Source organism: Gordionus sp. m RMFG-2023, chromosome 3 (genome assembly GCF_954871325.1).
Source record: "Gordionus sp. m RMFG-2023 chromosome 3, tfGorSpeb1-WG-v2, whole genome shotgun sequence".
NCBI classification, from domain to species: domain Eukaryota; kingdom Metazoa; phylum Nematomorpha; class Gordioida; order Chordodea; family Parachordodidae; genus Gordionus; species Gordionus sp. m RMFG-2023.
The window spans coordinates 2850499-2922587 of NC_088777.1; the positions used below are offsets into that span (position 1 = coordinate 2850499).

At 27.7% G+C, this 72089-nt stretch overlaps 2 protein-coding genes across 2 annotated transcripts; both read left to right on the forward strand.

Moving 5' to 3' along the window:
• Positions 1 to 14858: 14858 nt before the first annotated feature.
• Positions 14859 to 23113, forward strand: LOC135926012 (dipeptidyl peptidase 2-like). Its single transcript, XM_065461651.1, has 10 exons — positions 14859 to 15024; positions 15080 to 15219; positions 15266 to 15432; positions 17972 to 18107; positions 19421 to 19508; positions 20625 to 20791; positions 20984 to 21044; positions 21463 to 21587; positions 21904 to 22125; positions 22421 to 23113. The coding sequence occupies exons 1-10, from the start codon at positions 14859 to 14861 to the stop codon at positions 22637 to 22639; spliced, it is 1491 nt and encodes a 496-aa protein (XP_065317723.1). The 3' UTR covers positions 22640 to 23113.
• A 1570-nt stretch (positions 23114 to 24683) lies between these two features.
• LOC135925903 (glutaredoxin-3-like) lies at positions 24684 to 36657 on the forward strand. Its single transcript, XM_065461466.1, has 10 exons — positions 24684 to 24784; positions 24830 to 24944; positions 25049 to 25123; positions 25166 to 25309; positions 25354 to 25441; positions 25485 to 25574; positions 25622 to 25817; positions 26351 to 26461; positions 35966 to 36098; positions 36460 to 36657. The coding sequence occupies exons 1-10, from the start codon at positions 24717 to 24719 to the stop codon at positions 36508 to 36510; spliced, it is 1071 nt and encodes a 356-aa protein (XP_065317538.1). The 5' UTR covers positions 24684 to 24716; the 3' UTR covers positions 36511 to 36657.
• The last annotated feature ends 35432 nt before the right edge of the window (positions 36658 to 72089 follow it).

Consider the following 72089-nt stretch of genomic DNA (forward strand, 5'->3'; position numbering starts at 1 on the left):
TAAAATCATTTATGACTTTTTTTTATCTTCTTTCTTTCTTTCACATTTACAAAGTTGTTTTGATTTGATACAAAATTTTTTAAAAAATAAAAATCTTATTAGAAATCATAAGCTAAGAGTATATGTATAATGTATATATAGATAGTCTTTTTTAGCCTTTTGACAAAATTATTTTTTTTATGCATAATAATTTATCGTAACTCGTCCTAGTTTCACTGAATTAATTAAGCATATTGTGAAATGTCCAAATAATTTTTAGAACGAAATTAGAGGTATATCAAGTTCTCATTCATAATATGGGATTAAATATATGTATCATAATGAGAAACTCGAATTTATTCTTTTATAAAAATAGTGATACAAAAGACATATGATTCCATATTTAGTCCACCTAGTTATTACGAAATTTGGACACATATACGTTTAATAACATCAAAGATTAAATTCGCCTATTAAACTAGTAAACAATTAAGCAGGGTTTATCAGCAGGTCTATCCTCTTAGTTTAGAAATTTGGACATAAACGTTTAATAAACTTAAAAACTAATATCACCTATTAAACTAGTGGGCAATTTGACAGGGCTTCAAGGTCTAACCTCAATGATACATAAAGACGAAATTAGCTAGTGAGTACTTTACCAGGTCTACCACATTGACTATGGGATTACCATAATTTTTTTATATAAATCCAAATGTACTCCATTCAACCCAACTACTATAATTCTACCACATTTTTTGAGATTTACCTCCACATAATCATCCACAAAATAAAAATTTTTATGAAATAATCATAAGAATTCATTATCATTTAATATTTGAAACTATTTCTAATTGAAATGTTTCGATGAATGTACTTCTACTACAAATCCTATAAGAGAATAAGGATTAAATGATTGGTGCAAATTACTATTCCTTGTTCCAAATTAAACGGCTTACGCTAACTGGCATAATTTTATTTAAGCCTTTTAAATTATATACTTTAATACGAATTTCCAATTTTCTGTCCACTTCTTTTAAATACAATATTTGGCCTAGGCATAATTTGGCTTAATTTTTTTTAACATCTTGGAAATTTTACTCAATAAAACAAAAATATTAAATTACAATTAAAAAAAATGCAATCATTGATAAATTATGGATGTAAATTACTTTCGTTTCTGTTAAAGTTATATAGAATATAAACTTCGTGAATTTACAGCAAAATGTATACTTTGATCAAATTGTAATGGCAAAATAAATAATTAACAGAATTTTTAATATCTTAAATTTTAAAAAGAAGTAAATATTGATCAAATATTTTCTCTCATTTCTTGAGATATTTATAAAAATTTTGACAGTGCATGCCATAATTTTGCTTAAACTTAGGGAAGTAAATTTTGATTTTCCGGCTGGAAGAAATTTTTATATTTCTACCGCAATTTTCATATTTCACTGGCAATTTGAAAATTTTGACCTGGCAACCCTATTTTCTCTAGTAGACTCAATTGACAACAATTCTTGGCCACACGCAAGCCCACCATTAAATTGATGAAATCGGCCTCCGATTTCCAAAGGCCTTAGGAATAATTGAAATCATATCTTTACTACTTGCCCTTGCCAATCAACAATAATCAAACCTGACTTCCTCAAGGCAATTCCTTCCAAAAATTTAAGCCTTCTTTAACTCGACAAAGAAATTCTGTAAGCAATAGGCCAAATACTTAGTTATAAACATTGTGACGTCGCACTTATGCAACCAATGCCGAACACATACCAACACCATAGGCCGATATAGTCTCTATTATCGATCCTGTACAGATCGTTTTAGTGGGAATTCTTAGTGCAAAGATACCGCTTTAAATTCTCCCGGGATATCTTCGAAACGAGGGCCTAATTTGTTTTCTCAGGACCGAGTGTATAATCTTGATCCCATGGATGATATGTAAATTCTCTGTTTGATACCTTTTTATGGAACCTACCTTATTTTCTCATCTAATATAAATAATGACGCACTCTCCGCAATTCTGATCGCAAAAAAAGAATAAATTTATTTATTTAATTCACACATTTTTTTCTTCTCACACATTTTTTTTCTTCTTTCTTTCTTTCTTTCTTACTTTCTTTCTTTCTTTCTTTCTTTCTTTCTTTCTTTCTTTCTTTCTTTCTTTCTTTCTTTCTTTCTTTCTTTCTTTCTTTCTTTCTTTCTTTCTTTCTTTCTTTCTTTCTTTCTTTCTTTCTTTCTTTCTTTCTTTCTTTCTTTCTTTCTTTCTTTCTTTCTTTCTTTCTTTCTTTCTTTCTTTCTTTCTTTCTTTCTTTCTTTCTTTCTTTCTTTCTTTCTTTCTTTCTTTCTTTCTTTCTTTCTTTCTTTCTTTCTTTCTTTCTTTCTTTCTTTCTTTCTTTCTTTCTTTCTTTCTTTCTTTCTTTCTTTCTTTCTTTCTTTCTTTCTTTCTTTCTTTCTTTCTTTCTTTCTTTCGTAGGGTTTAGTATATATTAGTGAAGGTCAACGGCCCGGTCCTATCGGTCTTAGACCGGGACCGGGCCGATTGTCGGACCGATCCTTTTCTGAGGACAGTGGTCCGGACCGGTCTTTTATTATTATTTAAGTTTGCTTTACAATTCAATTAATATGATTTTTTTGTATATTTTATTTTATGATATTTTTCTAGATGAGTTATTTTAGATTTTGTTAATTTTTATCTTACAATATGAAAACCATAAGTTTGTCCAAGAAACATTTTACTTATAGTCACAATAAAAAACATAGAGTATGTGTTCACTGCAGTACCAAATTGGTCAGCAACAAGTAACAAAATAATTGTTTATAATTTTTTAAGCAATAAAATAATCAAAATAAGCAGTATTATTATTAAAATATTTTGGTTATTATTTATATAGTTCTATTTTTTCTTAAGAAACTGTCTGAATAATTCATTGTCAAAATAACTTAACCTTATTCTTAATAAAATAATTAGGTACCTTAAGCAGACATCTGATAAAACATAAAATATATACTTTTCTAATGATGAAAATGAAAATATCTCAAAAACACAATCTACTCTTAATTTTAATATGCCCTTCACAAGCACAAAATCACTTTCTTCAATACCATTGGATAAATTTTATTGTTTATATAATACTCTTATATTTAATAAAATGATAAAACCAATTAAATTAGGTTAAAAAAAATATGTTTTTTATTTAGGACCACGGTCTGGATCGATCTTTTTCTTAAGGACCGTCGGTCCGGCATGACCTTCACTATATATATGTATATAGCAATTTCGAGTAGATTCTCCCAAACTTGATCGATTTGCTTTTCGTATTTGTAAAAAAGGTGGCATTTACATACTTAGCTGTTTACGGTAACCGAACCCTGTAAAGGTTATCTTAAAAATAAAATTCAATTATATATAAATTGCAGAGTCATCATAGCTTCCTACTATTAAAATTCTGTATAACTTTCTGCTGTTAAAAAAAGAGAGTAAATATTTGTGGTTTTTTTTTTCGCGCTTCAAAGATTTTTGTGTCAGAATCTTAACTATTTCTGATTCATCACAACAAACTAGGTTTGTGAACTAATAGAATAATAATCCGGGGTATTAAAATGTAGAATCCTAATATTGATAGTATATTTTTATAACTTTCGGGAAGGTCGCTATTACAGCGCACGTTTTTAGCCCATCTTTACGAGAAAAGTGAACTGCCGTGATGACCGAATTCATTTTTAGCTTCGTTTTTATGAGAAATGTGAAAACGTTATTTGTTTCGGTATATCATTCGGAATCGTTTTAAAAGAATGTGGTAATTTTTTTTTTGATTAATTCAAATAGGCGCGTTTTAAAATTATCGGAAGTGAATACATGTACCTATAAATATAGTTTAAAGAACCTTATTAATATAAAAACAAATCGATATGATTATAATATTATATATTATTAATATTATCATTAAGGTATATATATATATATATATATATATATAGCTAAAAAAAAAATGCAAATTTCAAATTTTTCAAAAAGTTATTTTTAGACCCAAACCCGGGTATCTGAAATTATATTATTTAACTGTCAGGCCGGGTCGGCCGGATTCCGGGGCCGCTGGTCTTTGATATATTATCATTATAATAAATTTGGAAAATCATTTCAACATCGATTTCGGGATAAATCATTGACTCCCAAACATATTTCAAGAGTTCTCACGTGATCTGACAAAAATTTTACTTATATTGATTGCTTAATTATCATTTAGGGTAATAATTAAAGCGCGAAATTTTCACGATAAAATAATTTTTATTTAATAAGGATAATAATTTAATTATAACATTTTAAAAATGTGAAGAATCTTTGAAGATGGTTCTTCAAAAATATTTTTAAATAAAAAAATTCTTCAAAGATCTCAATCTTTGTAGATTGCTACTCAAAATTTAAAAATAAAAAACTAAAGATCTTCACATTTTACCATTTTATCTTGCTCAAAAAATCTTCAAAGAAGGATGTTTCTGTACAATTCTGTGTAAAAGTTACATAAAGAAAGAAAGAAAGAAAGAAAGAAAGAAAGAAAGAAAGAAAGAAAGAAAGAAAGAAAGAAAGAAAGAAAGAAAGAAAGAAAGAAAAAAGTTTTTATATTTGTCTTATAATAAATAAGTAAATACATCTTCTTTTTTTTTTTACATATTATTATAATAAGTGTTGTTAAAAGGCTTGAGTTAGTCGTTTTTAAAAATTGGTTCAAAGCTAGCCGCTCAACAACATTACTTCTACCTACGACAAGGAATATCAATCGAAATTTGTCCATTCAACTGTATATATCTATACATAGATATTATTTATATATTTTTTGGATATTCTAAAATTCAAGTTTAAATGAAATTAGACTTATTAGTCAATTTTCCTAGTTATACAATTATCGATTTGCATTAAATTGATACGATTTTACTGCTGGAGATAAATTAGTCTCACAGACAGTACACAATAACGCTAAACAAAATTTTCCCGATAACGATACAAAAAGGAAAATACCTACACAACATAAGGGAGAAATGAATTAGAAACATAAACCATATTTGTAAAAAAAAAAAAATGGATTATCAATCGCTTATAACGCAAAAAAAATAAATAACTAGAATATAATTCCGAGAGGGCTACAGAAGGATTTTATATATAAAAGAAAGGGTGGAGTGGGGTTAGAATTTCGTTTAATAAACAAATAGTAAATTTTGGGGGTAAAATTATTAGTGTTGTTAAAGGGCTCGTTTTGAGCCGATTTTTGAGAACGGCTAACTCAATATTTTATTAAGATAAATATTATACAAGACTCACACCTATTAACCGAGATCTCGAGGTGTAATCAACATTTTTTTCTGGCTAAAATTTTTAGTTTGCCCTTTAGCCCCTTTAAACAACACTAAAAATTATTTTGACAAAAAAAAAGAGAATTTGATTTATATAAATGCGAATCCTGGGCTGAGAGAAAAATATATTGTGTGATCTAGAGGTCTGCAAAAGTAGACCCGGCCCAAACACGCCCCGAATGGGCTACGGGCTTGGTCGGGCCCTAATATATTTTAATAAAATTCGGGCGGGGTCGGATCGGGCCTAAGATATTTTTTAAGATATATCCAAATTTATCAATTTTATGTAAAATAAAAATATGTGAGTGATTTTATTTATAACATATAATCGTTTATTTTGAGTAATTATATAAATTAATTTCTACATTTAAATATTTTGCCGACCTGGCCGGGCCGGGCAGTACGATGCAGATCCACTAGGGTGATCCAAATATTTTTTAAAAATGGTAATATCATAAGTATTTAGCATATTAATAATCATAAATTGGCAATAAAAAAAATTTCTTCAAATAAACGATCGATTGGGAAGAAAAATAATAATCTTAATGTAAGGATATAGAAATAAAAAAATTTTTTTTTTTTTTTATTAATAACCAATATAGAAGAATAATAGTTAAATAAACCTTTATTAAACTTTGTCTCTAAAAAAAAATATTTAAAAAAAAAAATTTGTTGACTTAAGCAATTTGGAAAGTTTATAAACATTGTGGCTTAATTGATTACGACCCGAAATTATGAATAAATTATACAAATATTTTCTTTCTTTCTTTCTTCCTTCCTTCCTTCCCTCTTAAATGATAAAAAGCAATCGAAACTATATTTTAGTATCGGCTGAAGACAGGGGGTTGACGACGGTGACGGAAAATTGGTTATTGGCTTATTATTCCAAATACGTGGACGAACCGGAAGTGGCCAACGATGTCGAATCTTCAATTGGCCTTAGCTATAAATCGAACAGAACCGGAAGGTCGAAAGAATTCAAACAGAGCGTCAGGTTTTTGGGTTCCGATTACTGCATCATTCCTCGACTGGATATCGAAGACCGCGATGAACCCGAGGATACGCCATTATTAAACTCCCCCATTTTCCCCGACGACATTGTGAAGGAAGGAATCGGTCAATATCCTGTACCGGAAATCGATTATCGATTTGACGAACCCTCGATAAAAACGCCACTCCCGAACGAAAAGATATCGAAGAGCTCAAAAGGCTGGAAAAAGTTTACGAATCGGTTCGATCCCCACACTAACCGGAAAGAATTTATCAAAGCTGAATTCGTGCTGCTATCGTGCCACGCAAAGGTGTCACATTGGACGACGCGTAAAATGACAAAAGAAAATTCTTTAGATATGCTTTAATAAATACAAAATTCCCTTTTTTTTATAATTTTGCTATTCCTAGTGTGTTTTGATAAGATCCCAATCTATCATTTAATTTGACAAGTAAATTGTTTAAATCATTTCAATTATATTGTGTGTTTTAGACTTGTATTATAAATTTATTTCAGTTTTTTTATATTTTTTTTTGTCATCTTTTATATATTGCAAACTAGTGGTTAATAAAAATATGAAGTTATGCCTAGGGGAGATTGAGGGAGGCCGAATTTTTTAATTATTTGATCAAATCGATAGTTAAACACTCTACAATAATGTATTTGGAAAAATATATATAAAAAAATCATTGCTCATCGTTATACATTCAATTAAAAACGTGAAAAATTTTTAATACCAGGAACCTCTAAATTTCCCTAAACCTGAAAAAAATATCTCGAAATGTAATTAATATACGCCATAAAAATTTATGTTACTAGAGGAGGGAGACATTCGATGTAGAATACCACATTGAGTATATACAAAGAAAAATTAGACCAATCAACAAATTAAAATTTATTAATCAAATTTATGAATAATAATAATATATATATTTTATTAATGAGATAAAAATTATTTGGTCATTTCGTTATTATCCTCTTACGATCTAACTATCGATAAAAACCGACACTTATTTTTGAAAATAGGGTGTATAATTATATTTCTAATAGAAAAAACCATTTCCTTGACTCCTTCCTCTCCTTAAATACTGAATTAAATTAAGTAACTGTGAACCAGTATCTTGAAATTGAACCTTTTTATTTGAAAAAATAATTACGTTAACAATAGTGTTGTTTGAAAATTTTTGAAGCATAGATTGCAAAAGGTTTGGAAAACACTATTGGCCAAATTTCTAGACTTGGGTAATATTTACCTGGCTAAAATATTAAGTTATAAACGTTTTTTTTATAAAAAATAGCCTCAAATCGAGGGCGTTTATCAATACTACAGGATATATAAAAAATTATCACTTTCATTTTAAAAGTAAAACATATAAGAATTCTTTCATATCATTTTTAACGTTATTCGCGAAGCTAAGATGCTAATTTTTAAATGATTTTTATAAATAGAATATTTTTAGAACACATAAATTTTGGCAAATTTTCGTTTTTATATTATTAAATTATTATTACGTATGAAAGAAAAGGTTTTTGTATCGAAAAATTTTGCAGAAGCTATAAACAATTCGTAAATTATTAAATAATAATTTACACATCATCTAATGCAGTGGGATTATAAATAATAAGAAAGAAAAAAAACCCATTAAAACGTAATTTATTCAATTTGAATTTTAGAAGCGCAAAAATACGAAATTTCTTTTCAAATACCAATAATAGTCATAATAATAATAAAAAAATATATAATTTTGATTAACAACCATTTTCAATATATTTATATAAGAATCGTTTAATTTATATTATAATGTAATGAGAAAAATATTATATATTGTATATTGTTTGGGGATAGTAATGGGATAAATAAATCATAAATTTTGTTGACCCGATACAAAAATCTACTAGAATATTTTATCCGTAATTTCTTAATCTTAATAATGAAATCACTATCAGCAATTTAATCTAACACTTCCTGACATATCATCTTTCTCCTCGCAAATTTAAAAAAAAAACTTAATTATTCTCATCAATTATTTCCCTACATTCATTATTTATCATACGATATCGTGAAGATTTTAGGAATAAATCTATCCAGAATCCCAAGATGGGAATACTGGATCTATCAATTTTAACTCATCTAAGAAAGACGATTTTATAATTTAAAACATCAGGGTTTGTCGGGTATTTCTTTTAAAACTACCTAATCTTAAGAATTTTGACATTTCGCCCCTGGAACATTTGAATTTATCCTTATATTTTTGCATCTTTTTCTCAGCAGCATTGCAATGCCTAAGTTTCACACACATATACAACAAGACGACAGATCTGACGATAGTTCTAAGGTCTTACCTTTAAGCCACAGTAATCTCTGGGCGGGGGGGGGGGCGTGCGGGCGGGTTCTCTAAAATATTTTAATCATTGGGCGGGTAACGGGCGGAAAATAATTTTTAAAACAATGATCAGAGGATGCGTTAATGTAAACATTTTAGGTTGAAATGAGCAGAACAAACTTCTAATAGATGTCGTCCCTGGATATTAAACCAACAGGGATTCTAAACCCCTCAATTTCAAATTATTTACTGTTGGTGACCCCTTTTAAATTTTGAAAAAAAAAATTGATTGAACCCAAAATTTATTACAAAATGTGCTAGAGCGAACTCCTTCCTATGAAATATAATAATACCTAGACTGCTGATGCATTTAAAAGCCTTGTTGAATGCAAATCAGCTGGAGGCGCCATTTTGGCATAACCCATTTAGGTAATTATTCTCATGTTAAAAAAAAACTACTATTAAATTGTTAACTTTGCTTCCTTATTATTTCGAAGATCAGGGCATTTCTTTAATAAAGTTTGCGTCAGAACATAGGAATAAATTGGGCTATCGTTTAAAATTTTTAACCTAAATGGCGTCCTCAGCTGTTTTTTATTCATTAATGTATACACTTTTAATGAATGCATATTTATTATAAGTCATTGCCTCATACCTTTTTGAATATATCCACAAAAAAAAAAATAATTCCAAATTAAATTTCCTCACGAAATAATTTCATAATTTCAAATATTCATACAAAACATTTTTGAATATTTACCAGTAATACATACAATTTCGATGTTATTCGATAAATCTTTCTTTCCCTTCTTTCTTTCTTTCTTTCTTTCTTTCTTTCTTTCTTTCTTTCTTTCTTTCTTTCTTTCTTTCTTTCTTTCTTTCTTTCTTTCTTTCTTTCTTTCTTTCTTTCTTTCTTTCTTTCTTTCTTTCTTTCTTATGTGTAAACTCTATAAATGATGGAATATATTTGGGGTTATTTCCGATTTTTCAAATTTAAAAAATGAAAGGTTCCTTAGCAGGGCTTTTAAAAAACTCCACGATAACGATCTATTTTTTTAAGATTTAAGTTCAAAATAATATTATGTAAGTCTAAAGATTTTGTACATAGATGTCAGAAAAGGTTTGCAACTCCATTTCCCCAAATCTAGAGGCTCACATAAGATTATTCTGACTTGAATCTTAATCTACCCAAAAATTGAGAGAATCCGAATATCCGAATATCCGAAATTAAATAAAATATTTATTATTTAGAGACTATATATTTTTATTTTCTAGTCAATCAGACATACAGATACATCATTATAAAAAAACAAAATGCTTTTCGACAAAAAAATTGGACACAATTGTAGTTAAATGGAAAATAATATCCTAATAAAGAAGGATCATTTTTAAAAGTTATATTGGATGGTTAAATCGTATTAGCTTAAAAAAACGTAAACTAATAAATGAGAGTGTATCTTTTAAGACCCATATAGTAATATATATATTTTTTTTAAATATAGACCTTAGAAAAAATTTTAAAGAGCATCCCGAACAGGCCAGAAAATGTCAATTTAGAGCGGACCGAAAAATAATATTTCAATCTGGGATGGTGCTTGCCTTCAATTTGCATCTCCTGCGTCTGATATTATTTGATTTTATAAATATATACATAATAATTTTTAAAAAAAATAATAAAACTAGTTAATTTAGCATGAAATATTTATATTTGCTTTTAGAGAGGTCTAATATACCCCAAATTTATAATTATATATATAACTTTCATTTATATTCATTATTTTCGTTTTTAATATCCTGATATAAGATAGAACTAACCTTAAAACCATATAAAATATTTATTTATTTTAAATATACTATTACTCTTAGATAGGAAATGTTGAAAATAATTATAAGTGCCAAAATTTTCTAAAAAAAAAAGTAAAAAAAAAATATTTAACTCTAAATATTATATACAAAAATGATTATAGGATATTAAAGGTAAAACATTTCATAAAAATTATTATTTATTCATCTAAATAAAATGGAAATATTAAAAAAGAATTTCCTATATTAAATAAGGTTTTTAAAAAAACTTAAGAATTTACTATAGTAGGGTTTCACAGACCCCTCCCCCCCCCACCCCACCAGTCACGAAATGCGTATATCTTAAAAAGTACTCAATTAAAATTTTGTAATATATATATTTATAAATATATTTATAATGAAGTTATTCCAGATCATAATAATTAACCGTTTTTATGTAATATCAATTCTAGCTGGGGTCTCCAATAGACCACACCAGAGCATTGAAAAGATAAATATTGTAGTTTCATGTTTACTTAAATGTTTTATATAGGCGTCAATTTAATATTAGATTATATTATGTTCAATTTATTTTAATAAGTATTTGACTGTTTAATATAATTATGTTATTTTTGACTGTTTAACATATAAATATAATTGTCACAACAAAATTTAAAATAAAATTATCGTTTCACAATCGATACTATATTATATCAAAATCGTTCTCATGTACTATTATCTTTCACAATCTATTACGACGTACCCCTAATTTATTGCAACAAACATGTTACTGGGATAAAATAATAAAAATAATATTTATTATGAAATCAGATGGCACTAAATATTATAGAATAAAAGTTACTATATGAAATATCTTAAATTCTCCGAAGTTTTGTAATAATAGGTAAACCTAATTAAGAATTCCGCGCAAATTTAAGTGGGAATAAATTCGTAACAATTATAAATAAATGGGTAATTAATATAATTAATCAGAAATAGATAATGGACTATAATCTGAAATTAATTTATATATTATAAATATGCCTTCTTCATTTGTGTTTCGCTCTTACCACGGCACCATTTTAAAGGTTCAATTCAAATGTTGAACAATACATTTAGTTCAACATAATTTTTACTATAAAATTAAGTAAATGATTTATATCGATTTATTTTGAAAAGTTAAGTTGACTTGAACCTAATTTTCGAATAAATATAGTGATTGTCGTAAATAGCTGATTCTAATTGCCTAAGGATGGGCTTAAGCCGATTTTGATTGGCTATGGCCAAAAGCTTAGGCCAACTTTAATTGGCTGATTACTAAGCCTATTTTAATTGAGTCTAGCTCCTAACCCGATTTATATAGCCACAAATATAAATTTATTAGGCTAAAATATTTATTGTGAATGAATTATTTTAAATATTATATATATTTTTTTGTGTTTTTTTTTGTTGAAAATAGCGGTTTTTTAATTTCGTTTTTTTTCCCATTCCTAGGTAGTGTTGATTGATATACTGTCCAAAACAAATATAGTATCAGTGTATTTTTTTTGTTTCTTTATATTAATTTCCTTTCAATTTTTTTTATTCAATAAAAAATTCTAATAAAAAAAAATGATATTTAACTACATCTTTAAGTATTAGGTGCTAATTTATAAACTCAGGCCTAAAATTTTATAAAGAGTCTGTGTGGGCGTAGAAAACTTTAATATATCATGTGGCGGATATCATTCGCTTGATATTTTATTTTGAAACCCTACACAAAATAATTTAATTTTTAAAAACATTCTTTCTTTTTGTAAAATAAATATTTCGCCATCATTTCTTAATATCCAAAAAACAACTTTATAGGCAGATCTAACCCTTGTCAATGTCTCTCTCATACGATATATTTGTGTCAAAAGAACATTCGTAAATATTAAAGAATCTAACGTGATTATGCTGGAACGATTTTATTAGCAAAAATTAGCAAAAATTAGCAAATAGACTCATTAAAGTTATTAACTAATCCAGTATGTTAAATTAATTTCATATTTAAATAAATTTTGTATAAGTGGTTATAGAAAATATTATTATAGAGATGTACCGTATCCAAATGGCATATAATATTTTTTTAAAACTGATTTTTATGTATTTTGAAAGGTCATTTGAAAATCAGTTAAAACATGCCATTATGTTTCCCATATAAGAATTTTTACGATTAAATGATGCTCTATTTTTTTTTAAAAAAAGATTTTATATAATTATAATATATTATTTTATACACGAAATTAAAATTGTCTGTCACCACCTGATCTTTATACCTATTTAAACGAATGAATGATCAGTATAGTTAGTATCGTTTTATTGACGGAATTAGGAATTCGCGTTATTTTCATATCAGCTGATACTGGATCCCATTTGTTATATCTATCCATCTAGAATTTATGTATTATCTTATAAAAAGAGAATTTCCCAAAATTATGATAATATTAGAGCGGTAGCTAAATAAAAAATTTAGCGTAAATATGAGTCACTAGGGAGACCGATTATCTTGTGAGCCAGAGGTCCTTGCGAGTTTTTAGTGTACTCAACTCGAATAGTAAATTTTTTAACAAAAAAATATATAACCGCCTAATGCATATACGGCCATCTCCTATTTGATTGCTAACTAAGTTTTTCAGAAAAAATATCTGTCAATAAGTCAAATTTATGTCACTTATTCAAAAATTTAGTATTTAAATTTTTCTTTAAATTGTTAAGTTTTAATTTCAATATTTCAAAATTGTTTTTTTCTTTTTATTCTAAACCATTAGTTTTTAACTGTTAAAAATATTCAAAAACAAATGTTAAAGTTTTTATGCATTTTGTTTCGTAAGGTCATTCTAAATTGATTTTACCTTCAAAACAATTTAAATCAAACCATTCTATTCTAATTATATTATTTTGTATTAGATGATCCTTTTACTCTATACGATTTATTTTTGTTTTACCAATAAACTTATTGTGCTCAAGAATATTCATCATTGTGTATCTTAGTAAATTTCATGGTATTTTATAGTGCTTCATCAAGAATATTAATGTGTAACAAATCTCATCTAAACATTCTTCATATCCCAATCTCGACCAAATAATAAAATCTTTAAACGCTCAAAGCTGAGAACTCATTTAAATATTCAGATATTTTTTCTAGTGCTATTTATTTGAAGATAATTGTAAATTTAAAAAAATATTAGCCCCATCCCTTTGAACTACTGGACCTTCTAATTTTATTAGGATATTATGTCATGCCGCCCCACCGCCAACTTTGTCGTAGTCCATGCCGATTCCTTTAATTTGAATTGTAAATATGGTTTATAATAAGTTAAAATTTAGGATATACCTATTTTAAAAGATATGGAAATTGAACGTAACATTTAAAATATATTAAATTTATAAAAATTAAATATCCCTTTTTTCATATATTATTAATTAATATTTTCTATATACAGTGCCATAGATATAAAAGATTAAATTTTTGGATAGCAAATTATTATTATTTGTTAAAGGCAATACCGTTCATATATAAGTTTAATATAAAAATGGTTATATATTTAATTATGATGTAAAAAGTTACCGACTCTGAAGCGATGAGTTTCAATAAAATTAAGTTTCATTTGATACCCACGTTGAAATATCATACTGGATAACTTTGAACACTCTCCCCTCTTACCTATTTTAAAGACGTAATGATGAGAATCAATTAATATTAGCTTTAATTTGTTGGCCCATGCAATGGCCCCATGTTGAGATATTTTACTCACTTTTTACCCCTCCTCCCAACTCCCACCCTAAGCACATAAGGTGTTGCATACCAGCGTAATCATTTGATCTTAGTATTAGCTCCTTCTTCTGATATCTATGTTGACATATTATATTTTAAAAATCTTTATCCCCCCCCCCCTTTTTATCCTTGACATCGAGTGTTGAGTATCAATGAGTATTATCCATAGTTCTTTTATAAATATTAAATCTTTTAACATTTTCTCTTTGTGTATGTTTACTTAGATGTTTAATAACCTAAATCTCTTTAATAAAGTGAACTCGTTATTCTTTACTAATTTTGTTATTTGACGTAAATAGTTTAAAATAGAATTAAATTAAGTAAATAAATGAATGCAACAAATATAACTAATACCCATATTATATAGTTCTTATGCAATGGACAAAAAAATAAATCTTGCCCAATTTATCAAAGTAGTGCCCAATTAATCAAAGTATTTTCTCAAAAGTTAATAAGAATGGGACTCAAAATTTCAGTCAAATTAGGGAATTGTATAAATTAATAATTGACCAAACTAGACAGGTTTGACTCTTCTATTTATAATTAATTCATTAAGTCACCTCTTACATAGAATGGCAATCATTTGAACAAAGAACAATTTTTATAATAAATGATGGCCAACTTATAATAATAAATGTGCTTAAATTTGAAATTTTTTATTTTATTTTGCTTTTTACCAATATTCATTACGAATAAAGATGATAATGAATATACTGAAGAATATTACGATCAATATATTGATCACTTCAATTTTTATTCTTATAAAAATTTGACATTTAAACAAAGATACTTATATTTAAGTAATTATTGAAATTAATTCTTTTTATTACAAAACAATTTAATATCAATATTCAGATAAAGATTTCAATCATATCAATGGATCTTTATTATTTTATACTGGCAATGAAGGTGACATAACATCATTTTGGAATAATACTGGTTCTCTGTTTGATTTTGCATATCTGGTCAGAGGTTTTATCGTTTTTGCAGAACATGTAAACTAAATATTTATATTAATGAGAAGGAATATATTTTTTATAGAGATTTTATGGAAAGTCTTTACCATTTGGTGCAAAAAGTTTTGATTCAAATAATATAGGACTTTTATCTGTTGATCAGGCATTAGCAGATTTTGCTGAATTGATACGTTACATCTTTATTAAGTTTAAGCTGAATCCTAAAATACCAGTCATTACATTTGGTGGAAGGTTTCAAAAATTTATATTGATATTTAATTTTAAAGAATATTACATGTGATTTTCTAATTAGTTTATTGATATAATATAAATTTATCTTAAATAATTGGCACAGCTCAGTTTTTGAAAAATTACAGATTTTAAATTACATTATCTCCTCTGGGTTAGAATAATTGTAATTTGTAAAATATTTTGCTAATGAAAAAATTATTTTTAAAACAAATTAACATTTTATTTACAACTCATTGTCCTAACCAGTGTTGCTAAATGACTCGATTTTTAAAATTAGCTAACCCAATATTTTAGTCAGTAAATAATGTAGGCCTGAATGGCAGAAAAGTTTGAGCATCCATTAACAAAATCTTGAGACTTGCAAAGAATATTTTTTAAAAAATGTTTTTTTTCCCCACAAATATATGTATATTTTTTTAGATCCTCTATTATCATAATCTTGAATCTTAATAATGATTAGAAACATATTTTTTATTACAATCGATTCATAGTGTTATCACTAAAATAACAATATTTTAATAATAAAATATATTTTATAAAAAAGTATTATGAAGCACCAATATAATGATTATTAGAAACATGTTTTTATAACATTATTATTAAATTTCTTATATAATAATGCAATTCATTATAAATGTTTTTTATCTCCTAAGCATCATTAAAATTCCATTTACAAGGTTTAGTAGTAAAAACTAAAGATTATCTGGATTAGAAACCAGCAAGAGTTCTTTTTTTTTCACCAAACCCTACCTGACCCAAATGAATAAACATAAAATTATTTTAAAAATCGAAAATGAAACAAATTATTATAAAATACATTACTTCAAAAAATTAATGCATGCTTGCTACCTCACAAAAAAATACTGTCTTTCTTTACCTTGGTAAAAGTACCTCAATAAACATTACTTAACTAACACACTACTTGTTAGCATTACTTAAAAATGCTAAAAATATTGTATTTACCAACATCTATTGCTGTGCTGAATAACCACTCAGCATCGGCTAACTCAGAGGGAGGAGGGTGGTATTATATTTAAAAAGTTAAAAAAAATTTAATTGGATATGGCCGTACCGATCCATGAACCTTTCGCCCATCTAATCCAACATTTATATTGATTTTTTATTTGATCAATATTTTCTATTCTAAAAAAATTTTTTAACTAACTTTCAAGAATGATCTAGGTGTATTTTGTTTATTCTCCAAAAGTTAATAAATCTCATTTTAAAATATTGGCTGTTGTTAACAACAAAATCAATATTTTAGTGGAAATATATTACCTAAGCCTCGAAATTTCGCTAATAGAAGTCTAAAACCTTTCTGTCATATGTGGTTAGTGTTGTTAAACTGCCTAACTTTAGCCAACTATAAAACAAGTGTAGCTCTGTATTCATCCAAAAATATTCAAATCAATCTTCAAGTTAAGACTCAACTTAGAAGCTTAATTCAATTTTTTAAGCTTAAAGCTTGACTAAGCCACAATAGAGATTGTCAAAGTAAGGGTAATTTAACAACACTATATGTGGTCAATATCTCCAAACTTGGGCAATTTACTTTTGGCCAACATCTTGAAATAGCCGCTTTTAAAAATGGCGAAATCGAGCCGGACAACAACATTAGCGGAATCTAACTTTAAATATTTTGAAAATCCTTTTCTTGTTGCATATAATGTAGCGAAAAAATCGAATTTTTAGTTACTCAGTTTTTTTTTAGACATTACATATAAATTGAATTTTTGTTCCATTTATCAATTTATTATTATTATTAATAAAATTATGTATAATAAAGCTATGTCCTAAATGTTTGTTTTTTTAAAAAATCTCTAAATTTATAAATTTTCGCAAATTAATAAAATTATGAAACGTGTTCTAAATCTTGCATTATTTTTATATTTTTACAAAAAAAACAACGAAAAACGAGAATACTATTTTTTTTCGTAAAAATTACCAAAATAAATAAATAAAAATTTTTTTTCAAATTTATTCATTTTTATAAAAAAATTATGAAATTTTTGTAAATGACGAAAAATTATATTGGAAAACTATTTTATTTTTTAAATGAATCCCTCGAGGACATTTAAGTGGATGGGCTAGGGGGGAGGGGCATTTAAGGGGGTAGGCTAGAGATCGACAAATACTTCAGATAGTAATCCTGTTAAAAATAGCTCTAATGTTATTATTCTTTTTTCTTTCAAAATTTATTTATATATTTTTTTAGATTTAGGACACACCCTGAAATGAAAAAAAAAAATAATATAATATAATTTTTATTATATAATTATTATATTATTATATACAATCATTAAAATATCGGGTCTGGTCGATTTTATAAAAATATATTAGCCCGATCCGTTACCATTTTATAAAACGCTACAACCCCGGAAATGCGTTTTATAAAATCATGCCCCTTTTTCCGGTTTCAATACGCTAGGTGTCACCTGATTTTTAACTCATAACGGATAAAGAGGCCATGTTTTAATCCATTACTACTCATTTTTTTCATTAATGACGTAATATTATTAATTTTTAATTTTTATTAAAGTTATGGGGGCATTCTAAGCACTTACATGAGATTGAAATACCCGAACTTAGTGGAAGGTTCCATATCATCAAGCGCTCCTCTGATGTCTGTGGCGGGTCTCGTGCCGAGGAATTTCTTTTTTAAACGAGTGACAGAAGTAAATCAAAATTTTTTGTGATCTATTACTTTAAAATATTGAACTTGCTGTTGCCACTGATCCTGAACTCCATTGTTTTGGTCGATACTTTTTATTTATACCGATACCATTGGTCCAAAAATAATAATTGACCTTCGTGTTTTTTTATTATTTTTGGATAAGCATGATATCGGCGCATCTCCCTTAATTTTACATATAGAAGTATCAGTGAGCCAATACTCCTCAAAGATCTCAGATTTTTTTGTGCATAAGAATGACAAAAGATTTACTTATTTTGGAATTTTAGGATCAAAATGATTTTATTTAAAATGGCTGTTTGAGCATTCTCAATAAAATCTTTGGAATTTAAAAAAAAAACTTTCAAGATTTTTATTTATCTTGTGGAGCATTTTAAACTCTGACACATGTATTTTTTAAAAAAAAAACCATTATAACATTTCGATTTTATGATTCGAATAATTCACGAACGACGTCTGATGATGGACATGATTGATCGTGAATTAAGTGAGGAAAAATGAGTCCTAAATCGAAAACATAATTTTGTTTGAGCTCTGCAAATTCAAATTTTCAAAGCCCAGACCCGGTTTTTTTAAACATGGCCCGAAATTTAATTTATCGTTTAGGCCTGACCTTAAATTTTAGGCCCGAGTTTGACCCAAAATTTTCTTAAAAGGATCTTATTGGACACATTTTTTTTTACGAAATTAACATCACTAGGCCGGGCGTACAGGTCTCTGGTAAATGTAGCAACTATTAGATTTCGGTTTAAGACCATTATGACCTAACCACTGATTATCGCTACACCCCATATTCAGGTGATTTGGGGGGTTAAAATTGGAATTTTTTTTTTTACTATGATGATGTAACCTATATTACAACCAATGACATATAATAAGACCGACGATGCATTCATTAAAAATGTACATCGACGAAAACAGCTGGGGCCGACATTTTGATTACCCATATCATTGTTAAAAATTTTAAACGAGGGGCCAATTTATTTCCTATGTCTGACGCAAACCTTATTGGAATGACCTGATCATCGAGTTGATAAGGAAGCAAGTCATCAATTTGATAGTAGTGTTCATGAGAATAATTGCTATATGTATTCCCAAAATGGCTGGTTCAGCTGATTTGCATTCAACGAAGCTTTCAAATGCATTATTATGAATGCATCGTCAGTCTAGTCTAGGTATTATTATATGTCATTGAATACAACTTACTACGTATTGAAATCATAAAAAATATGTTCATTTTAACACGGTTATAAATTAAATTTAATTTTTCTATTATTCTTTAATAAATATAAAAAGATATATCTCGGTACGAATCGCGATTGTGTCCACAAAATACGGAACGGTTTTGCAGATATTGACAAAAATTTGTGCGATGGATTGCATAGTTAGAGATTTGCTATAAAAAAAATTTTTTTTTTTAAGAAATAGAACTAGTTTGTTAAACTAACCTATCTTTAGTCAACTATAAAACAGCGTGGCCAAATTTTTTATTCAGAAATATTCTAATAAATCTTCAAGTTGAGACTCAGCTTTAGAAGCTCAATTCAATTTTTTTTAGTGTAAAAGTTTGACTAAGACACTATAGAAATGGTCAATGTAAGGTAATTCAACAACACTAAATTTAACAGGTGAAATAAGAAGAAGAAAAAGGGGGACTTCACGCTTTTCCATTTTTCTTCATAAATATTTTAGAAGATTTAGGCCAGATTTATAGTATACGCTCCTCGAGCGTTGCGTTATTTAACGCGGCGTTATCGCAAAATAAAATGGGCCTAAATTTTATTAAATAATAAAATTTGATAAAAAAAAACATGTGTTGTGATGCGTTGATAAAGAAGAAAGTATGCGATACGATTATAAAAATAATAGTGAATTCGAATATAAAGATATATTATTTATCTTAAATTAGTTTTTAAATACTGAATCAGCTATAATAACGTAATGCTTGAAGATAACGCTTTTACTATGAATACAGTGTGAGGTTCTCGAGTTAAAAATAAATTTTAGCCAGTTTTGTAAGATATTTCCCATATTACCCAATTGAAAACATTGCCCGTAACGACCAATTATTTTTTTTAATATAATTTTTTGGTAAGTTCCTGTTTAAATCACTCGGAATAAATACTGAATGCCCAGATTCATATCGTAGGCCGTATCCTAAGGTCGGCTTAATAGCCGTCTTTTAAGCAGGTTTCTGGATCCGAATTTCGGGTTCATAAAATTTAATAATGTTTGGTTGGGCATTTTGAGGTCACAGCACAGACCAAACAGAAACCTATTTATGGGCAACCCATCTAGCTCGGGGTAGGATGGATCATTGGCGGGTTCAGACCTCTCTTAGAAAATTATTTAAGCCTAACTAGCACACAGCCTTGAATGCCCAAATGGGAAAAAAAAATACTAATTGCTCAGGAATAAAACGGAAAGATTAAAAAATGCAAATTGGGGATGTTTTTTAATTAAAAACGCTTCAAATTATATCTAACACTTTAAAATTTAGGTGCCAGAAACCTCACGAAAGAACTGAAACTTTGCCGAATCCTGGATTGTAAAAAAGATGGGCCACAATTGTACAATTGGATAAGGAACGCTTTCGTCATTCTTTCCATGTGCAATTATCCCTACCCGTCAAACTTTTTGGCCGCGTTGCCCCCTTACCCCGTTAAGGTAAAACCTACTTGAATTTAAAGGATTTCATGTATGAATATCATTGGAAACCTTTTTTTTTTTTAAAGTGATGATCCATATCGTCATCGAGAAATATTGTAGTTAATTGAAAGAATGAAAGGGGAAACAATATTAATCAATCATATGGTCAAATATTCCTAAAACATTTTTTTTTAACAATATTTATATTAGGCTTCTTGCCATCTTCTGAAGAAACTTTCCACACCTATGGAAGGAATATACAAAATTTTATGTAAATAAGTTTAATATATATATTTATTTTTTTTAAATTTAAAATGAAATAGAGTTTTTAGAAAAACGTGAAGGAGAGGAAACCAGTGAGGTACAAAAGAAAAATAACAATTTTTTTTAAGCTTCCGATCTTAATGGGACCAAAGTATGGCATTAAAAGACCGATTAAATAGATTTCCCTCAAATGGGTTCTGTCAATAGTTTTTTTTAAAAGGGCCAGTTTTTCCCTCTTTTCCGAGTTCAAAATATTCGCGCGAATTTTTGATCAGGATGAATTTTACTCCGGGAATAATCCCGGTTCTTACCCGAGGCTTCATAGACCGACGAGATTTATGAGCGCATTCCACTCTTCTTCTTTTTTTTTAGAAATTATCGTGTTTAAACTGTTCTACCTTTGCCTTTATTTTTTCGTAATGTAGCTTTGGTCTACAATACCTCGGGGCTAGGAGACAAAAAATGTTTCGACCTTTACACCGAATATAAAATTTGCGCGGACCCTACGGGTTGCGGATTGGGCCAGGACGGAAAGGCTTGGGATTATCAAGTATAATAAAGAACATTCTAGATATTTTACGCTTCAAAAATGGATGATATTATTATTTTTTTCCCCACTTTGACCACCAATATGTTTCGAAAAATCAAATGGCTCGAGGGGTTTAAAATTTTTGACTTAGTCTTAGTTACACTGACCTAACATTGCGCATCCAAATTTTGTCAAAATCTCTAAGGGGCAGGGCGGAAACGCTATTTTATTTGATATGGATTCACGCAATCACCCTTTTCAAATTTTTTTTGAAAATTTTTGTACATCTACGGTTGAATAAATTCTTTCTAAATTTACATTTTTTTTTAAATAATAGAGTTGCACAGATTTCATTCTTCCTAGCGGCAGCGATAATGTAACGGATATGTTTCCACGCTTACCTTTCACCATTCAACAGAGACGCGAGTATTGTAAAGCTACTTGGAACGTAGAACCTAGGGATCATCGATTGGCGCTAAATTTTTGGGGTGACCATTTGGGAACCGCTTCTAATATCATATTTAGCAACGGAGATTTAGATCCTTGGATGCCTGGAGGGGTTATATAATTAAAATTTTATATTTTTAAGTTGATTTTTTTTTTCGATGCTCCAAATAATAGGTCGAAGAGAATGGATGAAAATTTAAGACGACAGAATGTAGAGAGAAAAAAACAAAGATTAAAATAAAATAAGCTGACTCAGTCCAAAGGAAGTCAAAAGAAGTAATAAATAGAGACTTCTATAAGACGAAAAAGGATAGAGTCCTAAAATTAGATGATTGATGCCTATGATAGAAGGGCCACGAATATGACACTTTATAACATTTTTTGACTTTTTCTATATCATAATTAAGATTCTGAAAAATGTATCTTCCAGTATAATTTCCATCGTCATCGAGGGCGGTGCTCATCATCTGGACCTGAGAGGTTCGAGGGGCGATGATACGGATTCGGTTAAACATGCCAGGCAAATAGAGTTGGGGTACATTCAAAAATGGATCTCAAGTTCGAAATCTGGCATTGAGCGCGAATCAGACATCTTGGATGATATTATAACGCGGAACGATGTTTGACGAATGAACCATTCCCCTCAGAGCTCATATATTGAAATTATTTGAAAAAAAAACAAATTGTAGAATAGAATAGACCCAGGATTCTTATGAATTTTTTGCTTTTTTTTTTTGGTAAAATAATAGTAGTATTAATGTCATACTAAAGAACCATATTGTATGAATAATTATTTAATGCTCAATTTTAAAAAAAAATTCAGGCCTAATAGTGTATACAGTGTAACATTTTACGTTTTATTTCTAATAATGTTTTTTTTAAAATGGTAACTTGAGTTTTTTTTTAAACAACGAACCGTATTTTTCAGGAAAAAAACAATGTCAAGTGTTTCTTTATTTAATAGGACTACCATCAACTAAACAGTTTTTTATAGCTATTTTTTTGTATAAAAATTTAGAGTAGAGTTAGTAGTGCTGAAATTCAGATGTTTAATCAACTCAATATTGTATATTATCCGAATTATTTATTTATATTCTAATATAATATATAAAACTATACAAATAATTATGTAATGATTGAATATACCTACCATTTAAATTGTATATTGATATTTATTTTTTTCTAATTACAAATTTATATATATAATTTTTAAATTATCCATTCAAAATCATGAAAATTTTATAAACTATTATTAAAAAAATTATAAATTATAAAATAGAAATCAAATTATATATATATTTTAAAATAAAATTGATTTCGAATATAATTTAAAAAAAGCACATATTTTGTTATAATCTCTATAAAGTTATAATCTAGATAAAGATATTTTGTGCCACAAGTCAAAATAAATTTTAACTTAGTATTTAAAGTACAAAGTTGACCATGAATGGTTTAAAATCTATATTTTCAAATCATCTTAACTTCTATTCAATGACTTAGAATTATACAAAATTTTATTTGGTGATGTAATGAAAAAGCTAAAATATATTTTTTAAATAAATTATTTACATACGTTTAGAACTTTTTGTTACTTCGTTAGCTCTAATTAACACTTTCCTAAGATAATATATTTTATAGAATAGAATTACTAGATAAAAGTTGAATAGACCTAACCATAAGTGTAAAAAAAACAACTTTGCTATTTTAAACAGTAAAAAATATTAGTTAAAATTTTTGATAGGAGCTTCTAAAATTCTAATTACACAAAGTATAAAGCTTTAAAGTATCATCTTATTCCAGTATCAACTTAAATTGGCGGGAGATATATCCTTCCATATATCTAAAAGGGTTAGTGAATGAGTTAGACTACTCGATTTCCACATTGAGGGAGGGGGGGTAGAGCATTTATCCCTATATACTTTTGATCATATAGTGGGGAAAAATATGAGTTGAAGGTAAGGTGTAAATCTCTGATATGTTGTCTTAGATTTTATTTTCTGTGGAAGAAGCTATTAGACCCAAAAATATCATAACCTTTTATTAAAATATATTTAACTCAGTTTAGATTAAATGGGTTGGCTTTAAGGTCTATTTTTTATCCGAGTTCAATGCATGGTTTAATGGATTGGCGTGGACTAAAGGCGTATTTTTGCTCTCAAAAAACCTACTGTCTGACCCAGCATAAAAAAACTAATTATTAGCCATAATTTTATTTTACAAAATAAGGAAATTGTCTATAAATTAAAAATATATATTCAGTGTGGTAGTCGATATTTTTTATAAGAATTTCGCTTACTTTTCTCTTATCGATTTTATATTTTTTACATGTTTTTCTTTCGATTTTTTGTTTATATAAATAATTTATTATCGCTTTAATATTTATATTGGCATGTTTTTCTTTTAATTATGTTTGTTTATTCTTAATTTTTTAATATGTAGATATATAATAGTATTTTTAGGGAATTTTTTTTTTTACAAATGAATAAAATAGAAGGTAAGGAAAAAATACAAAACGCTAAGAAATTAATATTCCCCAGTCTAAAACTTAATATTCGATAAATCTAAAGATGTCAAATTCGAACAAAAATTTTGAGTATTTGAAATATTCAGTTAAATATCCTTGTATTTTATTAATTTTTAATTTGCGAATCGCTAGTGTTAGTGTCGAGTCAACGCAATCATACCTTCATTTTTATACTTCGCATGGCTCAATTATTAATTGAATGTTCAACTATAGAAGATATTGAGGCTAGATTACAAGAGAAACAATAGTATAAGATTATATATATAAATAAATATACTTTTTTTTCTTTTAGCCATATATTTCTATTATTTTTTTCTGCACCTTGGTCTCCACAATGTAACGAAGTTAGTCAGGCACTAACAGAACATATTAAAAATCCAGATTATAGCGATATGATTTTTATTAAAGTAAATTAAATATACACAATTTCTTCTTAGTACATATTAATTTTAAGTAACTATGCACAAATATTTATAAAATTATTTATTTTATTGAAATTAATTGTTTTAAGATTGATTCTGAAAGTGTACCTGATTTGTTGGAAAAATATAGAATTGAAATGGTTCCCACATTCGTTTTCATTCAGGTTGAAATATATTTAATTAATATACAATTACCTTTTCATCAGAATAATAAAATTGTTGACAGAGTTGATGGACTAAATCCTATTGAACTCAATCAAAAATTAAAATATTGGGCAATGGATATACCTCGAAAAGGAAAATTAAATTTTGATTCACACAATCATAATACATCTATAAAGACAAAACCTGTGAGCTATATAATAAAACAAAAAGAAATGAATTTATATAATAGGTAACTTTAGAAGATAAGTTGAAAAATCTAATCAACAAGAATAAATTTATGTTATTTATGAAAGGATCTCCAGATCATCCTCAATGTGGTTATTTTTAACATACAAATATCTTGAAATGATTATATTTTAGGATTTAGCAAGCAAATTGTTAGTTTATTAAATAAAAATGGTATTGAATTTGAACATTTTGATATTCTTCAGGACCCTGAAGTGAGAGATGGTAATTAATTTAAAATTATAATTATAAATGTGATATATATCATAAAGGCCTGAAAATTTTCTCAAATTGGCCCACATATCCACAACTGTATATTAATGGTGAACTTGTTGGTGGCTTGGACATTGTCAAAGAGATGGATGAAAATGGTGAGCTTAAAACTATGTTAAATGATCTACAAAATGTGGAAAATAAACAAATAAAATCTACTGATAGTGGAGATACAAAATCTGATATTAATAGAAGGTAGACATATGTGATGTGTTTAAGTGGTCTGCAAATGGCAAAATTTTTATTCAAGGTCTGGTGAAAATTTAGATATTACCTGGCCCAATTTTAATTTTTTATTAAAGTTGCTCAGTCATAATCCTAAACCAAAATATATGTTGTTGAACACAAAAATAAACAATTAATTATAACATTTGGGTGCCTAAATAACAAATTTTCAAACATGGGCCAAGCAAGGCTGAGTCTTGCAGACCTCTAATGTGATTAGTAGTGTTGTTAAACGGCTCATTTTGAGCCGATTTTTAAAACGGCTAACTCAATATTTTAGCCAGAAAAATATTGCCTAAGTCTCGAGATTTCGATAATATATGCCTAGACCTTTGTTCCTTCTATGAGCAAAATCTTGAGGCTTGCGTAATATTTTTCTGGACAAAATATTGAGTTAGCCATTTTTAAAAATCGGCTCAAAACAAGCCATTTAACAACACTAGTGATTAGTTACATTATATTTGTGATATTTTATATTTTAATATAACTACATTCCACAAAAGGATTGAAAAGTTGATCAATATAGCTCCTGTTATGGTATTCATGAAAGGAGAAGTTAAAAATCCAATGTGTAAATTCAGTAAGGAACTCATTCCCATTTTAAATGAAACAAGGTTTATTTATAGTTTATTAATCTATACATTTTTATAACTTTCTGAAGTTTTTAAAATTCTAAACAATCAGTCTCTGGGGATATATATATATATAGGGATAGGAACAATGTGGATCTATATGCCAATCTGTGATTAAAAATTTTATTTGAATAATCATTTTTTTCATACTTATCAATGAGCCCTCATTAAATATCTATGGTTTATCCGTTATTTAGGGCCTGATTAAGTTAAAAAAAATCTCATTTAATTTTCAGTGAATTTCTTTGATATTCAACAAATCCATTTCATCGTCAAAAGGTTTTTACAAAAAATTTGACCAAAAATTTATTTAACGATTGTTGATTTTGAGCAGTTTGTGAAACCCTGTCCTGATAGCTAAAAGTGACCGAGTTTTAAATTGTCATAATTGGTTCCCACACTAAATCGCCAAGTTCAAAATAGCCAAATATTTTTGTACGTAATTTAAAACCACAAGTAATATAATATTTTATATATAATACAGCCCTAATATATCATGATACTAATATAATGTAATAAAAGAAATTATAATACAAATATAATATAATAGTAATATAATTATAATAATATAATGATATTATAATATAATAAAACACTAACATATAACATAGTGTAATACAATATAAAATATAAATTATAATATAATATAAGTATACTAATTATAATTTTTATATTATAATATAATAAAATACTAACATATAATATAGTCTAATACAATATAAAATATATAATACTAATATAATATAATTTGATACTAATAATGTAATACACTATAATAAATATAATAATATATAATACTAATATAATTAAAATATAATGATATTATAATAATATATATAATTATAATATAATGATATTATAATATGAAAAAATACTAATATATAATATAATGTAATATAATCTAATATAATATAATACTAATATGTATTATAATATAATAAAAATCCTAATATAAGTCTAATATAATATAAAATATATATAATAATATAATCTAAAATGTATAATAATAATATAATATATAATAATAGTATAATGTAATATAAAATATGTAATAATAATAAAATAAAATTATTATTAAAAATAAATTTTGTTTAATCAGGCGTCCTAGATTTTAACATCCTAATAGTTTATTTTTTAAGGTTTATATTGATTCATAAGTATATGGAACTCACTTTTTATAAGCTTCATGAATAAATTTTTTTATCTTAGTTAATTTAACTTTTACTCCTATAAATATCTAATATCTTAATATTTTATTTTTTTTAAGGTTTATATTGATTCATAAGTATAAGAAACTCACTTATCTTATTGGAAACTTTATGAATAAATTTTTTTGTCATAGTTAATTTAACTTTTACTCCTATAAATATCTGATATCTTAATATTTTATTTTTTTTAAGGAATATATTGATTCATAAGTATATGAAACTCACTTGTCTTACTGGAAACTCTATGAATAAATATCTATTTTATGATTTAATCTTTCATAAGTCCGATTTGCTTGCTGAACAATCGATCCATTATGAATTTGTAAGAGTTTAATATCGTTCGAATTTTGATTTTCGATCAATATTTTTATAAGAACGTACACATTCGGATGTGCACTGCTGGTTTTCCTTTTTAGAGCATGATGGAACCCCTCGAGGTGGTTATTTGTGCGAGGCCCATCTACATGATACCTAAAATAAATATTGAAAAATATTAGAATAATTGAATACAATTATTTTAAGTTTTTATACCTTGTCCATATAGTATGGGGGAATAAGGCAGTTTCACCAAGCCACGTATGATCCATATACTCCATAAAACGAAGTAGGGATGGATTGTTAGTTGCCATTGAGTAGCAAGATAAACGAACCTCGGCCAAATGCTCCTCCTTGCAAAATGGTAAAGTTGTCATCCGCCTAACAACTATGTGGACATGGGAGTCGTTCAGGTAGTCCCTAACTAAACCCAAAGCTTGACATTTCCGCCATAAAGCTTGAGAATAATGGAAGAAACATCCTAAATATTTTAAATTATAATTTACATATATTATAATTTAACCTTTGATCACTATATTTGGTATTCGGTAATACAAATCAAAGAGCAGATATATCCGCTGCCTCAAAATCTGTTTTACCATTTGGAGGATTGAAATTGATGCCTTCCAGGTTACAAAAATTTCTGACTATATGAAATAGTTCAATATATGTCTCCCTTGATTTATCTGGAAGTAGAGCATATATAACTGGTATCATGACGTTTTCATACATCACGTGTATGGTATAGAGCTGACAATATAATCTCGGAACTATGTAGAAAATTCCGTCCACATATATTGTCATAGCAGCTCCCAACAATTTTAACATATCCTTAGTCCCAAAGACCAATATCCTATTATATTCAGTAGGGATGTGAAATCTTTGAGATCTGGTAGAGGTTGCATATACAGGCGTTGATATTATATTATCAATTGAATGAGGCATGGAAGGCCTATATTTCTTTAGAAGTCTGTCAATATGACCCCTAATTGATATGTAAGGGGGGATTGCCTCTGGATAATTTTCGATGTGAGTAGTCTCTAAACATCTAATATCGATAGTTTTTTTATAAATCCTCATCCTTGTTTCGGTAGGATCTTGGGCAATCGTTCTTTCAAGAACCTCTTTTGTTTTGAGAAGCTCAAAATACCCGACATCAGGTTGGTTTCATGTACACCTGATGAAATGTAAATATGATCATATTTACATTTTGCAGAACAGCCTGGTTTCCTGCAACGGTAATGAACAACATCCCCCCTTTCATAGTGAAACCGGTAGAGATGATCTTGATAAAAAAGGAAAGGTTTTCCCTTTTGACCATTGACAAATTGACCTTTAAACTATATATATATATATTATATTATTATATTATGTTTTTACCATAAATATTTTGATTTATGTCACCATTATTTCATAATCATCTATAGTTAATTTAATTTTTATTCAACCATCTTCTAAATTAGTCAATAGATTTAATGGTGAGATTGAAGAAGAATGCTGTTATAAATGTGTTATTGGTGTATCTTTAAAAATAAATGATAAAAAATATATTGTGATAATTTACCTCTTGTAGAATACATTGTAAAGGGATTGGAACACTTGGCATAGTAACCGGCATAGTTGCAACTTTAAAAAATGATTAAAAAATTTATTGTGATAATTTACCACTTGTAGGTAATATACATTGTAAAGGGATTGGAACACTTGGCATAGTAACTGGCAGAGTTGCATCTTTAAAAATAAATAAAATAAATGATTAAAAAATTTATTGTGATAATTTACCTCTTGTACATTGTAATGGAATAGCGACTGTTGGCACTGTTGCATCTTTAAAGATAAATAATAAAAAAATGAAAGTAATATTATTGTATTGGAGAATATATATTCTTACATTTACAAGTGTGGATATGTTGTTTTGTAACAACCACATCTACAAAGGAAAGCTTTGCATGACCCCCACAGTTATCTCTGCACTTTAGGTAAATGTAATTTGGTCCATTCCCCTTTATTAAATATTCATAGCCCAAATAAACAATTACATCATTCTTTTTTTGGGTTTCCTAATAAAAATATACAAAAGAATAATAATGGCTAATTACTTTAAATAGAATATTTTGTATTCTGGAATAATCTTGTAAATTCATTTGACTATTTTTTTCATGTGAATGTTGTTAAGAATTAATTTGTGGAATGGTTGAGTGCATATCATGAATATTTCCATGATCTTGATGATTAAAAATTAGAGTAGTTAAAGATTCTGTTATCAAATCATTTGTATTGTGTACAGGTTGGTGTTGTAAAGTAATTAGCCATTATTATTCTTTTGTATATTTTTATTAGGAAACCCAAAAAAAGAATGATGTAATTGTATTTGGGCTATGAATATTTAATAAAGGGGAATGGACCAAATTACATTTACCTTAAGTGCAGAGGTAACTGTGGGGGTCGTGCAAAGCTTTCCTTTGTAGATGTGGTTGTTACAAAACAACATATCCACACTTGTAAATGTAAGAATATATATTCTCCAATACAATATTATTACTTTCATTTTTTTATTATTTATCTTTAAAGATGCAACAGTGCCAACAGTCTCTATTCCTTTACAATGTACAAGAGGTAAATTATCACAATAAATTTTTTAATCATTTATTTTAAAGATACAACTCTGCCAGTTACTATGCCAAGTGTTCCAATCTCTTTACAATGTATTTTACCTACAAGAGGTAAATTATCACAATAAATTTTTTAATCATTTATTTTTAAAGTTGCAACTATGCCGGTTACTATGCCAAGTGTTCCAATCCCTTTACAATGTATTTTACCTACAAGAGGTAAATTATCACAATAAATTTTTTAATCATTTATTTTATTTATTTTTAAAGATGCAAATCTGCCAAGTGTTACAATTCCTTTACAATGTATTAAATGATTAAAATATCTATTGTGATAATTTACCTCTTGTAGGTAAAATACATTGTAAAGGGATTGGAACACTTGGCATAGTAACCGGCATAGTTGCAACTTTAAAAATAAATAAAATAAATGATTAAAAAATTTATTGTTAATTTACCTCTTGTGGTACTTGAGGAAATCGTAGGGTCCTTATATTGGCTGTAAAATAATATAAGCTTTTTCTATATAATTTTTAAAATACATTGTTAAGGAATTGTAACACTTGGCAGATTTGCATCTTTAAAAATAAATGATTAAAAAATTTATTGTGATAATTTACCTCTTGTAGGTAAAATACATTGTAAAGGGATTGGAACACTTGGCATAGTAACCGGCATAGTTGCAACTTTAAAAATAAATAAAATAAATGATTAAAAAATTTATTGTGATAATTTACCTCTTGTAGGTAAAATACATTTTAAAGGGATTGGAACACTTGGCATTGTAACTGGCAGAGTTGCATCTTTAAAAATAAATAAAATAAATGATTAAAAAATTTATTCTGATAATTTACCTCTTGTACATTGTAAAGGAAAAGGGACTGTTGGCACTGTTGCATCTTTAAAGATAAATAATAAAAAAATGAAAGCAATAATATTGTATTAGAGAATATATATTCTTACATTTACAAGTGTGGATATGTTGTTTTGTAACAACCACATCTACAAAGGAAAGCTTTGCACGACCCCCACAGTTATCTCTGCACTTTAGGTAAATGTAATTTGGTCCATTCCCCTTTATTAAATATTCATAGCCCAAATAAACAATTACATCATTCTTTTTTTGGGTTTCCTAATAAAAATATACAAAAGAATAATAATGGCTAATTACTTTAAATAGAATATTTTGTATTCTGGAATAATCTTGTAAATTCATTTGACTATTTTTTTCATGTGAATGTTGTTAAGAATTAATTTGTGGAATGGTTGAGTGCATATCATGAATATTTCCATGATCTTCATGATTAAAAATTAGAGTAGTTAAAGATTCTGTTGTCAAATCATTTGTATTGTGTACAGGTTGGTGTTGAAGAATTATTTTGTGATTAAAATGTTAAAAATTTTAAGATGCTTATAAATCTGTTAGGGTGCATTAACAGTAGAGAGCACAGCGACACGACAAACACGACACGACATTAAGCGACAGAGCAGCTGATGTGTCGTAAGCGACATAGCATTCATAGTAGTAGGCGGCAAACATATTTTTATTTTTTTTAAAAAATGGTATCAATTACAACTTTAAAATTAATCCTCTTATATCGAGCAATGAAAAGACGCAGAAAAAATAACCTAAATGTTAGAAAAGAAGAGGAGGGTGAGTTCGCCATACTTTTCCCCAAACTTTTAAACAATCCTGAAAAGTTTTATAACTATATGAGATTAACTAAAGTATATATTTCATTGTTTAATCTAAATTTAAATTTTGTATTTAGAAAACCTTTTATTATATTTTAAGCCATATTAAATCAAGAATAGTGGTAAAAAAACCAATTTTAAAAATCCTACATCAGTAGAGGAAAAATTGATGATAACACTAAGGTTTATATTATTTATTTTATTTTATATAATCAAAATTGCTAGATATTTGGGAACAGGGTGTAGCTACCCTAGCTTAGCATATTCTTATAAAATGGGAATATCAACAATTCTAATAATTATCACAACATATACTGCCATATTTGAAGTACTTGAAAATATTCATTTAAAACCACCAAATTTAAATCATTTGAAAATAATCGCTGATCAATTTGAGAAGTCTTGGAACTTCCCAAATTGTGTTGGAGCTATTGATGGCAAGCACATTGAAATTAGAAATCCAGCTAAATCTGGGAGCTTATATTATAATTATAAACAATATTTTTCCATAATCCTACAAGCTTTAGTTGATGGTAGAGGTAGATTCATGGTAATAGCTGTAGGCAGTTATGGCAGTGAATCAGATGGAGGTGTGTACTCCAATTCTTTATTATCAAAAATGATTGAGAATGGAGACATAGATATTCCACCTCCTAAAAAATTACCAAATTCATATATTATTCTGCCACTTGTTTTTGTTGCAGATGATGCCAACCATTTAAATTATTATATTATGAAACCTTATAAAGGTAAATTATCACACATTCAAGAAAATTTTAACTATCGTCTTTCAAGGGCAAGAAGAATGGTGGAATGTACTTTCGGGATATTAGCATCTAAATGGCGAATTCTGAATCGAGCCTTGGATACGAATATTACCAACAGTGAATTAATTATCAAAACTTGTGCACTATTACACAGTTTGGTGATTGATAAGGAAAACGTAGATCTCCGCCCCAAGAATACTCAAGATCCTAAACAAAATAATTATTTATGGAATCATCAATCTATAAAAAAAACCCTCAAAGGTTTCTAAAGATATCAGAGATGCCTTTTCTGAATATTTTTATAGTAACAAATTATCATGGCAATTATAACTCTATTATCAAATATATTTAAAAAAACTATTTTTATGATTTGTAATTATTTATTTAATAAAAAGAAAATATCTTGTGAAAAATTTTTATTAATATAATAAATATGCAGCAAAACATTGATCAAAGAGTTAATGATAATTATTAAAAAGAAAGTTTATTGTGAGATTAAATTTTATTAATATAATAAATATGCAGCAAAACATTGATCCAAGAGTTTATGATAATTATTAAAAAGTAAGTATATTGTGAGATTAAATTTTATTAATATAATAAAAAGCAATATTATTCTACATCACTATCAAAATTTAACAAAATGTCACAAATAATTTTTATTAATTTTTTCTTTCCACTATCTGATCTTTTTGCCAGGGTCTGCTCAAGCATCACATTGATCCAAGAATTTGTTGATTTTCTGCTTTCTTTTATTCTTTCAATTTCAAGAACTTGCTCAAATAAATCTAGTTTAAAATAATAATATATTTACAAATGCAAATTACCTTGATCAATATCTCTCTTTTTAATTAACTTTTTGCCAGGTACATAAGATTCACTAGTTGATGGTGATGCTAATATATAATATTATTATTTATATAAAATATAATCACCATTATTCCTAACATCTGTAGATTGACTCTTAGTCTCTACACATTCAATTTCAACAGCTATATAATAATAAAAATTTTAACAAAAATTAGTATATTTACCATCTTCATATTGGAAATTTCCACCCATCTGTTCAAACACTAGCAATGTTTGCTTCACCAATATTAGGTATAAGAGGTTTTATTTTTTTCAAGTTGGTGTATTGTTTCCCAGATTCTATAGTGGGAATCAAAAAAGTTAAATTATTATAAAATTTCCAGGTGGGACTGTGATCAGCCCCTGACCCACTTTTTAAACATTTCAACTTTTTATGTTCCCTCAAAAAAGAATCTCTTAGATTCTTCCATGTAGATTTAGCTATCTCTACTGTAAAAGAAAAATATTTTAAATTAATATAATCTTTAATTACCTGTCTCAATACTATTTTCTGCTGCTATGGATTTCCATATGGAATTATTTTTCTGGGTATTTTTATACCCAATTGATCTTTTGTCATAAAGATAAGGGTAAAATCTAACAGAGTTGATCAATTCTTCTTTATTTATATCCTAAAAAATTTATATATGATATTTTTATAATATAGTTTGTTGCTTTGAAAATAACGAAATGTTTTGTAATGTGATTTTTATGTTTAATGCGACAAATTTGGCAGGATTGTCGCGTCGCAAAAGCTCACTATGAATAGTCATTGGTATTTACGCATATTTGTATTTTGTCGTGTCGCTGTTGCTCTCTACTGTGAATGCACCCTTAGTTGGCTAGTTTAGTGATCTTTATTGATTTACAATCTTCATATTTAATATATTTTATATTTTCAATAGAATAATTATAATGGATTTTTTGATATTGGATAGTTAATTATATGATAATGGAGTATTCTTATAGTTAGTATTATTTATTAATCTTAATAATAATATTTTATCCATGTATTTGGCAAAATTATAAAAATAGTAAAGAAAGAAAAACTTAAAATTAATGCAGGAACTATGAGAAAATGTTGAAAAAGAATACTAATTTTTTAAAGCAGAAGTATAAATAATGCCTGTATCTTGTGTTAAGAGATATCTTTTTGAAAATAAAGTATTTAGATATAAACATAATAATCTTTTAAAAAAGGATACAGATAATAAGATACAAATGAAATGTAGATACAAGTATTCTCAATAGGCCTAATTGGACTGACAAATTTCTGGAAAAATTAAGCTTTTAAATTCAAAGATATTTAATTTTTGAGCAAGTAACAAAGTTTTTATGGTACTTTGAATAAAATTTTAATTGATAACTTTATGGTACTTTGAACAAATTATTAATTACTCCATAATTGAGCTTCTAGAAGTTCCACTATCTTAACATGCAATGTTATATTTTATATTCTCATAATTCACCATAAAGCAAGGAATAATTGAAAGGATATTCAATTTAATTTCAATAAATAAGGGCAAATTGATATAATTTAGCATTTGTTTTTTTTTAAATTTTATAATAAATATTATATTAGTAATAAAATTGAGATCATAATATTAAAAAAATTACCGTTATTAGACAATAATATATTATTGTAAGAAAATTTGATACTGTATAAATACCATAAAAAACTCAAAATCATAATTATATGAATTTAATTTGCATACTTAATTACTACAATTACTTACATGATTCAATAGTTCTAAATAAAAGAAGCTTTATTAAATGTAATGGAATCATTTATTTATTGAGCAAAACATATAGTGTAATGGCTATTTTTTTGAGGACGTTATTGGATGTTTTGGCTATTTTGAGCTCGGCGATTTAGTGGTTATACGTCATAATTTTGTATCATGACTACAATTGTCCATCTCTACTTATGAGGAATGTGTAAGGATTGCTCTACCTAAAATTTAAAGATAAAACTACACCCTTTTTTTAAAATGACCACATAATGATATATTATACGATATTAATTTTTATTTTTTTTAGTATTCCTTATAGCACCTTCGACATTCTCGAAGATGAAGAAATAAGGCAAGGTTTGAAGGAATATACAGATTGGCCCACTTACCCTCAGATCTACGTTAACGGACAATTTGTGGGCGGTTTGGACATTATAAAAGTTTTATTTTCTCACTATAAATTTCTCCTTCTAAATAGCCTTTAATTAGTGTTGTAAAACTGCTCGTTTTAAGCCGATTTTTAAAAATAGGCTAACTCAATATTTTAGCCAAAATATATAGCCTAAGGCTCTAGATTTCGCTTATAGATATCTAGACCTTTGTGCCATTTTATGAGCGTAATCCAGACTTGAACTTATATTTTTCTGGATAAAATATTGAGTTAGCCTTTTTTTAAATCAGCTTAAATCAAGCCGTAAACAACACTAGGAATTATAATCTATACTAATAAATAACCATATAAAAAAGAAAGAAAGAAAATGGGAAAAACTTAATTTAATTTTAAAATAAAAATTCATATAGGAATTGAAGGAGACTGGGCAATTGAACACAACACTCAAAGGCCAAAGTTAACAACTTTAAAAAAAAATCATCCTTATCGCTTATGAGAATTATATGTATCGTTGATTAATTTAAAAAAAATATGTATATGTTTATTAAATTGTGATGTTATCATGAATAAACCATATTTTTTATAATAAAAATATTAACATTTGAAAATTGTGTGAATCATTTAAAAAAATATATGTATAATCTAAAACAACCGCTGTTTACCAAATTTGGTACATTTTTAAAATGTAACTTTAAAAGTATCTAGTTACTTTTTTAAAATATCCTAAATTCATTTCTTTGTCATTTTTTTTTGCTGAGATAGTCTCTAAAATAATAATTGCCCCTTCATAAATTAAAAGGTTTCTTAATTTTCCTTTATGAATTTCTTAAGATATTTTTACTATTATTATATATTTTTTTTGTTTCTACCTAAATAATTTATTACAATTAGCATATGTGAAAGAAAGGGATAACGCAAGTATAATCCCAGTGATGATATGAAAGTGTTAGCCAATTTTATAAAAAAAAAATTTAAAGAATAACATCGTTTAACTTTATGATTTTCTTATCTAAAGTCATTGTTTATTCAAATATAACGTCTCTACTTCCATCAAAAGGCTCTTTTAAGACTACTATGTAAAGCTTGATCTTAATTGAAAATAATATTTTGTATAGAATATAGATTTATTGATTTTTATAGATAAAATTTGGAACGATACATATTTTAAGCTTGAAACAATATTTCCTTTACAAAGTAAAATACTATAGAATATGAGAAGTAATCTAAAAATCTTCGCATTGTCTATCGAATCGAGCTTAAGCAATATCTTTTTAATTTATTATAAACTTTGCTTACATTCACAATTAGCCGGATAGAGTGTATCTCAATATTTTCATATCGTCACTGGGGAGATATTTTGGAGGCTGGAGCCTCGGACAATTTGTTATTTTCTGATTATTTTGTGGACAATTCAGCGAATTTTTATCGACAGAATAAATATTGCATGCTAAACTTCTCAATTGCTCCGAGAGTTAAATATAAAAATTTTGTTTAAATCAATCTTTTGTAAGGGGGGGGGGGAGAGTGGGTTCTTCAAATTTATTATTTTCCTATTAAATTGCTTTTGGTTGAATAAAATTTCCATTTCCGTTTTACGCTATGACTGAAAATGTTTTGATTTATAGATCTGTTGTAGCTGTTGAAAAATAGAAGAAATAAATTTAATATAATACATCAAATGCCAGTTAGTTTCTGACAGGGGAATTAAGTTTTCCTTGGTGATGGAGGAAAAACCATCACGTGGGTTGGTGAGAAACAATGGAGATCTCTTTAGGTGTCTTTTGGGGTGAAGAATATATATATTTTTAATCTGATAAATATAATTATGAATAAATATGACGTCTTCGTTAGATCCATTACAAAAAAAATTTCTTTAGAAGTGTTAAAAAGTACGATATTTTCTGATATTCTATCATTTATTGACATTCTGAAGATCTCTATATGATTAGCTTTAAGCAAAACATATAATTATTACGGAAATCCGAGTCCATTTGGATTAAAAACTATTTTTTTTAAATTGAGAATTCAAAATTCCTTAACTTTGTAACAATTTTATTAAAATTATTTTATTTATTCTTAGATGCTATATAATTGTTCACAAATATTAATAACGGGTTTCTATTCAAAATCTTGTATAAATAAAAAATGAATATCAAAACTCAAAAGATAACGTTTGTTTTACAAATTTTTTTATTATGTTTGATGATTGAAAATTTCGTTAAAAGTGCATTTATCCAATCTAATTCGCGATGAAGTTACTTAATCGTATACATTAAAGGATCTTTCCATCGATACTTGATAGCAAGGATCTGGTAGAACTACTCGTTAGTGGGTATAGTAGCGGTTATTGAAATAAGCCAATATTGCAAAATGTTTTGCTGAGAAGCAAATTTTGGCTAATATATTAATAGCCATAAGTGAATTTGGGTTAAATAACAATTCAATACATTTAGGCTCAAAATTAAACACCACCCAACTTGAGCCATTTATTAGGATCAACTCCTGAGCCGACCAGAGCCAAAAGCCAACTCATCTAGTCGGTATGAGTTTATGCCAATTTTTACAACTTTAGATGAGACCACAAAAATTATTAATTAAATAAACATATATTACCTGCATTTTTTTTAATGATAGATGATTTATAAATATTTGAAAACCGATAAATTCCTATAATAAAGTTAGCCCGGCCCAAGAAGATTATTATTTCGAATTCGACGCTTATATTTAGTTAAACTACTCATATCGTACTCCAGGTTAAATTGGGTTATAGATCACGACTTGAGTTTGTTACTCGGTTTCCTAGTTTAAAGTAAAAAATTATATAATATTTTTATTCTAAGATATGAACGCTTTATTTTTTTTTTTAAAAAAGGGATCTTAAATCTTCTTTTTTTAATAAGGTAATTATTTATATATGAATTTTGAACTATTCGTCCTCTAGTTTTTAATATGGGTTCCCGATCACAACTCAGTTTAAAGCAGAGACCTGCAGGCCCTGCCCTAAGCCCAGCGGGTACCAGGGCCGGGCCGTATTTTTTTTAAAAAATTTTTACAACATGAATTATTATATTCGTCAATTAGATATGGTTAATATAATGATTATGTATAGTTATGAAATTAATATAATGTTTGGTGAAGTTAACACTAGCTAACACTCATTATTACATAATATAATAGTTTTCCTGCCATGGAATAAATACGCAAAGGATTTAATACATTATTATAAAATACTATTAATTAAAATATGAGTATTATTTTTTTTTATAAATACAAATTAATATAGTATATTCTCAAAATAATATTTACACAAATTTTTTGTAGTATCAATTTGTAATATACTAAATATCTGTTTAGAATAAAAAAAATATTTCCTAGTGTTGTTAAACGGCTCGTTTTAAGGCTATTTTTAAAAACGGCTAGCTCAGTGTTTTATCCAGAAAAATATTATGCAAGCCTGAAAATATCGAAATATTTAGGCATAGTCAATATTTTTCTGGCGATGAGTCGTTTTTAAAAATCGGCTCAAAACGAGCCGTCTAACAACATTAGCTAAATATGCTTGCTTATTAAATGATAATATTCGCCGAAAAATTATTATAAAATACCGAATAGATAAATTTTTTGTATATACCAGGTCGAATATAATTTTAAAAAATTCTGAGCCGGGCCTAAGAAATTTTTTTAAAAAAATCCAGGCCGGGCTCCCCCAAATTTTTTTCTTAAATATCCGGGCCGGGCCGTTAAATTTCTTGAAAAAACCGGGCGGGTCGGGCCGGGATATGCAAATGGTATCTCTGCAGGCCTTTTAAACATAATAAATTTTTTTTGCTAATATTGAAATATTCGTCCTCTGTGCACAAATATGTGATTGAGCAAAATATTCATAGTAAAATATTATAATAAGTTGGTTTTGGGCAGATGGTCTCTATAGATTTAGTCGACACAGATCTTCCCATTTGGTTGGGTTGGTTCATTTTTTTCGACCAAAAACCAGTTGTGGTTGTGTAAAACCAACTATTTAACCACACTGCCATCTTCTTAAAATTTATCCAATAAATTTTTCATTATAAACGCGTTCGCTTAAAACACTATTATATAAATAATTATTTTATCAATTTTTCCCAATTTATATTTCAACAATATAATTCAGTTTAAATTAAAAATCTCATGTTTTAAATAATTAATGATTTTAAAAATAATGTAGAATTATTATATAAAGAAATAACAAAATATTTATAAATCAATAAAAAAAAATTTTTACATCTCCTATTTTAAAATATAATGTTATACAAAATAATAGTTTTGTATAATAGATGGCGCTAGATATGATATAGTTAAATATTACAATTTAACATAACATAAATTCGTCGTAATTTGATAAAATTTATCAAACCTAATCAAGAATCTCAATTTTAGTAAGATAAACTTCCAATAATTGAAAAAAAATAAATAGAATTATTACATAATTTAATAACCAATAAATAGTAGATTATGATCATTAACAAATTTTTATGTTATAATAATAAATATGTGTTAGATAATATGGCCGGCCATGTACAGTAATAAGTTCTGTGCAAGCCATAACTAACGTGTTTTTATTTATGCTTTTTAATTTTTACAATACTATTTAATTCCTGCTCAATAGATTTATTATGGCTAAGCTTTGATATTGATTGCAAAGGCTTGTTGTAGTTAGAGATTCATATTCTTTAGAATGATGCCTTTGAATATGCCTTTCTGAATTAGCTGCATGGTCACCTTTAATTATTATTGTACAATCATCTATTTTACAGGTTGATTCATTTAAGAAAATATTATAATTAAAAAAATGAACGGACTGGGTTAACTTTGTGGCGGACCATTTTTCTAAAAACAAATTTTTATATATGATTAACGTAAATACAATAAAAAATATGAGATGATCACTGACAACGTCAAGTTGCAAAACCAAATCATATGGATATTATTATTTAAAAATTTCTAAGAAAACCAATTTTTTAAAATATACTCAAATTCCAAAATTTTATAAATAATATATAAAAATATAACCTTATAAATTTTGTAATTTTGAAATTTAAATAATGGCCCACTATCATATTCAATGGTGGGTGGTGATTATACTTAGATTAATTAAATAGTAAATAAAAAATTGGCTATTTTGATATTTTGCATACTAAAATATAAAAAATAGGAATATGGTTCTAATACTAATAAATACAAAAAAATGAGGTAAGAGCAAACAAATATTTTAAAATTATTTGATAAACTAATTAGAATTTATAATCCAACACATATTCTATTATTTATAATAAAGGCTACAACTGCTTATTTAATCATGTCACATGCCAAAATTCTATAAATAATATATAAAATTAAGTATAAGTTTTGAAATTCATATGGGAACAATGACCCTTCTATCAAACTACTCATGGGTGGTGGTGATATTATACTTAAATTAATTTAATAAATGTAACTAAATAAAAATTTGGTTATTTTGATATTTTGCATACTAAAATAAAGAAAAAAGGAATGCTTAAATAGTATATGATATAGTTAAAAGATTGTGGATAAATTTAAATCATAGTTAAAAAATTAATACATACTTTATTAAGGATATCAGATCACACAAATATTTTAATTATAAATAAGGATGTAGTTGGAGATATGGTTCACAATATATAATTACACCACAAGGAAAAAATATGTAAAAATTCAAGGAAAAAATATGTAAAAATTCAAGTAAAAAATATGTAAAAATTAGAAATAATAATTTTATTTTGCTTTAAACTGGTTTAAACCGGTTTAAACCGGTTTAGCCATTTTTAATAAAGGTTCATTTTACTCCTTCAAAAAATATTAATATCGGTTCGGTTACGGTTACGGTTCAGATATTTATAAAGGTTTATAACGGTTTCGCGGTTCACGGTTCGCTCTGGGTCCCGGATTCCTATGGAATTAAAAGGAAAATGTTTTTTTTTATAAAAGGGTGGGTCTGTGATGATTGTCAATAATAATAAAATATTATTAATTTTTTTTTATTGAAACAGAAAGTATTGATACAAATAAATGGAAAATAACGGCAATTGAAAACTGTAAATTCTGGCTCCACTATACAAACAAACGGCACAATAGAGAAAGAGATAAAGAGTGTAATTAATCAAGGGTCTTTGACAAAAGAGTACCACACAAATTGAAGGGAAATATTTACAGTTCCATATTACAACCAACTATTCTATATAGTTGGGAAACATGGCCAATCAAAGAATCAGACGAGAAAAGTCTACAAACTATGGAGATGAGAATGCTGAGGATGATCTGGACTATCAAGAAAGGATAAAGTGCGAAGTGCAAGAATACTAGGAAGTTTAAAGGTAGTACCTATTAAGATTAAGATAATGGTGAACAGACTTAGGTGGTATGGGCACACAATGAGAAGGCCTATAAATTATATAGAAAATAAGGTTAAGAGTTTGGAAGTGACGGGCAAAAGAAAAAGAGAAAGGTTAAAACTTCAATGGGGCCATATAGTTAGAGCCAATACGATACCAGAAAAAGGTGAAAGTTAAAAATAAAAATTATTATTTGTTAATTTTAATTATATTATTATTTGTTAATTTTAATTATATTATTATTTGTTAATTTTAATTATATTATTATTTGTTAATTTTAATTATATTATTACTTTGTTAAGTAGATTTTTGTTATATAAAAATTTATAACCTTTAATATTTTTTTTTTGTGAATTAAAAACTATAAATAAATAAGAGGTAAGGAAAAACATAATAAATATTCCGATATTTTAAAAATAAGAGTTGTGATATAATAAAGCGTGAATTTAAACATTAAGAAGAAGGGTAAACAAAGATTTAGTAAGGTAAATTAAAATATTGGTAGTATTTTTGAGAACGTTAAATTTGAATAAAATATAGAAGTAGTGCTGAGAAATTATAAATGAATAAAATATCCAGATCGTTAAATATGAATAAAATATACGAGAAATAAGTGTTGATAAAATTGGCTTTTAAATTTGAATTAAATTTACAAAAAAATAATTGTCGATAAGTTATCATTAAATAATAATTAGGGAAGTAAACTTAAATTTTTTTATTTAAAACCGATTTATAATTTGAGTTGAATTTATGTGTATATGTGTATTATTGGAGTATTTACATTATTAATTCTCTAACTTATCTATTAATATTACAAGTAATCAAGATAAGATGAATTTATTTGCAAAACAATGAAAAGTTTTTAAATTATAAAATATTAGGAGGTTCAATATCATATTGTGGGATTGTGGCAGCGTTGATTATATTATGTATATGGGTGTGTAGTATAGTCCTAGGAAGGGGGACAAAGAAGAGTCGAAGTATGAGGATTAAGGGACAAACCTTGGCAATAGAGGGACATAATGGAGAAGATGATGTGAGGGGAAGAGTGACTTGGTTGCCTGTCCAAAAATTAATAAGGGGTTCATCGGATAGTAAGATATTGGATAAATTAGTAAATAGACCGGAGGGTGGAGATGTTTATGGAAGTTATAGATGTAATAATCAAGCGTTCTTATGGAGACAGAAGGTTTGTTTAGAAATAGAATGCTACCGAGATTTAATTCTCGCGGGAGGGGAGATATTACTTGTTATAGTAGGCAAGGAGACATATTGTCAGAGATTGTCAAGAAACAAAATGTTTTGTGTGTGGAAAATATTGTCATATAGCCCCGTATTTTCCGCGGAAGCACGATAAATTGAGATGTGCCAGGTGCGGGAGATTTGGTCATAATAAAGAGGGTAGGCAAATATAACACAACAGGTGACTTTCTTCAAAGGGGAATGCATCAAAGTACTCCTAATGTGCAAGCTATAGAAAGTAGAAGAAGCAAAGAAATAATTATGTCAGAAAAAGGGAGAGTGTATGTGTTTTAAGTGTCGGAAAGAAGAACATGTGAAGTGAGATTGTGCATGTTGATGACCTTTTGATGGAATGGGAAAGGGAATGTGTCACTGGAAAGGGTTGGAAATGATAAAATTTAACCGTGATGTTAAAAAAATATGATGTATCAATAAGATACAGGAAGGGGTAGCATATGATATTTGTCCGAGAGTGTTTGATAGATTTTATTGGAAGTGTCGTTTCAATGTTATTTTATACAGGAGCAGCGATATCAGTGTTGGGGTATGATTAGACCTGTGCGCCGACGAAATATCGAAGGCCGGCGGCGCGCCGATTTTTTGCCGCCGTCAATAAAATCGGCGTAAATCGGCGCATATATAAATTTATTTTTTTAATTGCTTATTAATTTAAAAAATAAAATAAATATACACTATTCTACAGATATTTCGGCATATTTTTGAATATTCATTTAATAGAAAACTTATTATATCCAAAATCGATTTCGTAATTTTATAATTATCATGTATAAAAATTATTTTATTAAAATTTTTGGGACATAATGATGATCTCCTTAAATTTAACGTCAATCCAGCTGTAGAGAAAACTCTTTCACTAGGTGTGCTAGTCGCCGGAATGCAAAGAATTTTTTTGGCGAGTTTGGAAAGATTGGGAAGTTCACTCTTCTTTTCTCTCCAAAAATTTAGAACATCCATATCTTATAAATGTCGTTTTCCAAGAAAACTGTGGTATTCTTGTTCTATGTCACCTAACTTGGAATCATAATTAAATTTATTGAATGTTTATTTGCCAATTTTGTCAAATAACTTGAATTTAATAATTCATCTTCATCCTCATTAGCTATATTTACTACCTGATTATCATCATTCTCTATAAGTTTAAGATGTTTTATTATAAATTCTGAAGCTGATATTGCTCTATTAAATACTTTGACACAATTGTCAATTTTTAAAATCTTGGATCATAAGTGATAAACTATCACTATCACTATCACTTACTATTAAATGTGTTTCAATTTCACTTCTAAAAAGTAACGCCAAATTTAAAGTAGACCCTTTTTGTACTGAAAGAAATTCGACAGTTTCTTTAAATTTTGAAAGAAATGCTAATAGTTCTTCTACTAGATCAGATTCATAATTTGAGAAAGTGCTTCCCAATTCTTTTCAAAAGATTATTAATTAAATTCTTATTTAATCCAGATATGCTTTCTAGCATAATTAATATACTATGCCAACGTGTTGGATATTTAATTTTAAGGTTTTCATATGCGTGGAATTATTGTTTTTATTATCATTTTAATTGCCAATTTAACGAGTATCCGAGTATGGATCAATGTCAAGATCTAACATGTCTGATGTTAAATCTATTGTACTTAGGCATTTTCTTTGATATTCCTCGAATTCAAATTCAACCCCTGCAGTTTAATATTTTAGAGTAGTATTAATTTCTCTAATTCTTTTGCAAAAAATTTCCAGACTATGGATTTATCATTATCAAGAGTTAGGATACTAAAATTATTTATAGAATTATTAAAAAAATATGTAAAATTATGGTAACTTTTGGAATTTTAGATTTTTGATTGACTGAATTCTATAATGACGTCAATATAATTAAGATTTTAAAATAGTAGAAAATAAAAATTCATCAAAATCCTGATTGACATTAAAAAATTACAAGAGTGATGTTGACCAATTATTAGAATAAAAAGGTAGAAAGAAATTTCTGCGCCGGCCAAAATCGGCGGCTCGCCGGCGTGATTTTCTTAAACGGCGGCGTTTTCCGCTTAACCAAAAAGGGTCAGTGGCCGGCCAACTGCCGGTCAACGCACAGGTCTAGGTATGATATATATCGAAGAATTTGGCCAGACGAGGCCATTAAAAGAGAAGAAATAAGAGTCCGACATTTCGATGGATCGGAGATGACAGTGATGGGGAAAATTGAAATAGAAGTGGTGGTGGAGGGAATAGTGGAGATGTTAGATTTATCGATCATCAATAAAATGGTAGAAAGGGTGTTGGGATGGGAGTGGATTGCGCGTGTTGGTCCTTGGTATGGTTTATGGGGTATATTTGGGTCCAGTAAAAGTGATGATGAAATATTAGATGTGAGATATTAAGGGAGAAATCGGGGGGAATTTTAGGCGATAAATCGGGAAGAAATTCTAGAGAAGAAGTTTGTGAGGAAGATGGCGAAATAATGCATAATGGGTAGCGGGAAAGAGAGATTGAGTTGAGAGATGAAGGATTGGAGACGGGCCAATGTATAAAAAAGAATATTGGGTTAGAAATGGCTCAAGTGCGGGAAGGATTGCGAAAATTAGTGGATACCAAAAAAATTTTGACGAAGAGCTGGGATGCCTAAGAGATTATGTCTTATAATAATTACTTAAATTTTATTTTTAAAAGTAGGTGAATGCCATGAGACATTTGATGTCTCCAGAGATTAAATAAAAATTCTCCTGAAGATTGTTTTATAGACTCCAATGATATCAAGGATTTTATCACTTTTGTTTACGATATACGATATGGACAAAGACAATACTTCCTTTCACCGTTCAGCATTTGCTCAAAATGCCACCCTGACCTTTAAAAAATCTAAATGTCGATTCCATAAATATTCAATTGATTAACAAATTTCTTGGGGATTTAATTATTTATACTAGTGCTTATGAAACGATAACCGAGGAAGAAGCTACATTTTATCCCACTGAATTTTTAAACTCTTTAAGTATATCAGGATTACCACCTCACAAACGTTCACTCAAAGCCGTGGTACCTATAATTTTAATGCGTAATTAAAATTCTGCTTTGGTTTGAGAACTCTTTGCGACCAAATATAATTGAAGCGGAATTTGTTTCTGGTAGCTTTCTCAGCACCAAAGGTTTCATTCCTAGAATTAGTTTAATTCCAACTGATTCTGGCTTACATATTTTTATTTAAGTGTCCCCAATTTCCCGTGAGACCTACTTTTGTCATGACAATTAATAAAGCTCACGCTGTGAGCATATATCTCCAAAATATATTGGTATTTTTGGTGGTAGGTATAGATTCTTAACGGTAGATATTATTTTTAGGGGGTGGGTATTGATTTCTGAATAGCAGTTTTTGATTTAAATTACATTCTTTTTAAATTCAATTAATTCAATAATTGAATTTATTAAACTGTCAATTAACAAACAATGATAAAACTATAAATTTTTTTTCTTTTTAAATTTTAAGCCATCTTATTTTTTTTTTTTTTTTTTTGACGGGTAAATTCTCTCTTTATTTCAATAGTTGCTGATATAATATGTTATCAAAAGCTTATAGCAAATAATAAATTTTTTTATATGGTAAAATTAATAAAGGTAAAAAAATATAAAAATATAATTTGCGAAAGGGTAAGGGATAAAAGAATGGAAACTAGGAAAGAGAAGGGAGAGAGAGAGCATAGACATAGGAGATTATTCAATGGAAGAGATGAAACTTAGGTAGTTAGAGCGAATGATGGCGGTAGCAAGTCTTTGTCGTAAAAAAAGGGACTCTTTAGGCTGATCGGTTTTTTCCCGAATCCGTTTGCCTAATTCTTTAAAAAAACTTAGAGCTTTGCTACCGAAGGTGGTAAGAGTAGAGCAGGCGATAGGTATGAATAAGAAAGAGGGGTCTATGGAACTATATTTGATAGTTTTACGAGTTTCTGCTAGAGCGAGGGCATCGACGTTGTGGTTGGATGGTGCATTTGGGTCAATGCAGGTGAAGTCCCAGACTAGTAGCTGGCCCCTTGACCAAGGAATCAAGGACATTCCATCAGGACGTTTTCCGTCGGATCTAAAAATGCCGGTCGGTTCAAGTCTTGATGGAATGCCTGCGGATTTGAGAGCGCGCAATATGATGTCATTGCAATTGGTGTGCCGTGGAAAACGGCCTCGGCAAAAGCGGCAATGGAGGCAATGTCTGCCCTTGCGATCGACGCTGGTTTCGCAATGTTTGCATTGGTACGGTAGAACAATTTCGCAATTGAGCCGTAATCCAATGGCAAATCTTAGCTCATCAGCGGTCAGCAATAAGTCGAGGTTGTTGGAGGGTATAGTTTCCAGAAACTCGTAACCCGATCCTTGGTTTAATTGGTGAAAGACTGTGAGATCGTCGTCATGAAGGCTCGATTTTAGGTAAGCGACGGAGCCTTCGTTGAGTGGAGTATCCCAGTCTCTCTGTAAACAGGAGGAGGGTCGAGGAGTGTTTGGGACAACGGAATTGTCCCAAATGGTCTGGGCTTCAGCTAATAATGGGTCAGGAAAGTGAGTAAGCTGGCTAATGTGTGAGTCAGATGAGAGGCGGGAGGCGATGAATCCACTGATGGAAAGAGTTAAAGGTGAGCGTAAGCCGATGCCCCCGAGCTTGCATGGAAGTGATGCTTGTAGCCATGAATTATGGTTGAAACGAAGATTAAGGATCTCTTCGGCAAGAGATTTGACGGAAGTTTCAAATGATTTTAGTGAGTCGGGAAATTTAAAGATTGAGGTGGATCGAAGAGCGTAAAGAATTTTAGGAATGTAGTAAAAGTTTTTGAGGAGAAAAAAAGCTTGATGGCGAGGGAGAAATTTAGAGATGTTTTTGAAGTGAAGTAAGCTGGATGATGCGTTAGAGAAGAAGTGATTAATGGATTGCAAGCCACCGACAGGTGAGCCGAGATGAGTGAGGGATGATAGCTCGGTTGTAAGGAAGTTATGGGTGAATGGGATGGAACAATGAAGTGGACAGATTTCGGTTTTTTGTTCGTTAAGTGAAAGTCCAATTGCGGCGGAATGTGTATTAATGATGGCGAGGGCCTTGGCGACCTCGTGAGGGGAGCCGCAGAACATTCCGTCGTCGATGTACCAAGTGTGGAGTGGAAGATTGCAGTTGGTAGAAATGTTTTTGACCATTTCGTTGATTAAGTTTTTTTATTTGCAATACTATTCCACAATTTCAACGCCTAAAATATTAATATCATTCTTATTTGTTAAATTTTCTAAAAGTATAGAGGTTATCTAATTTTAATAATAAATTTCAGTAAAAATTATAATCAATCATTTTAAAATTATAGCAAAATACTTTATAAATATTTATAATTTAAAAATAAAATTTTCGATAGGCAAACAAATTTTAACTATATTCAACCCGGGTCAATTTTTAAAAAAAATAATTCCGGTTTAGATCGGGCCGAATATTTTTTAAAAATTTTCGGGCCGGGCCGGGTCGGGTCGGGCTTGAAATTTTTAAATATGATATCAACAAATTTTGTCAAATAAATCGATATATATTTTAAAAATTCTTGCAAGAAACAAGGCACCAATATTTTTTTTTTATACAATCAAAAAAAATAAATTTAAATATTTTTAATATTTGTTGAATAAATTCGAGCCGGAAGGACAAATATTTTTTCTTTCGGGTCAATTTTTTTGGAACAAAGTTCGGGACCGAAGCCGGGCAGGGCAAATTATGCCGGAGGCTGATCACTGATTCAAATAATGTCCCGACTTCCATCAAAGGGTCTCTCTAAAAAGATTACTGGGAAAACTTTATCGTAATTATGAATAATATTTTGTTAGAAATCAGATGATTTATAGATTTTTTTACAAATGACGCACTTTGCAGATTTTGGAACGATACAATTTTAGGTTTGAAACAATATTTTCCTTTTTACAAGAAGTTAAATACTGTATAATATGAGATGAGAAGAGAAGAGAAGAGAAGAGAAGAGAAGAGAAGAGAAGAGAAGAGAAGAGAAGAGAAGAGAAGAGAATTACTTAAAACTAGCACCACATCAAATTGAATAGTAGTTAACATTAATCAGAAATGACAGGATACTGGAAAATCTTTTGGACAGCTCAATATTAATTTAAAATGCGAAAATATAATACCGTTTAGCAATTTTTTCAAAAAAAAATTAACAACGAACCAATATGAAATGCTTTTTGATGAACAACACAGTAATACAAATAATTCTCCAATTTCGCTCAATTACATTTCAATGCAGTGAACGGCTCAATTTGAGCCAATTTTTAAAAACGGCTAACTCAATATTTTAGCCAAAAATATTGCCCAAGTCTCGAGATTCCACTAATAAATATCAAAACCTGTGTTCCTTCTGTAAGAAAAATCTTCAGGCTTACGTAATATTGTTCTGGATGAAATATTGAGTTAGCCGTTTTTAAAAAAATCGCCTAAACACGAGCCGTTTAAAAACAACACTATTTTCAAATGCAGATATTTTTCGTAGGAAAAAAAAAATATTTTGATTTAAATATAATAATCTTAGGTTTTAAATACACTTTAATAATTAAGAAAATATTAAAATTTTTATTTACAAATTTTAAAATATAATTGTGATATAAAAATTAAAACCTTGCTACGATAGATGGCGCTAAATAATATAATGATTAAATATACAATTTAACATAACTTAGGTTCTTCGGAATTCGTTAATATCAGGTAAACCTTATTAAGAACCGATCCTGATTTAAGTAAGATAAACTTCCAATAAACAAAAAAATGAATAGAGTTGCAACATAATTTAATAACAAAAATATAGTAGACTATGATCAATAACTAATTTATATGTTATAATAATAATAAATAATTTTTTCACAAATTATCCTAGGTCACGGCACCAACTGTAAAAAATAAAATAAAATGTCGAATGTTTACTTTTAATTCGGCGTAATTTTTAGGTTTTTCTTATTTCATTATTTTCATCTTTAAAACTAATTTTCCAATTTTATATAAATTTTATTAAATTTCTTTTTACATAAAATCCTAGTTTAAAAAAAAAGGATATAATTTCTAAATTTGTAATTATATAAATTAAAAATAAAATATACCATAAATTGATTACCCAAAAAGGGAATCATAATTGTGTGAACAAAAAGAAATTTTCCGGGTTCATTTTGTGAAAATTCGTATTTTATTACCCAGATTTTATTAAAAATATAAATGTTGATGGTGGAAAATGCCCGTTCGTAGAGGTCACCACTGGAGTGAATATGAAATTTTTATATTTGTGCCTGTATTATTAGATTGATATTTATGTTTAAGGGGGAATGACGAGACACATGTGTAATCCTATATAAGCAATTTACCGAGGGCCCAAGGTATGGCTGTCATACCATCAGGTCTTAAGCCATCTACTTGAGATAAGTTTGTTGGTTCAAGATTGTTCGGAATGTGGGCAGCTGTTGGGCTTCTATTTATTACATGGTTTACTGCTGTGTGGCGTTGGTGCCGCCCTTGACTTAATATGCAATTAAGACCATGCCTAATATTTTATTTTTGAATAATAATTTTGAATTATAATTTCTGATAAATTCGTAATGATTATTCTCATTTAAATATTATCAATCTATTCGCATATTACTTGAGTAGTTCATTTAATTTGATTGGTTAATTGTAATTATTAGTCATATTTAAAAACACTTAATCACTCGTTATTATCAGAAACTATATACGACAGCTATAAGACTGATTTTGAATTGCTAGAATGAACATGACATATATTAAATATAAATATATTTTGAAGAATTTAATATTATAACATAATGGTTAATAAATATAAAAAAATATCAGCAACCGACAAGCCTTAAACTTGGGGTAGAAAAATAGTATTATTATTTAAAAAAATATTTTAAAACAAAACCCGGGGCCAATCAAATATATAAATAATTACTTAGTTCAAAAATCTTTATAATGGATTGCTAAATATTTTTAATTTCCCATTCTGTTTGGCAAAAATAAATTTTTTTTTAAATAATTTCCGGACGAGGCAAAAAAATAATCAAAAAATTATAAAATTAAAATCCAAGCCAGACTTGAAAAAATAATTTTTTTCAAAACTATTTTGGGCCAGGGCTTGAAACATATTTTTTTTTCAAATCCAGACCAGACCTATTATAATGAAATGTAGATCTTCAAATCAGCTATCGATAACGATGCTATATTTTATAATATAAAAAAAGTTATACATCACTTTTTTATGTTTAAAGTAGCTGCTGAAATAACTACGCAATTATAATGTAATAGCTTTAACGATCTATTTTTTTGAGTAAATTGATATAAATTAATAATGAAAGTTATTTTTTAGGGAAATTAGTTTTAGCTGTAGCGTGTTATATTTTTTAAAGTAACATTAACGGCCTATGCCCCTAATACCCATCCAGATAAAGAGAAATTCAAATATATTACAATTTCGAGATGCTTATCAAGTTTAAATAGAGGTTAGGATATTTATAATATCTCTGAAAGTGGTAAATAGGTTGGAATATGCGTTCAAAAGATTGCTTCAATTTTTAAAAAAAAATATTTATTGAAATTACTTAATTTTGGATATTGTCATGATTTTAGTTTTATTTAATTCAAAAACTTTATAAATGATAAAAAGAATAGAAAAAACATTATAGGTCTATATTTGAGTTTATTACCAAATTAATTAAATCAAAATTGAAATTTTAGTACTTAGACCCAATATGGGCCGAAATATTTTATGATTTAAAATATTACGGCATCTTAGAATGTTAAAACATCAAAAATTTTGGCTGAATCTAGCGGAAATAATTTAAGATCTGGACATGGCGCTTATTTTTAAAAAAGAAAAATTTATCCTTAATTAATCCGATGGAGAATCACAAAATAAATCTTTTAGTAGTCTTTATGGCATCATCGACATTCTCAAAGATGAAAAAATAATGCAAAGTTTAAAGGGTTATTCCAATTGACCCACTTACCCTCAGACATACGTTAACGTTAGCGCACAATTTGTGGGCGACTTAGACATTATAAAAGTTTCATTTTTCTTACTATAAATTTCTCCTTTCTAAATTGTGTTGTATACCACAACACACTTATATATAATATATAATCTATTCTAATAAATAACAATATTTAAAAGAATGAATTAATTAGTTAATTATAACTCACATTAATTTATATAGGAATTGAAAGAGGCTGCGCAATTATACACTAAGCTTAAATGCTAAACGTTAACAACTTTAAAAGAAGCCATCCTTATCGTTTAGGAGAATTCTATGTATCTTCATGATTAATTTTTTTAAAATATGTTTATTAAATTGTGATGTTATTGTGAAATAACCCACATTTTTATAATAAAGAATAATATTGAAAAATTATGTTAGTCATTTAAAAATATTTAATAATCTTAAAAACCGTTAAGATCCAAATTCGGTTCTCTGCTTTTGAAATTTTCTTATTTCTGGTGGGGATATAACGGTTCAAAAAATGATAACAGTTTTTTCGGCTTGGTTTGCACCCAGATAACGAGAGATATTCTAACATTATGATTACGTTACTTTTTAAATGTAATAACTGTAACTAATTATTTTAGGTAAAAAATAACCTAGGTATGGTTACCCCATTTTTATTTAAAATGTAACTTAAAGGTTATTAGTTACTTTGTAAAATATCTTTAATACATTTCTTCATCATTTTTTTTATATAGAGATGGTCAACAAAATGATAACTATCCATCATAAATTAAAAAAAAATTTCGTAGTCCTTCGTTTATGTATTTTTAAGATAAAAAATTGTTTCTATAAATTTTTCTAAATTTGATAGGAAAGAAACATAAGTTGATATAAATTTTTTCTTTGCCTATTTCTATTTACTTTAAGCAAGTTAATGACTATTAGATTATGTGAATAAAGTGGCAAATCAAGTATAATCCCAGAGTGAAATTTTTAAAATCTTATTAGCTTATTTTTAAGATAGGTTTTGAATGCAATCTAATGAATAGTATAATATTTTGTTTTTTAAAATAAGATGAATGAATAATAATTTTTTAATGTTATATTTATAAAATATATTAGCGGATAAGTTTATTAATAATCAGAGTTACAAATGAAAGCATTTTTAGGAAAAAAATAAAATAAATAATAATATCGTTCAACTTTATGATTTTCTAATCTAAAAGGTTATTGGTAATTCAAATTAGAAATCTGCAAATCACTATCCGGCCGGTAACCGGTTCGATCCCGGCATAAGTCTCTTTTAAAAAAAATAATTCGGGTTTGGGTAAGGTTTAATATTCTTAGCTTAAATTTTTAAATATGATATCATTATATTTTGCCAAAATAAATCGATACATTTTAAAATTCTTGCAAAAAACATGGCGCCAATATTTTTTTTTGGGTCGGGCGAACATATGATTTTTAGTTCGGGTTTGGCGCTCAATTACATTTTATCGTAGATATTTCTAATTATAAAAAAATACTTTATAAATTTAATATCTTATATTTTTACTATTACTTAATAATTTTAAAAAAATATCGATATATAATTAAATTATATAAAGAAAAAAGAATATTTTTGATAAACCAATAAAAGAAATAAGTAATAAAATAAAATTATATATGATAGATGGCGCTAAATAATATGTAGGTTAAATTATATCAATTTAACATAACTTATATTTTTCAATGTTAATATTAGATAAACAGAATTAAGAATCACTCTCAATTTAAGTCCGAAATACATCCAATAATTAAAAAAAACATGGAGTATTACATAATTTAATAATAAGAACTATGATCGATAACTAATAATATACGTTATAATATAAACCGAAATGAATCAATTATCATAAGCCCTTTTTATTACTTGTTAAATATAAATTGGAAGTGAATATAGAAATTTAATAAAAAAATTTTAAATTGAGGGCTTTGTTAGTTTGTAATTATTTATATTTTCCATGATAATAAATAAATAATGTTTATAAAGTTTGCTTGGTTTGAATATGAATTATACTAAAAATATTTATATTTTCCATTATATATATATATAATCACCGTATTAGACCTAAATGCTAAATAAAATTAAATTTTGTTAATATAATAATTGTACTTGACAGGGTAAGAAATAATTTTATCTTCTTAAAAATTTAAAAAAAGGTTGTGATCTTCTTAAAAATCGTTAATTAAAAATAGTTGATTAATTAATTAATAAAACAAAGAAAATAAATTTAAACCAATGAAATAGGCCAATAAAAATAAAGATTAATAAGCCAATAAAAAAAAAATAATAGCAAAATAATAACATATATAAGAAAGATAATATTACAAAATTTAATATAGAAGGTGGCTGAGTGGGATCAAAGTTTGCCTTGTTAAGTCAGAGGTTCGAATCCCGTTATGTAAAAAAGTTTTCTTAAAATTTAACATGAGAGAGATATAGTTTCCATCGATTTATTTAACATTAAGAAGATAGGAAAGTTGATAAATAAAAATTAACATTAAGAAGATAGGAAAGTTGATAAGAAAAATAAAAATCAACATTAGGATATACGAAAACGTTCATTTCTTGATTACGGTTATTATATATATAGATATATATAATAAATTCAAAATTTAATTTTTATTTTCAGTCCTAATACTCATTACATACTTTCTATCATATTCCTTATTTGCAAAATATCTAAAACAAAATAAATATAAACCTGACTGTGATTTTTGGAATAAAGTTTCTAATTGGTTACACAAAAAATGCAAGTTACGACTAAATTAATTAAAGATGCAGACCTAAATCACCAGTAAACACTACAATCAGTCAAACTCAATCACCAGCTTAATCCAAACCAAATTCCACAACTGAGACAAATCTTAATCTTCCCAAATCATTAAAAACTTATAAGATAAATATTCCTGCACAACAATCATTAGTACAAGAACATTATAGTGGTTTGGCTTGCTCAACACTAAAAGCTGACGACCAAGATTTCTTTGATTCAATCATGATGGAAATACTTAACTCAATCATATCTTTTTTTAAATTCCACAACTGATACTACCAAAGCCTACCATTCCAACAAATCTTAATCTAACCAAATCCATAAAAACCAACCAAATTCCACAACTGATACTACTAAATCCTACTATATCAGACAAATCTTAATCTACCCAAATCAATAAAAACATATCAGATAGATATTCCTGCACAACAATCATTAGTACAAGAACATTATAGTGGCTTGCTAAACACTAAATTACCACCAAGATTTCTTTGATTCAATCAATGATGAAAATACTTATCTCAATCATATATAGTTTTAAGTTAATTTATCTACTTGATCATTATATTTATTTAAAAAAATTTTTTTTTAAATATTTTTAAACATTCCAAAAATCCACAACCATCTAAACCCAAAATTTTAATACATATTTTTCAAAAAATATAGATTTTAAGTGAGTTTGTATTACATTTTTTAAAATATAAATTTTTATTTAAACATTACTCAATTATTTAAACCCTAATATTCATGAACCTTGATTTAAACCGGGGGAATTGACGGTTTTCGCCCCTCTTATTTCCAATTTTTAATTAACCCTAAAAATCCTTATTAAGATTCATTTTTAAATTCATTGGTAATACTTAGTGAAAATATATTGAACAATGATTTACCTAGTCAAGTTCACCAAATTCTTTTTGGAGCAAGATTAATTGCTTTTTCTAAGCCTGATGGTGGAATTCGGCCAATTGCAATAGGGTCTTTTTTTAGGAGACTATTAGCTAAGATAATCGTTGAGCGCATCAAACCTGATTCTTCAAAAATATTCCAAACATATCAACTAAGCTCTGGTACTAAAGGGGGATGCGAAATAGCCGCTCACTCTCTTCGCATATATATCGAAGAACCTCCTCCAGACGCCGTAGTCTGTAAGCTTGATTTTTAGTTCTTTATCCAGAAAAGCATTTTTTAACATTTTTTATGAAAAATTCCCATGCAAGATTTATTGAACAGTCTTATGGCTGTAGAACCCCTCTCAAATTCGGGGAATATACAATTCCATCTGACGAAGGTATTCAACAAGGAGACCCTTTGGGCCCTCTGATCTTAACCTAGTTCATTGTCTAAAACCTTTTTTTAATTTAGATTTAAACATATGGTATCTAGATGATGGTACCAATTGCGGACTTTTAAAAATATCTTTGCAGCGATAGAATATATAGAGAAGAATTCTCTAAACATAGGCCTTACTCTAAATAAAGCTAAATCTAAAATATGCTTTTTAAATTCAAATACTCTTGAAATCCAAGGGTTTAAAATCATTAAAAAAAGTCAAATTAATCTTCTAGGTTCACCTTTAAGCAGTTTTTCCAACTGTGAGGTGTTCGTGGAAAAATTTTTCGAAGGCTTATTAAGACTTGAAAATATTTTTAAAAAAATTCCTTCACACCAGAGCTTTTTTCTTTTACAAAAATAGATTTTACATATTTTTAGATCTTCTTCCTTTTTTTTTAAATAATGAAATTATTAATCATAAATTTTTTAGAAGTTTATTAGAAAATATTTTAAATATTAAATTGGAAGATTTTAATTAGGGTTTTTCACAATTACCCTCGAAAATGGGTGGTTTAGATTTATATCCTTTAAATCTTATATCTCTTTCCCCATTTTTGGCATCGCGTTTGATGAATAACGCCATGATATCTTCTTTTATCTCTCCTAAAGATAACCACTCAGCCTTTACAGCTTGGTTATCTTTAGCTCCATCTAGTTTTATATTTAAGGTTGTGCCCAAAATGATAAAAAAAATATATAAATAATTAAATAAATTTTGAAGAAAAAAAAATTACAAGCTATTTTTAATGTAAAAATAAAATGGTGACCAATTTCATTTTTCGGTATATAATAATTTATTCAAATTTATTTATTTGTGAAATTTTTATAAAAAATGTTAATTTTTATAAATTTTCTGACCCAAAAAATTATAGCCTTTTATATTAATAAATTTTTTAGTGTCAGAATATAATTTTATGGAAAGCATGAGGGTGCACAGGAACCTCTGGTGCAAAAATGACTTAAAATTTAAAGATGTCTACAATTAAATACATATCTTTGAAATGTGTCCAACGTCTACATGAGCGGAGGGGTAAGAACAGTTTGCATCCTATTTTTTTGAGGGGGTAGCTGGTAAGCAGCTTTAATGGGGATAGGATAAATTTTTTGGGGGGTTATCTATTAAATTTTTAGATGAAATAGGGCAAAATTTATTTCTGTAAAAATTAATACTTTTATTATAGAACTATTATAATACAATTCATCGACTAAATCTATATATTGCAAACTATCATACACATTGTTTTCCAAATAAACATTCCTTTTAAATGTAATTTAAAAGGTTGAGATATTTCAGCAAGCTCATAATGCCATAATAATTAATTCATTGTAAATAATGGAGGTTTTAATTGAATTTATTATCTAAAAAATAAATTCTTTATATTCACAAAATATCGATAGTTGGTAGTAGAGATAGATTAATTTAAGTTATCCTTTATAAATTCTTTGAAAAGAGTATCAATAAATAAAGGTAAAAATAATGATAAAAAGATACCGCCGCCGAGGATGGTTAAAATTTTTAGGGGGGGGGGTAGGCAAAGGTTTTTGAAGGAGGTTTGCATCCAGTGAAAATCCTGTCATGTAGACGCTGAATGTGTCTCTTATATTTATATAATTTCAGAGTTATCATTTGAGCGCTGGTATTGAGGTTCATTAGAATCTGGTAAAGCGCATTCTTCATTTGAACTTAGTTCCCTATTTTGCTTGCCCTATATTTCCATTATAACATTAAGTAAAAGGTAATTGACTTAAAAATTTGAATTGTATTAACTATGTTAGTTTCAGATAATTTACGAAGACGCCTAAATTTGGCTGTTAAAATCCCTAAGCATCGCTCAACTGAAACTCTAGCACAAGATAATTTATTGTTATTATTTTTTGAGAATGGTTTATATAAGGCATTATGAATGAAGTCTAATAAAGGGTAAGCATCATCTCCTATAAATACATATAGAGATAATATGTCTGTTGAAGGTAAGAAATTTGGATTAGGTACCATAATAATTTTATTAATTCCTTGATAAAATTGGCTTTTGGTAAAAATGCTTCTATCTAACACAGACCCAGAAAAGCCAACCTCAATTAACATGGATCTAGAAGAGAATTAAAATGAATAAAATATATAATAACTGTTGTAGCTGTTAAAAAAAAGAAGAAATAAATTTAATTTAATACATCAAATGTCAGTATTGGATTAATTGGAGAAGATGTCAGCTGGGAAGAACAAAGAATGGAGAAGATTCAACTATTTTTATAAATATGAAATCTTCTGATAAATATAATTATGAATAAATATGGATCTTCTTTAATAACATTGCTCTATGATCAGCTACAGCTTGTAGCACTAGAGAATTAAATTTTTTATAATTAAAAAACACAGATCCACATTTTTTAGGTTGTTTTGTTCTCACATGCTTTCCATCAATATCACCTATCATATGAGGAATAACAGATTTCCTGAAGTATTCTGCTGATATATCAAGCATTTGTTGAACTGAACTGTTGCTAAAGATAGATGCTTGGGTTGAAGACTTATCCATAATAATCTACATATAGATGTAACAATAGTAGCTATGCTGATTTGCTAATTTTTGCAAATATGGCTATTTTTCTATAACTCATTCCTGTTGTCATATACCTAAAAATATTAATCTAATTTATTAAAAAATAAAAATTATACACATATAAAGCCTATTCATCATACTAATCAGGGATGCGAACCCGACAAAATTTTTGCCCGGGTTCGGTTCGGGTTCGGTTCGGGTTCGGGTTCGGTTCGGGGTATAAAAAAAAGGTGGGTTCGGTTCGGGTTCGGTTCAGGGAAATATTTTTGAACCCGGGTTTGGTTCGGGTTCAAGAATTTTTTGAGTTGATAAAAAAAATTCTATATTTAAATCATAATAAAAAACTAGACATAAATTTGATATAAAAAATAAATTTTTTATTTTATTTATAGGCAAATATAGTTAAAAATACAAAGCATATAGTCATGTATCAATTTTAAAAATTTTATTTAGACGTATTAGCATAATATCTTCCAAGAGTTGTTCACTCATCCTCGATCTATGTGGTGAAAGAATGAATTTTAAATGTGAAAAAGATCTTTCAACGCTAACCTATGTTAAATGTATTTATATGTTGGGTTGCAGGAACAGCAAATAAGATTTTAGATAAAATATATAATTCAGGGTGTTCCAGCTTAGCAGACTCCCAAAAATGCAAAATATTTTCCTTCTTATCTAATCTTTTATAATCGCTAAATCCAGTTATTGTTCCAATACTTTTCTCAGCAATCGTTGGCCCTCTTTTAAGTATTTTCTCCTGCCTTTCTTTAAGTTGTATCAATTTCTCTAAATCATCTTCTTGTTCAATAACTTCATCGGAACTAATATCATCAGATAAAATCGGCGTTGTTAAGCTTTTAATACGTCTCCATAAATTGACAAGATGTTTTTTCGCACAAATCTTATCATCATCACTAAGTAATACCTGTAATATTTAAGGATTTATATTGTTTATAGTTAAATATTTCATAAAATAACAATTTTAATATAAATCTAAAATAATTAATTTACTAAGCTTTTAATTAACCTTGTATCTTGGGTCCAGGTATATGGCAGCTAAGAGAATTTCGTTCTTTATAAACCTTTCTTCTCTGTTCTTAAGACAAGAATATAGTAATTGAGCAAAATGGTTTGGATTTTTTTCCAGTTCGATGCAGCATCTTAACCATGCTGCATAAAAATCTGTCAGTGTTAACTGTTCAGATTGGAATTGTTTGGTTGCGATTTTTAGCGGTTTTAAAATTTCAACAATCGTTATTATCTCTTTCCAATCTTCAGTCAATAAATAATCAGATTGCTCTGTAAAAAAATCTTCGATATTGGGTTTTAGTAAAATCAGCCTTTCTAACATATCATGGGTTGAATGCCATCTGTGGCAATCTAACACAGGCTTAGGGAGTTTCCTATTTTTTAATAACTTTTGGTAAGTGGGATGTCTTAATTTTAAATTTAGATTCCTAGCTTTTGCAATGGTTTCCACAATAGGTTAATTTTATAGCATCTTGAAGTGCCAGCTGAAGTGTGTGAGCTGCACACCGTACACTATAAATCGGGTAGGATAAAATAGTTGATAAAAAAGTATTTTGTATATCATCAATATCATATTTATATACATTTACATCCATATTTTCCTCATCTGCTGATTCACTCCTTATATCATAATCAATTTCAGGTTGCAGGACCTTTATAGTTCTTAAAAAATTACAACCATTATCAGAAGTAATTGTGTATATTTGTTGAATATTAATTTTAAATTTTAGTAAAGTTTTTAATATATTCTCTTTTATATATTCTCCTGTACATCTCTCTTTCAGCTCTACAATTCCAAGAGTCCTCAAATTTATAATGGACTTTGATATAAATTGAATATTTACACCAAGAATTGACCTATCTAGTCGTTGAACTGCATAAACTTTTAAACTTATTAATTTTCCTTCTACCTCTCTCGATATTTTGTCTCTAATTGATTGGGCTGTTTTATTAATAGTTCTGGATAAATTTTCTTTGTTTATAACTAAATTGAGCCCAGATAGGAGTGGATTTATAATTCTTTGAAATCCCGAATCTTCAATAATTGATAAAGGCCGGCCATTTACAGTGACAAGTTCTAGTATAGAACTCATCAAATCATTAGATGATATATTTATACTTATAAGCTTTTTTTGGAAAAAAGGTTTATATATTAATTTTAGGTTTTTTTGCCAATAACAATTCCTGATATTTGGTTTTTTCATTTAAATAATTTAAATATTCATTGTTGTGATTTCTTTCCAGGTGTCTTTCTAAATTTGACAAGTGATTACCAGACATTTTTACTTTGCAATATGAACATATTGATTTTTTTTTCTATTGTATTAAGGGTAAAATGCTTATCAAATATGACTTTATCTTTAATCTTAAATCTATAAAAAGAGAAAAATTTTTTTAAATATCAATGATTTCAGAATTAAAAAAGAGATATTTATAAATTTAATTTCATTTATAATATGCACTTCATTAATATCTTGTATAAATTAAACTTAACCAAAAATAAATGATTAGCATATATAAATTTTAAAATCATTTTAATAAGTTCACAAAAACGCCCTACATTTAACAATTTTTAAGTTAGATGTTTAGAATTTTTTAAATTAACAATATAATAATTTTTACTTTGATTTGTTAACCATTTTCTTCTAATTAATAATTTTTAAGAATAATAAGATAAAAATTTAAAAATAAATGGCGTAAATTAATTCAATTGTTTAAAATTTTTTAACACTCCAATAGGAATCGAGAATAAATTTAAAAATGGCATAAATGAATTAAGTTGTTTAAAATTTATTAAGACTTCATTTAATTGGAAATTTGAAAATATAATATTTGTATTTACATATATTAATATATGATTTTAAATAATACACTGAACCCGATTGAACCCGGGTTCAAATAAAATTCTTGGTTTCGGTTCGGGGTTTTGAAAATTTTATAAATGGGGTTCAGGTTCGGTTCGGGTTCAGAGTTTTTTTCTAAAAACCGGGTTCACTTCTCCGGGTTCGGTTCGAATCCCTGATACTAATATTGTTTTTATGTATGACTTTAGGGGTCTTTATTTCCTTCAAATATGTTAGAATATGATTAAATGTTCCCACATGCACGTGATATGTTTCACGGAATTTATCAATATAATAAGATATATATCAAATATTTTAAAAAGTCCTTGATCAATATAATGAATAATATATTTATTAATAATATTCTAATTATAATATACACCTGAATTCTAAATATCTATGCCTACTATGTTCAGTCGTATCTTCAAATATTATATAATAAATAACTAATTCAAGCATTTTAAATATTTCAATTTTTTTTAGAAACTTAAATTTGTCCAAAGTGTTTTGTTAGTTAATTTGAAAATTTTCAGGATTTTTTAAAAACATTTTGTACGCAGCCTAAACTAAGTTTTTTTAAAATTATTATTTTATTCTTTAAATTTATTAACAATTGGTTAAACCAATCGCAATACCAAAACAAGAGATAGAAGATATTGTTTAAACCCAATATAATATTTTGAACCAATACCAATATTTGGTTAATCTTGGGTTTTTAATGTTAGTTCCCAGCCCTATACTTCAGTATAATTATTGCTTATATTTTAATATCATGATTCTTTACAAAATCTTAGAAAGAATAACTTATTTTAATGGTTATTATATAATACCCATGTATTCTAATAATAAAGTAATGTTTAAAATAATAATATATTAATTCATCTTTTTACCTTCATATGCCTTTTTAAGTTTGAACTACTGGACATTGTGGTTGAAATATATGTGTTGGGACATAATTTACGTTTATAAGGTGCAGACTTTGTTACCCTAAATTTTGTTTATTGGTGAAAAAACATGTTTCAAATTGTAGTGAAGGGTTTAATCATCTTCATCTGAAGAAATAATTACTATGGATATATTATTCTTAAAATAAATAATAAAATAGAATGATATTATTATTATCATTTACTTTGAAACGAGCAACGTTTTGCGTGACCGTTACTCAAAAAATAAAAACGCGTCACCGTTACTCACTACCGCTAGAAGAAGGTAACGAATGGCGTTCCGTTTCATCAAAAAATCGTTACTTTTTTGACGTTAGTTTACAACACTAATTTTTAATCAAACATCCTATGATATTTTCACGATTGCTAGAGAGTTGAGACCTAATATTGACTCCTCTGCATGTTCAGTTATTTTAGATAACTTGCCCCATCTTATAACCTCTTTTATAATTGTTAAAATCTGCCATTTATAATGAACAAATTCAAAATAAAAGTAACCTTGGTCCTTTTACTACATTTTTTGAATGTAACTTAAAAGTAATTATTTACTTTTTAATATATCTTAAATACATTTCTTCATCATTTTTTGAAAAAGAGATGGTCTCTAAAAATGATAATTACCTCATAATTTAAAAAATTTCTTAGACCTCTTCATGAATTTTTAAGATAAAAATTTGTTCTACAAATTTTCTGCATTAGGAAAGAAAGAGAGTAAGTTGATATTAATTTTTCTTTACCTATTTCTCATTTAACTCTCATTTATATATGTTTTAGTCTATTACTATTAGATTATGTGAACAAATGGTAAAGCAAATATAATCCCAGTGATGACTTGAAATTGTTAGCCTTTTTTTAAAATATAAATAACAACTTTATGATTTTCTCATCTAAAGTTACTGGTTAATCAAATTAGAGGTCTGCACATCACGACCCAGCCCGTACCCCACCCTTGAGCCATTTCCGGGTCTATTTTAAAGAATAATTCGAGTTTGGGACGGGCCTTATATTTTTTTTAAAAATTTTATGCCGGGTCGGGTTGGCTTAAATTTTTAAAAAATTATATCATCAGATCTTGTCAAATAAAATTGATAATAAAGGCATCAAATTTTTTTTTTTACATTAAAAAACAATTAAATTTTTCTACATTTAAATAAATTCGGACCGGGAGGATAAATTTTTTATTTAGGGGACGAGTTGGGTCAAATAAAAAAATCTGGCCAGAACAATTTAGGCCTGATGCAGATCAGCTAATTCAAATAATGTCTCGACTTCCATCAAATGGGCCTCATGCAGAAATATTATACTATTAACCATTGTTTTTTAAAATAAAATTTATCAACGAACCTTTTCAATATGAACTGCATTCGATTGATAACACAGTAATATAAATAACATATAATCAATAATTATTTTATCAATTTTTCTCAATTACAATTTTCAAAGTAGATATTTTTAATTAGAAAAAAAAAAGTGATTTACGTTTATATAATATAAAATTTTATTTTTGAACCTTCTACTTAAATATTTAAAAAAAATATATATATAAATTAATAATAAATTAATATATAATAGATGGCGCCAAATATTATATACCTTAAAATTACACTTTACCGTAACTTAAATTCTTCAAAATTTGTTTATATCGAGTAAACCTAATAAAGAATCGCTCTTAATTTAAGTCTTATAAACCTCCAACGATTTTAAAAAAAAATGGAGTATTACATAATTTAATAATAAGAAAATAATTGACTATCAACAATAACTAATATATACGTTATAATAATAATTATTTGATGAAAAAATTGTAGCCGTTCCGGGGCACCATGTTATATAAATGTAAAAGTCGAATAACTACCATTAAATTCGACGTAATTTTTACTTTATTTCATAATAATTATCAATTAACAAATACGTTAGCATTCATAATATTACTCTAAACCTCCTCCATTGTTTTTGACACAATCGGTACTTTTGTATCCGGGGCAAAGGATTTTTTTTCAATACGGTTAATTTCGGATCCTTCAGGAAGGTTTTTACCTACATCAACGAATTTCAATGGACCTTATAGGCCCTACCACTAACTACTTAAAGAAATTTGAATTATGCTTCAAGTTCAAATTTTATCTAAAGATATTAAAAAATTAAAGGGACTTCATGCCTTAAAATGCCTATATTCCAATTTTTTTTGACATTTAGAAGTGGGTCTCTCAACCGCTGTTGGCAATTGGGTTGGGGAGAGGGAGGGTGCTAAAATTGAAAATTTTTTTTATTTCTTAGCTATAATGGGTTTTACATTGATAAAAGTGGAATGTGGGGTAATTATTGATACTACGCAATATCTTTTTTACTATAATTTATTAAAGAAATCGTTTACCAATAATCAAGCAGCCTTTTATTTTCTATTATTTATTAACGATAAACATAAAAAATAATTAAATAATAATATTTATTATACCAAACTAAATTAAAATATATCGTAAATGGATTTTACCATATATCATTTATACCAAAGTATAACCTAATAGTGGTTCGGCGACTTTTAATACAAATAATAATATACATTGCTTTTGTAAAAAAAATTTCGAAAGGTTTGGGGGTTGAAAAGGCGTGTTTTGTTTTTTGCTGATTTCTCACGGAATTCACCGTATGTATTTGATTAATATTTTTTATTTAATCACTCCCCCAAGATATTGTAAATAATTGTTTGATTAATTAGGTGTCCTATAACATAAGGTCTTGTATTTAAAAAAAGACTGGACCGGGTAGCCTATGCCAATTGAAATCGGGCTAGGTTAGAGTTAGAACTGAATTCCGATCATGTGCCTGAGAATTTTGCCATTTGCGGTCTACCGAAACCTGTCACGAAATAATATGTTACAATTAGATCTATATCGAAATCGTAAAATTGACGTAATTATTTATGACGTAATAATGATTTGTTTATATTTATTTCCTTGAAAATAAATAAATAAATACCCGAAAATGGTGTTACAAAACAACAACAAAAAAAAACACGTAAGCTAAACTTTTTTTTATATAGGAGCCGAACTCAGTAGCGTTCGCACGGAATCCGGTATGTTCGCTATAAGGGCTAGAAGGAAAATGGCGACGGAAAAAGTTTTTTTGGAAGCTATTAATAAATTATCAAGGGTTTCGCCATCTTTAGTAGTATACTCCCAGATACATATAATTAATTATTCCTTTCGTTTTTATGTATCGTATTCATGTGGTATTATTATCTTTTTTACATTTGTATCGATAACCATTTCGATATAATATATTTTTTAAAATATACGATTACAAATTTGATCATTATAATTTTTTTTTTAAAAAAAACTCAAACTCTTTCGTTTATTGAATATTTTTTTTTATGTGGCTTTTGGGAAATAACAAGAATTCTTAACACACGTTTCTGTTAGAGAAATAAAAATTTCTCCGAATTTTTTAAAAAAATTACATAATCCCAAAAAAAAAAATTATTGACCACTTAGCGGTGACAGGGGATAGTTGGGACATTTTTAGGTTAAAACTTTGATAATTTTAATATTAATAGACTAATCTGAATAAGTAAAACATATTCTGGATTCCAAAAAAAGTATAGGAGGCTAACAGGATAGATGGGACATTTTTAGGTTAAAACTTTAATTATTTTCAATATTAATAGACTAATCTGAATAAGTAAAACATATTCTGGATTCCAAAAAGTATAGGAGGCTAACATTTTTTTTTTTTTAGAAAATTGGATTTAAAAGAAAAAATTTATATTTTTATGTCCCCTTTTTTGAGTTCCATGTCCTAAATTAAAAAAAAATTACTCAAAAGTTTTACGAAATGCACGACTTACTTTGGGTTTCGAGAAATACGAAACATGTCCCGTTATCGTTAATTAAATTTTGAAAATGTTTGACGCGAATGATTTACCAATTCTTTGCCGTATCCCTATTAGTGCTGTTTAACGGCTCGGTTTGTGCCGATATTTAAAAACGGCTAACTTAACATTTTAGCCTGAAAAATATTGCCTAAGCCCTTGAGATTTCGATAATACATGTCTAGACACTTGTTCCTTCTAAGAACAAAATCTTCAATCCTGCGGCGTAATATTAATATTGAGTTGACCGTTTTTACAATCGGCTCAAAACGAGCCATTTAACGACACTGATCCCTATATTTTAAGTCGCTATTGCAACACCATAGAAATCTGTAAGTAGTCTTAAATTTTCCATCAGGTTTAGTTTTTCAAAAAAAAATGTATTATTTTTTGTAAATAGCCTTAATTTTTTTTTGTGAAAAAAAATATATCATCCAAATTTAATATTATTTTACTTCAGGTTATCGTTGTCCTAAATATCAAAAAAATTGAATATCGCGATTTGCGCGAATCTAGCGAGAAAAAAAATATATAAGCCATTTTTGATGGAAAATTAAAATGGTGGCCTAAATGATTTTTTTTTTTCTAATTCGTGAAAAATGACGTGATTATTAAAAAATTTTACGATTCGTCAAACTTTGGATCTTTCTATCATTTAAAATTTGTAAATTTGGCTTAATTATTGCGACAAAATTTATTAGCTTGAGGGGGATGAGATGGGATAGGCAGGAAAGGCCAAACATTTAATGCATACCATCTTAAATATTTTAAGATTGGAAATAGCGCCCATAAATTTCTAGAATCAGGACGTGTTATGTCTTAGGGGCCTTCATTCCCTACTTAAGAAGGGCCGAAACTCGATGAAGTTACTTGGGACGGAACGCTTCTATATCCTGATTCTAACATATGCGTTATCAAATAATTTGGTAAATAAAAATTAATATAAAAACTTTTATTAATTATAAAAAAAATAATAAATTATCCTTTAAAATTATTTTGTTAGGTGTTTCATTTTCATATTTTTTTTAAAATTTTTAATGTTTGGGTTATTTATATTATAATCCCCCATGAAGGTCGCAATAGCTAAGATTAAAAATATTTAGACAAGTGAAAATTTAGTTATATTAGCATTTTAAGTTTGTAAAAGTTCCATTTATGGAAAACGTACAATTGCAATCTTTTTTTTCTTCTTCCAATTCTTTCATATCATTTCCACATTTTTTTCCCCCCTTTAAAAAATGGTATAAGGGAAATATTTTAAAAAAATATATAATATTTTAGCCTTTTTTTTCCTCGTCTTTTTCTTAGAATCTGAAATATTTAAACTTATTTCAATTCTAGATATAATTATTCTCCTTTTCTGACAGATCAACTCTTCTCAATGATGCCTTCCTAAAAAGATGCTCATTTTATCAAGTCTATACCTTGAACTAGAAGCTTTTAAAAGGAATGAGGGTCAACCTTGTTTTGGATATTTGACCTTCTCTGAGGAGTAAGGGGTCTTTATATATTACATTTTGTGTTTGATTTTCATCTAGTTAATAAAAAAAAATAAACAACAGTTTTATATTTTTGATTAGAATTAATGATAAATTCATATTTATTGTTTATTTAAAAGGATCATTTGTAAAAGAACTGACCAGAGAATATCAAATATATTAGCCGATCTTACGTGTGAAAATAGAAGGTATATATTGAATAGAAAACTTGACATTTTTTTTTACGTTACATTCGATATAATATTTATTTAGATGGCGAAATTATGTATGCTACAGAAGGTTCTTCAGTATTAATATTAAATCGAATTATTTATGAGGTGTTGCAAATTACATCTTACAGTATAATCAATATTAATTTTTAATGTTTAAAAAAAAAATATTTTGTGTCGTTCGCTGTGTATTTTAGCACTCTACCTTACCAGTCCTGCTCGTCTATTTTTCGGACCATTCTAAAATAGAGGATAGATTACACCTTGTTTATTCTAACCGGCAAGACTGCCCTCGTCTCCTCCAGGTCCCATACTCTGTGCTACAACGTTAAAATTAACCATTTTCACACTATTTAAATTTACTTTTAAAAATAACTCGTTGATTTTTCATCTCCAATTAAAAATGAACCACAATAAAATATTTTTTTTTTAAATATCAAAAAAGTGCTGCAATTATTCATTCACCTTACACTTTTATATTGATTTGCCATAGAATTGAATTTCACTAATATCATATAATAATTTATGCTTAATTTTTTTCTACCCAAAACGTTCTATGCTTTTTTTTTTATCTTATTCACATCCTTTCCAATGTTACCGATTGTGATAGTTTAATTGGAGTTTTATTTGTTAAATAATTGCTAAATCACAAGAGACAATCATACTTTCACGAATCTTACTGCCCATCTAAATATGCAAAATCTGATCTCAATGGTCCTTCCTCGAGATAACGTATCTTATTATATACTTTTACCCCTCCCTCAACTGCCCCATTATTTATTAAAATATAAAGAGACTGCTTATATTCAAACCCTAGACTATATCATAAAAAAATAACTGTTACCCCTTGACAAATTCTGCTAATTAGTTTAAGTTATATATCATCGCCACACCTTATTCAATATTACTTAGAGCAAGGCCACATCTTACGCTAAATTATGCAAGAGGCCGCATTATCTCCTTTTTATTAATTCCCTTCTGAAATATTTTCACTCTCGGGTACACTAGGAAAATTCTTCTCTCGATCACAGGACCTTAAAACTCAGATTTTCTAATATCAAAACATACTTTATTACACAACATAAATTAATGAATGGATCTTCAGATTATGTCTTTATTAATGTCTTTCGTTGTATTTGTTCAACAAGTTAATAAAAAAAAAATTTTAGCGAATAATTTCGCCAAAATGAAATCTGGTAAAATAAAAATATTTATGTTAGCAATTCTTTATTTTTTTTTTATAATACAATTTATCATGTTTAAACATTATAGATTGAGTAATTTTTTTTAAAAAAAAATCTATTTTAATGTATCAATGCTTTACCTGCACTCAGAATGCTTACTGAGGTTGTCGTACTCCCCATCAAAATCATTTGTCAAACGAAGACAAATTTTACGAAAACACACGAAAAAACAACAAAATGACATATTGTGTACTCTGTTTTTGATATATTGTATATCTTTGATATCGTGTTTTTTTTACGTGATCCAATCAAAAATGCTTTGATCAATAATTTTATTAAAATGCAATAAAACCCCTTTTTTAAAAAATATTGAAAGGTGAAATCAAGATATAGAATTTCATACCACCGCAGCCCACAACACCTAGTTAACTTAAAGGAAAAGAGCCAAAATTTTTTCTGGATTCAGTCATAGACTTGTGCTAATTTATTTAATCACCGACTAGGCCAGATAAAATCAAAATTGTTAATTATTAATTTTTTGGCATATATTTATAAATAAACGTGTTTTAGATATTATATGAAAGGTACACACAATTAACAATACCTTGTCTGATGGATAAAATTACTATATCGATTTAATTGTTTTTAGATTTTCAAATTTTTGAAAACAAAAAATTTTTTTTAATTATAATATCACTCAATAATATGTATAATAATTATATATTTTGTTTCAAAATGTAGGCAACGTTAATAAGAAGAACCCCATGAAGATTTAGTTAAGAGATAGAACAAATCTTTTTAATTATCACAGTCTTTTATTATTTTTTATCATATAATTATCGCTAGAATTTTTTTTAAAATGATAATTTGATAATTTATAATGCAATCATTTACGCTTAATTTAAAAATTTTAAGCCACCGGAACAATTTTCTCTCGAATCAATATCATGAATAAGTAACTTCATAAGCGAGTGTCTAGGGTTAAAAAAATTGTTACATATCCAATGGCCTGCAATAGGTATCTTAATGATGAATAACCAAGTTTATAGGGTAAAAAAACTAACCTAAAAATTAGCTTTTATTATATATTTTTTTTAAAATGTGAAAAATCATTAAATTAAATTGCACATTTTGAATATAAGCAATTAATTGATGCTAACACTGTGAAACTATATTATTTTATGGCAAATAGGAAAAGATTGGGACATGAGTATACAAGTTAAATATTTTTAAAACAATTGGTGGATAGTAAGAAGGATTAATCACCCGCCAATTTTACAAATCTAACTTAGAAGTTATAGATATAAACTGATCGACACATCTGTTAATTCTAGGTTGAGGGTTAAGGTTCAAAAAAAATATATATCATCAATCTTTTTTTTTAATAAAAAAATAATTAAATATACCTAAAATCCTTTACTCCCTGAGATCCTCTCCGATCTTCAAATACAGCGACTTAATCGTTTCCTATGAAGCAGGGTCTCCTTGAAAATATATTAGACTTAAAATTTTCACATTCATCATGGCTTCAGGCCATCCTTCTCAGCAAGTCTGGTGGTATTGGTATTTGATCTCCGATACAACTTACCCTCTCAGCCTTTACTCATCTCGTCTGGCTGCTCAATCTATTATCGATAAATGGATCCACTCCCTTTAGATACTGACCTTTCGCAGGCCCTCACCTTTTGGGACAGCAATTGCCCACACACTATTTGTCGTCCCGCTTCCAGCATAGACTGGGGATGCTCCTCTGATCGCCCGTTCCGTTGAATACCCAATTTCGAACAGGACCTTTGAGGACAATCCTAATAATTTAATATTATATGCAAGCTCAGGTTACGAATGGCTAGAAGCAACCCCCAGTTCCAATCTTGGCCTCCTCTTGACTGGCGAACAGCTATGCATTTTCATAGCCCTCCACTTTGGCTGTAATGTTGTGGTTCCCTCCATTCGCATCGACTGTGGCCATCCCATCGAATCGAAAGCTTACCATCCCTTGCATTGCAAGTTCTCCCATGGACGACAACCACGTCATAAATCTATTAACAACATTCTCCTAGCTGCTCTTAAAAAGTTAATATTCCATCCACCCTCGAACCAGTGGGCCTCTCAAACGATAACGCTAT

Excerpts from the sequence above, each read along its gene's own strand:
- LOC135926012 (XM_065461651.1), top strand. The coding sequence starts at position 14,859 with ATGTGCTTAAATTTGAAATTTTTTATTTTATTTTGCTTTTTACCAATA. Across the intron at positions 15,220-15,265 it reads TTATCGTTTTTGCAGAACAT|AGATTTTATGGAAAGTCTTT; the intron begins GTAAACTAAATA and ends TATTTTTTATAG. Across the intron at positions 15,433-17,971 it reads GTCATTACATTTGGTGGAAG|TTATGGGGGCATTCTAAGCA; the intron begins GTTTCAAAAATT and ends TTTTTATTAAAG.
- LOC135925903 (XM_065461466.1), top strand. The coding sequence starts at position 24,717 with ATGGCTCAATTATTAATTGAATGTTCAACTATAGAAGATATTGAGGCT. Across the intron at positions 25,442-25,484 it reads TCCAGATCATCCTCAATGTG|GATTTAGCAAGCAAATTGTT; the intron begins GTTATTTTTAAC and ends ATTATATTTTAG. Across the intron at positions 36,099-36,459 it reads GCGGTTTGGACATTATAAAA|GAATTGAAGGAGACTGGGCA; the intron begins GTTTTATTTTCT and ends AAATTCATATAG.